The sequence below is a fragment of the Camellia sinensis genome, chromosome 5 (genome assembly GCF_055761805.1).
Source record: "Camellia sinensis isolate YWXY chromosome 5, ASM5576180v1, whole genome shotgun sequence".
NCBI lineage: Eukaryota > Viridiplantae > Streptophyta > Magnoliopsida > Ericales > Theaceae > Camellia > Camellia sinensis.
Window position 1 is genome coordinate 119,473,445 of NC_138965.1, and position 72,089 is coordinate 119,545,533.

The 72,089-nt window shown below is 38.6% G+C and overlaps 1 protein-coding gene and 1 long non-coding RNA gene across 3 annotated transcripts; both read left to right on the forward strand.

The window, feature by feature from the left end:
- The first annotated feature begins 24,746 nt into the window (after window positions 1-24,746).
- Window positions 24,747-32,231, forward strand: LOC114270133 (peroxisomal membrane protein 11C). Of its 2 annotated transcripts, none has more exons than XM_082869668.1 (8): window positions 24,747-25,043; window positions 28,589-28,796; window positions 29,111-29,185; window positions 29,267-29,341; window positions 29,425-29,505; window positions 30,177-30,251; window positions 30,387-30,560; window positions 32,146-32,231. In XM_082869668.1, the coding sequence occupies exons 2-8, from the start codon at window positions 28,605-28,607 to the stop codon at window positions 32,179-32,181; spliced, it is 708 nt and encodes a 235-aa protein (XP_082725794.1). In that variant the 5' UTR covers window positions 24,747-25,043; window positions 28,589-28,604; the 3' UTR covers window positions 32,182-32,231. The 2 variants fall into 2 exon arrangements, with proteins under 2 accessions (XP_082725794.1, XP_082725795.1); XM_082869669.1 differs by having other exon boundaries at window positions 24,892-25,144.
- Window positions 32,232-39,967: 7,736 nt separating this feature from the next.
- LOC145790828 (uncharacterized) lies at window positions 39,968-50,929 on the forward strand. The gene is made up of 2 exons (XR_014330062.1): window positions 39,968-40,296; window positions 50,205-50,929. It is a non-coding gene; the product is annotated as an uncharacterized LOC145790828 (long non-coding RNA).
- The last annotated feature ends 21,160 nt before the right edge of the window (window positions 50,930-72,089 follow it).

A 72,089-nucleotide genomic window follows, 5' to 3' on the forward strand; every position in this document is an offset into this window, starting at 1 on the left:
TGTACATACTATTATACTTTGAATGTGTATATGTTTAAAAGTCTTTTTGCATACAAACCGTCACAGCTCATTGGACATCTTTCATTTACTGTTTTGGCTTCCGCCAGCCCCTTTACTCTATATTACTGTTTTACTGTTAAGCAGACCTTCGATAATCTCGAATTACTGGCCGATTACGGCGCTAAACTCATAGGGGCGGGTTTGGGTCATGACAATAGCTATTAGAAAGAACATTTGATTAGTTGACATTTCAGATTGAATAATCAACCCCCTCTCTAGATGATAAATTCGACATTTTTCATGTTGAATGAGGATTGCTAATCCTCTCTCTTGTAACTGCCCCATACTCAACAAGTTGTTTTTCAATTTCGGCACATAGAACACCTCAGTAACTACATGCACAAGTCCATTCACTTGTAGCCTCACGCTGCCTTTTCCCATAACTGATATCCTCGAGTTATCTCCAAGTTTAACCTTTTGTCTAAAGCTTTCGTTGAGATTAGTGAACTAGGTTTTATCTCCACTCACACGATTGCTGCACCCCGAGTCCAGAAACCAAATATCTTCTTTTTTTGCTCCATGTAGCTCCACATACGACATCAGTAGCATTGCTTCCTTTTCATCAAGCTCAACAAAATTGGCTTCTTTGCCCCAACTTGGACACTCATATTGAAAGTGTCCGAGCTTGTGACAATTATAACATTTAACAAGTGATTTGTCAAATGTTTGACGCCCTCTACCTCTGCCTCTTCCCCTATATGATCTTCTGCCGCGTTCTTTTCCTCCTGACCTATCTTCATGAATTATCTTCAAGGCCTTTTCTTCCCCATCATGCTTGTGAAATTTCTGCTCATGAACAATCAGCGAGCTTTGTAATTCATCAATGGACAGCTGGCCAATATCCTTCGACTCCTCAATAAAACAAACTATGTAATTAAGTTTGTCTGTTAAGGAGTGAAGTATTTTCTCCACAATTGTAACATCTACCAAACATTCACCATGCACCCTCATCTTATTTGCAACAAACATTACACGAGAAAAATAATCACAGACTTTCTCACCAATTTTCATCTCTAAGGTTTCAAACTCTTTACGAAGAGCTTGTAGGATCAACCACTTCACCCTTGCATTCCCTTCATATTTCTTCCTTATCGAGTCCTATATTTGCTTTGAAATGTCTTTCTGAAGTACGGTCTCCAAGATGGTTCAGTCGATTGCCTAGAATAAGTAATTCTTCACTTTTAAATCCTTCAACTTCAACTCGTCGAGCTTTCTTTGTTGTGCCCCAGTCACAGCTACTCCAGCTTCTGTTTCTGCATAACCAGTCTCCACCAGGTTCCAATATTCTTTGGACCTCAAAAAATTTTCCGTCAGCATGTTCCAATGGTCATAATGGCCATTGAAGCGGGAAATTGCTGTTTGCACGAAATTCCCTTCACTTGTCATACCCCTCTCTCTCTCTCTCTCTCTGTGTTTGCAAGTCCCTCAAAAAGTCTGCGGCTTTTTTTTTTTTTTTTCTCAAGCCCAGTGGGGGCTCTGATACCAGATTGTTGTAACACAAAGAACTTAAACGAAGCAGTACACTTAATCTGGAAGAATGACTTGTTATTGAATTCAGTAAACTCTGGCTATTATATACAACTTCCTAAATAAAAGCGAAGATTACAACCCATGTTTACTATAACAGAAACATGGTTATCAGCAAATGAAAGAGTCAAAACAAACAACCTACTCTTTAGTCAACAAGGATTATTCAAAAAACAGAAGATCAATCCTAACAGAAACACTTATAAACTCGACATGCCTTAGGTCCCAAAAAATTGGCTAAAAAATAGGGTCCCAAATTTAGTAGTGTCTTACAGTATATCACAAATTCAAATAGGTCCAATATATTTTTATTGCTTTTAGGCTAGTCTAAAGGGCCCAAAATATTCTATTGGGCCCATATGAGAAAAAAAATTATTTATAAGTGTAGTTCAGCCCAATCAAAATTAAAACATATACAAACAAGTGTTGTTTCGGCCTAGTTTTTAATATTTTTGTGTATTTGTAATGATTTCTTCCTATTTTAATATATGAAAGTAAATTTTAATTTATAATTTTAATGATTATATGTGCAAGTAAACTTAAATAAAAAACTTGTTGATACTTAACATTTTATGCATAATTTATATATATATATATATATATATATAAGAGGACCCTATTTTCATAGTTCGCCTTAGGCCTCATAAATCTCAGGGTTGGCCCTATAAAAAGTAGTAAAAAATTAAATGCTCTCTTAATTAAATAATATTTTTTTGTAATGAGACCAAAACATCCTGTTGCTTTTCACTCCATTTTAGCCTTTCATTTCTATTTTTTTTAATAACTTTTCACCTTTCTTATTTTTATATGATTTTTTTCTCAGTAAAAAAATATTTTTTGTATTTATTTTCGTCAATTTTTTTAATTTTAAAAATTCAATCAAACAAAATTAATCTTCAACTAAAGTTTTTTTTTTAAAATTGGAATTAATTTTAAAAAATAATGATATATGGTACATAAAATATAAAATATAAATAAAATATACTGAAAACAATTAGACCCCAAAGGTTGGCGTGGCTCTTGGGTGATTTTTTTTTTTCTTTTTTATATGCTACATTGTAATAGTTAATAATATGCAGGTGACCCGTACAATGTATATGTTATTTTAAAAAAAAATAATTGATGGTATAATGTGTGTTATAAAAAAATAATTTTAATTAAAAATTAAAATTAAAATATGATTTTAATTATCTATTTTGATAATATTGGCTTTATTGTTCTATAAAAATATTATTTGAATAATTATATACATATATATATTAATTTTAGTTAAATTATTTATATATTTTGATAATTATAGTTCTATCTTATTATAAAGTGTAATTATCATATAATAATTTTTTATGATATATATTAAATTATAAGATAGTAAAATAAATATTCATTTTGATATTAAAAATAATAGTTAAATTAAAAGAAAAATTAGTAATATAAAATTAAAAGTAGTTCTAACTATTTAATTTTCTTTTATATTCATTTGGAAAATAAAAATATGTAGAAATGTAAACTATATAAAATTTATTGAAAAACATTAAATATAAATATATTGTAATTGGATTATCATATAATGATTTTATTAAATTATAAGATTGTAAAATAAACACTCGTAATTGAATTAAAACATCAACTATATAAAATAAATTTAACAATGACTAATTAAGAAAGAATTTCATAACAACATCTAAACCCAAAAGAAAAAAATAAATGAAAATATCCAAACGATAGATACATCTCACTGTGTGAAGTAATTAATCATCTGTAATATGATGTCAAAATATAGAAGAACATATTGTTCAGCAATTGAAAAAGTAACTCAAACAATAAATCCAACCTTCAAAGGTTATTCGAGAGTATGATTGTTGTGCATGTTTTTTCTCCTGTGAGTTGTGATTATATAAAATAATGTATGAAAGATGTTTTACAATCAAAGTATAAACCATATAGAATTTGTAGTTAGATTTTATGTAAAACTCAAATTGAGTTTGTGAAAGAAATATTTCTCAAATAATAGTTCATATAAAACTGGAATTGGATTTTTGAAAAATGCATGTTGATATGGTTTCTTTTTTTAAAAAAAAAAATGTAAACACTTGAAATGTGTCACCTAAAAAAGAAAAAACACTACTTATATATATATATATATATATATGATTTTAGGTATCGTTTGTATGACGGATTAATTTGAATGAGATTAGGAGTGCAGTGAGATTAAGTAAGGAGATTATTAGTGCGGTGCTATTGTCACGACCCAAACTCGCCCCTATGGGTTTAGCACCGTAACCGGCCAGTAATCCGTGATTACCAAAGGCCTGCTTAACAGTAATGACAGTAATACAGAGTAAAGGGGCTGGCGGAAGCCAAGTAAATAAAAGATGTCCAATGAACTGTGACAGTCTGAATGTAAAAAGACTTTTTATAAACATGCCACATTGACAACCAAAACATATATATATATATATATATATATATATATATATGCCACATATACACAAATATCCATGTCAGGGATCAAATCCCTAACTATAACTGTACAGTCAAGTCTTGTTCAACTATTACAAAACAGAAACAAAAGGATGAATCTGAACACCCCAAAACAGCCGTGGCTTGGACGGACTTGGAACCTCGAGGCGAGGCACATAGGTTGGCTTAACAAAACAAGAGCTAACCCGACGCTCCTAGCTCCGGTCCGGTGCCTGGACACCTACATATATGTATATATAAACAGTAAACTAAAGCCCAGTGAATAACAGTTATGTAAAGGGGTTAAGAATGAATGCCCTTTCAATAATTAAACAGTCATATCAGTCACTTAGAAACCATATCAGTCATATGTGGTGCATCCCATAGCAAAATAGTACAGTAGGTCTTAACAGACCGAACAGTCAGTTAATGACCATCATAACAGTAACAGTAGTGGTTCCAAACATAGGAACCGACAGAGATTTCTGTGACAGTAGCATTAACAGTACAGTAACAGTAAATTGCTATGGATGCCACGGATACAGTTTACAAATCGGACAAACATTCATTCATTAAACAATAACGTTTCAGTAAGTAGAACAGTTGATCATTAAGAAAATAATCATAATTGAACATATCTTTACAACATTGTTACTCACAGAGCACTGGGCTATAGACAAGCTAACGAGCGTCCTTGGATGCCAACCCTACAGTTGCAGAACGAACACACACTCGGGATTAATAACTTAGCCCCTAATTATACATGGTGTGGTTCTATAACATTATCCTCATTAAGATGCCTTAAACTTGGCCTAGGAATGCGTAGGATGGAATGAGGATGCAAAAATGCACTTTAAAACACTTTTCAAATTTTTGCTGAAATAGGGGTCTCGTTCGAGCATGGCTTTCTTCGCTCGAGCGAGCTTTGCCAAAACAAAGGGGTCGCTCGAGTATAGACTTCCTCGCTCGAGCGGTCTATAAAAATGCAAAAGTACTGGATGTTGAAAATCTCCGCTCGATGCTCGCTCGAGCGTGAGACACAGCTCTTCGCTCGAACGTAGGTCTCGTCGCTCGAGCGTGCGTCTGCGTGCACCAAAAAATTGAGAGCTTGCAATCTACACTCAAGCCAGCATTCCGTCGCTCGAGCGGAGCTCTGAACAAAACGATGGTCGCTCGAGCGTGGAATCTTTCGCTCAAGCGTGGAATCTTTCGCTCGAGCGTAGAAGCCAAATTTGGAATTTCCAAATTTGCCTTCAAAGCTCAAACCAAGCATTCAACACATCAAAACTCAACCTTTTGGGCCAATTTTCTGGAAAACACTTGCAAACTCATAGTATAACATGTCTTTGAAGATCAATTTGTAAAATCAAGCCCAAAGGTATGCCAATTTGAACACAAATTCAAGGAAACTAGAAGAACAATGCAAGAATATTACATGCAAGTGTTCTAATGAATTCCAATGCTCCAAAACGTAACCAAATGTAAGTTTGAACTCCAAAACATGGTGAATTCATGGACTACAACCAAGATGTGGACATGCATGTGGAAATTCTCATGAAAACAACCTCAATTTCAAAAATGCATACATGCATGCATGAATAAGCTACTCAAATCAACTCTTTAAATCAATTCCTGACTCTAAACACCAAATTTCCATGAACCATGTAAGAAATAGCTTAAGTTCACAATTAAGAAGATGATTTTCCTACCTTAGGCCTTGAATCTCAAGTGTGCTAGCTTAATTTTGCAATTAACCTTCAAATCTTCTAAAGTTCAAGCAAAACTTGTTGAATTCAACCTTGTTCTCCTACTCTCCCTCTCTCATACGGTTTGGTCTAAGAAAATGGCTGAATAATGGTGCATCAAATGTATAGATTAAGTCCTCAAACAATGACCCTAAGGTGATCCACTCAATGGCATTAAGCTAAATAACTAGGTGTAGACGCGCCCGTGGGCCTCATTACAGTTCGGACTCAATTTGTGTCACAGTCCTTAATCTGAACCAAAGAGTCCAAATCCGGCAAATCGTTTTGAGAAAACAGATTTTTAGAAAAGAAGTGCCAAACATGGACTGCTTTGCCAGATACAGAGTCGCCACCTAAATATTTTTTATGGGGGAATTTAGGAAACCCTGACTCAGTGCCAAAGGCCACGTGTCCGTCATCACCAAAGTTGTCTCGGCTCGAGAGCTTGGGTACGATTGGGGAAGGTCAGCTATGAGCACCCCCTCTCGCCCGATCCGAAGATCGGCCTCTGCTAACCGTGATATCTGCTTTTGAAAACGTTATGTGTTCTTATTCCGGTTATTAGCCTAGAATTACTATGTTGTGCGCACAGCAAACAAGTATAGACCAAATTGCCTAAATTGGAACAAAAACATTTCATGCATGTTTTGAAAATGGTTTGTTACTCGCAAGTAGGCTGAAATGTAGGTTTTGCCACTATCTAGTGGGCTTAAAACTCACAGTTTTAATGCATTATTCCAATTTAGGCAATTCAACCTCCATCCACAGGCATTCAAGCAGTTATATCACATAAGCAGCTAGCCTCATGGTAATCATGCTATTATGTTAACATTCACACGCATGCGAGATGTTAAAGCATAAATACTTACAATGTACTCCGTGCCAAAACAATAAACTAGTTAGCAAACATGCATGATCCTAGTTCATGTTAAAGTGTCTAATGCAACACACACAAAATGCGACTAAGATAGGCTCGGCTAATCTATAATGACATATGAAATGCTATAACTAATCACGTATTCAATTTGGGAATTGAAATACAAATGCAGTTAGAATGATGCGCCGAGCCCAGTGCATGCAAGACAAATGTATGAATGCACGCATGTATAGCATAAGGTATGCTAATTTAAATATGCCCTAGTCTAACATTATAAGCGGGTAAATAAAAGGGAAGAAAGACGTGGGGTTGGAAGACATACACACACTCACGCACACTTATTACACAATTGCCCTCGCTCGTAGGGTCCGAATAAATAATACAGATTTAACTAATTAACTAGCTGACTAACTAATTAATTAATTACAAAACTTCTAATTAATCAACAAATTAATTACAGAAACAGTCTAAATATGAAACTAAAGAGACCGCCACAGCTCTGCCTCGGAATGCGTGGATGATGCATGCTTGACTCGCCATGCTCGGAAACCCGCGCCATGCCACTGTTGCCTCTGTTTACACTGCTCTGCTCCTCTGAAAATTGTGCAACTCCCAAGGTGCACTCTCTGGACACTGGGGAGCATCACCGACCAAGTGGGATCACCACCGGCCATGTCCGGATGGTTATCGGCCATTTGTAAATCCATCGGCCAACAATGAATGGCCGGTCGGCAGTATAGGTGGCCGGCCGGCCAAAGCTTCCTACAGAACCTGTTTTTTGACAGCAGCAGAGGGCAGACAGTGCATGGCAAGGAAATTCAAAGCAATGTATGCATGGCCACTCTCCCTATCATGCAATGGACTCAAGGGAGCATGGCCCTCGACCCTCGGGCCATCAATTGTGCACTTTTGATGCATGATGGCCTAAGAGGCCAAGTTAGCAACTTTGATGTAAATGCATGCAACAAACAAATGAGTGCCAATACCCTATCATATTGAGATCAAGGACATCGGCGACCGAGGATTGAGACGTGTTACGTCACCTTGAGTACGAACACTCCTTAATCTTCGTGTTTGGTTTGACACCCCAAACCAAGCAATGTAATGCATGTATACAAACATGGCTCAGGTGTACAAAGGACTAAGTTACAAAACATGCCAAATGCAATGTAAGCTACTATGCAAGTGTGCAATATGCCAAGCATGCAATGCTACAATACAACCTAGTTAGGCAACTAGGCAAAGTGATAAACATGCAACAATGCATTGACTACAAGGATGCAACAAACATGCAATGTAATGAGTATACTACAAGATACAAATGCACGGACTTACACTAGGATGGAGGAACCTCAGCCACCTCCCCAAAACAGTGGCCAAAGTGCACTAAAATGATGATGCCAATCATGCAAAATAAGCATGCAAACTAATGAGCCTAAGACTAAGGCATGAAGGCCAATTCTCAAGCATACCAAAAGAAGGAAAACATGGACATTAGACCAACAAAATCAGTGCCATGGCATGCTAGAATGAGCCCCAAAACCCGCACACATGGCATCCCAAAGACTTAAACACAAGGCATGCACAATGCTCCATTCCAAGGCACAAAAGAACAACCTTTCAAGGCAAGAAAGTGATGATGAATGGGGGGATACAAGCATGGATTAGGGACTGAAATGACATATGAAATGACTCCAAATCATTGAAACAACTCAACTAAAGCATGCTAGTGACTCACACACCCAAGGCTCACAAGCCAAAATACAAAGAGGCTATACCAAACATGGCAAATACGACCAAACCAGCTCCCAACAGACCTCAATCATGATAAATCATGACCAAAAGCTTCACAAAGCTAGGCAAGAACATGCAAGCACGGTGGTCTAATGGCTAGATGCATTTCTAGGCAAAATGGGGGAGTACAAAGCAAGTATATTAAGCATGTAAGGGACCACAAATCTGACCAAAAACAGAGGTAAGATATGCCCAAATAACACCCAAAAACCTCTGAAATAGGGCCAAATACAACCAAGCATACATGCTACCCTTATGAGCCAAAACATGAGCAAAATGAGAGACCAAGGGAGAGGGGTGCCCCTCCCCTTTACAAGACCTCAAAACCCCTTCTTCACCACTGAAAATCCACTGGATTTCAGTGGTGAGAAGGCCAAGACTCAAGAGTAACCAAAGCTTAAGAAAGAAAGCACCAAAAAGGCCAAACAAGGCCTAAGAGGGGGAGGTTGACCCCAAACCACAAAAGGACCTTAATGAAAGATCTCAAGCAGGCAAATACAAGACTTTTTCATGTTATACACAAAGCTTAAATCAGCATGCAAGGTAGGTCAAAAACTAATGCAAGATTGGGGAAAATAAAGCAAAAGTCTTACCCTTGAAGAACACTTCAAGAACAGCTGGTCCAGCCACTCTCTTCTGACCAAAATCAGTCCAAAACTTCAAAAACAAACCCTCAAAACCCCTCAAGGTCGAAGCAAGGTGTAATGGTGTGTGTTTTAGTGCAAAACTAAGGTCAAAACACACTTTCTAGGCCTCCAAACACACACTAAGGATGAGAGAGAGGGAAATATATATATAGAGAGAGAGTATATGACATATGTATATATGTATATTCTCTGGTTTTTTGTTCAAAATCTCTAACCCTCTACAATGGAAGAAGAGAGGTGCTTATATAGGCAAAAGAAATGGTTCTAAGCTTCTTAAAGAAGCTAAGTAAAAGGGGGCAAAGAGGTCAAGGCTTCTAGAGGAAGCTAAGACAGCTGGCCAAGCTTCTTGAGAAGCTTTGAAAAAGGGTCAAGCTTCCTCAAGAAGCTTTGACCAAAAGGGGGCAAAAGGGGCAAAACAGCCACATGTTAGCCCCGGGGTAGGTTTGGTGTATTCTAGCTGGCACAGCTGGTATGCACTATGCCTGCAGAAGGTAAAAAGGTGTTACCGGCCAAAAAGGGAGGTCACCGGCCAAACAGATAGCCGGCCGGCCAAATGGAGTGCCGACCGGCCATTCGTATTAAGAAACCAGGGCCGGTGTCAGCAATCAATGGCCGGTGATGCAAAGGGAAGGCCGATGGGGTGTGGGGATGGTCAACAAGCCATTCCCTACCCCTCCAAGCAAAAACACAAGTATTTGGTGCGAAACCAAACGCAAGACGAACGAGTTGAGAGATCCTGAGGCAAGGCGCGCAACCAAGGCCTCCGGGAACTCAAAACGAACACGAACATGGATGATCACCGAGTGCCCCCACCGGTGACGTCCAAGTCTTGAGGATGGTCAAAAATGGGGTGTCTACACTAGGTTCAATTAATTTAACATTAACAATGCTAATTTAACTATTCCAAATCAACTTTTAATTAAACCTACCATAAAATCACATAAATTCTAACTAGCATAAAACATTAACCAATTTCTGATTCGGCCGCCAATAAAGCCTTCAATTTGCAGTTCGAAATGAAAACGTGAACAGATCATTTAATGATAAATAGATAGAAATGCAACTAATGCAACACACTCATGCAATCAGTTCAAACATTCTGCTTAAGCAGTTACTTATCATGCTGAATCATAGATTAGCACTAATCAGAGGTGAGGGTTGTCACAGCTATTGGGTTAAACATGTAAGATAAAATGTGTTTGTTTGTGCATTAGTGTGATCGTATTAGTTAGTTATGATTAAATTTATAAAATTACCTAAATACACTTACCACATGGATTATAAATTTATTATTTTGTAAAATAGAGGGTAAACTTGTCTTTTAACCACCGATCCTTGTGAGGAGATTAGCAATCTCAACCCCCTCACGAGAATATTAATTCTAACATTAGGGGGATTCACACTCCCATTCCATACCATTTTGTTGCAAACAAATATGAAAACTTCCAATCAAATATTATCAATTTCCTAAATTTTGTTTGTTGGAAAACAATAAATTTATTTCTACTTTTGTTTAATATTTCCATACAATTATTACTTTCTTAACAAAACAGAACCCATATTGATAAACAAAAAATATAAAAGTCTTGGCCTAGTAAAACCAAATTTTCAGGTTGTCTAACACACCCAAATTCAATGTTAGGTGGCGATTTCAAGCAAATTTTTTAAAAGTCTAAATAAGACAATAAAATTAAATAATATTTCCATCATTACTATTAAAAATTCATATTTTTCTCAATAATTATTAAAAACAAAAATCCAAGTGCAACATTTATTAGTTTTTTGAAAAACACTAAATTTATTTCTACTTTTGTTTAATATCTCTATACAAGTGAAAAACAAGTAATGCCAATTATTACTTTCTCAGCATGGGTCTTAAGGTATTAAGGTATGAGGTTTATTAAGGAGAATTTGGTCAAAACCTCTTTATAATAAAATTTTAATGCATTAAGGACAAACACAATAAATTTTCCTTGAAAAGTTCAACAAATATCACTATTATCAAAATAACAATGATTCATAGCACTAATTTTGGTGCTCTAATGGAGTAAGAATAACATAGCAAGGAGGGGGAAAAAAAAAGAGACCAAAACATCACATCACAGTGGGTGGGGCTTACTGTCAGCTCATCAAAGCTAGCTTTAGAACTCAAGAATTAGAGCTCTAAAGTATTTTTCTTATCAAAATATTAAATTTTAAAATAATATAACTTTTGATGTAAATGTCAGTTTTTAATAAAATTAATATTTTTAGAATTCTTTCATCAAGATCTATCAAATAAGATCTATGTTGACTATGAAATTCTTTATTAAAACAAAAATTACTACCGTTGAAATTGATGTAAACAGTAACAGTAATATGTTACTATGTTTGACAATTACTCTATTTGACAGTAACATGTTACTATGGCAATATTATTCAAGAAAGAAAGGGGGAAAAAAAATATATATATATTTTATTTTTGTTCTTACTCAATTATGTGTTTTCTTCTTAGAAAGTTTATGAAGAAAAATAAATTAGGCTATCTTTTTCACCAAACAAAGGTCTAATGGAAGAGTTTTGACTAAATTTCTCATTTATTAGCTTATTGAAAATGGTATGGCTAATAGGTACTCTTATGGCACAAATAAAAGATAAAATATTTATAAAACACAATGTACAAGCAAGAAATAATCTTCTCGTATAATCCTGTTGATTAAGTCCGCGCTCCTCCAAACGACGTCTCTTTACTCCCTGAAAACACAAACGTGAGCTAGCCGGCGGGTGTGTGCCGGATACCTCTCCGATGCCTAAGTCAGCAAAATAAACAAATAGACAAAAACTCTGTATATTCGAGAATCAAAGTTGTGTTACCTCTCCATAGGTGATGTTATGAGCTTTTATAGGTTCCGCGTGGCACAATCCTAGTTGGACTCTTATTCCTCCATGCAGAGTCCACCTAGGAATCATACTCCTGAAAGATAATGCTTATCCTTCAACACCTCCCTCACTGCTTAAACCAAGTGAGATGGTTTTACCTCAGTTGGATGTCAATACGACCGTGCTAACATGTCCATGCTAAAGCCACAGACTAGACTGAGCTCCAACTAGCTCGGTTCTTCCTTTTACTGCGTGTGCCTCGATTTGACATACTCCAACTGGGCTGTTCATTTAATACCGAGCTAACCAATCTTGGTGCTCCAATGCACAATGCCAAGCTAGCTAGGTTCTCGTGCAATTGTACCTCGGTTGCCTGTTAAAAACCATGCTATCCATAGCGTGCCTAGACCGAGCTATTCGATAGCAAAGCCCTGAAAAAGGTCCACAATACCTCGGCTCAGTTTGGTTTGACCGAGCTAACTGTCACCGCTCTAACCATGCCGACTGAGCTAACTGCAAAGCTCCTTTGGACCGGGCTAACTTGTAGGCCCTTTTACTCAGCCCTTCTTACTGTGGCCCTCAGAATGGCCCATTACCCAGCTTGGCCTAATTTACATATAAATTACCCTCTCAATTTCCCCTTAATTCTATCTGCGCAGCATGATAGGGATTATCTTTTACTAGCCGAGCTAAAAAACTTCAGCTTTTCAACTGAGCTAAATCCACACCGAGCTTCCTATCTGTCCGGTCAAAACATCTCTTCAGTCGCTGTAACTGAATCGCTTCTTATTCCAAGAACACGTGGCACACTATCATTGGCCCAATGCAGCTGTCACGCCGTCTTCGTACTCCGCGTTTTTTGAACAGTCCCGCCTTTTTGTCCTTCTCTCTTCACAAAACAAACCCTTCGTTTTGAATCATACACTTCGCTATTCATTTCCTTCTTTCTCTCTCTCTGAGCCTCCATCTCTCCCCAACCTTGTATTTGCAGAGCTCGTGTTTGTTGCTGCTACTACCTCCATCTTCAGTGCCTTCACCTTGAATTAGTAAGTGGTTCGAATCTTCTCCATTTCTGTTGATTTTGCACCTCTTTTGTAACACAAAGCATGTTTCATTTGTATGTTTTTCAAAGAACATTCCACTTTTGCTTCCATATTTCTGGGAAAAACCACGCAATAGAACCACTTGATTTTTCGAATAATCTGAAAAATACTGTATTTGATCCAGAATCACACATCAACCGAACTAGGATACTGTTTGTATTAGATGCAAGCCTAGCCACACCCAATAACCGTACTAAAACTTCATGCCATATTTGCGGTTTCCATAGGTTAGGGACCTTTTGTTTCTTTTAACCGAGCTATTGAACCGTACTAGGTTTGCGCAATACCATGCTAGAAAGCCTCACCCACCGATCGAGCTAAAACTTGGGGCCAAACCAGCTCCCTTAGTTCAAACCGAACTAAGAATGCTACCCCAAAGGCTCAACCGAGCTAAAGGCCCTTGCTCAAACCGAACTAAGATGGGATAACGGCCTACGTAGCCGAGCTAGGACTACATTTATCTTGCCTATGTTTTTTTTAGCACGGTCCAACGATTTGTGCTTAACTCCTTTCTTTTTTCACTTTGCAGACTTAGGTTGCCAGGCACTCCCTTGAACGCTCAACCGAGCTACTTAGCGTCATTTCACGACCGAGCAAATACTCCGTTAATTTATACATAATTTAAAACCTCATGGATAAATATAGATTTTTGGTAAACACCCCAGGTGCTATAGCCGAGTTTCGAAGGGACTACCATATCCCTGATGATGTCTATCTCACTCTAGCCGAACTAAATATCACTTCTTGGGGAAACCCTGGCTTTGTTCCCTTTACACTTCTCTCCATTGTAGAAACCGGACTAAGATTCCCTGTACAACCCCTTCTTTGTGAGTTCCTCAGACAAACCAACCTTTGCCCTACCCAACTTTCCACGAATTCATACCGCATAATAAATGGCATCACCGAGCTAAATCGCCGGGCTGGCCTTAACCTCGATTTAGCCGAGCTCTGCTACCAATATTTCATAGGATCGGCGGAAGATGGCTGGGTTTACTATTTAAGAATAAGGCACCGGCGTGCAAAGATAATAAAGAATACCCCGGATAAAGATGTAAATGATGATGATTTCTTCTGGGTATCTCGAAACTTTGAGGACCAACAAGCCCAGATCCCGGGTGATAGAATAAATTGGAACAAGGGTGTAGCTGGTAGGATTACCTCGGCTCAATTCCATGCTTTCCTTTACTTCGGTTTCTTATCTTGAACCGTACTAACTGTTATCTTTTTTTCCTTCATGCAGATTTGAACTTCCTTAAGTCTTTGTACAGCTATCCAAACTTAAACGCACTTCATGCCGCACTCCGATATCCAAACAGAGGTTGGGCCAAGCTACTGAATTTTGAACCGACCCACCGATATAGTAGCCGCAGGAAGACCAGAGTGACCGATTTCCTCCTTGAACCTTCGCCAGAGCCAGATCCATCCTTGCCTCAAATCAAGCTTATCCCACTAACTGCCGAACAAGAAATGACCAAGAAGAGAGCCGTAAGAGCACTCCTCACCGAGACAAATCGGCCCGAGGTACCACAAGCCGGTCAAACCCAGGAGACCGTGGTAGCCCTGCCATCCCATCAACTTGAATCGTCTCGGACTCGCAAGCGCGCTCGGTCTTCCACTACCGAGCCATGCCTCGTCGATGAGGACGAAACTGTACTTCCCCTAACCGAAGTACCGAGCCCACAACCTACGAGCCCAGACCGAGCTAACTCTTCTGATTGGGCACCGAGATTAACATATCAGAACCGAGCCATCAGACAAACAGATTTGGTGGTGGCAGCTAAAGATCACATGCTGGCCTTCAAACCTAGCTAAGAGCGTGTGTCTGCCCCCTGATATGGATCACCATGCCCACCTTACCAAGCTAAAAGCTATCCGTTCGGCTACCAAATCAATGGTGCTGGTGAGTATTCTTTCCTTTGTTTTCCTGTTTTGTGTAACTGTTAGCTCGGTTCTCACTCAAAATTGCTTACCACATTTATACAGGCCATACAAAAGAACTAGATTGCTCATAAGCGTGTGCTAGAGCTACGCAAAATAACAAGGCAAGCCGTGGCAGAGGCTGACAAAAAGACGGCCGAGTTAAACGAGGCCAAACAAAAAATGGCCGAGCTACAATCTGAGGTCGCCCGCCTCACCGGCCTAGTTGACTTAGCCAAAGTAGACAAACAAAAAGCTTTGACCGAGCTGAAGGATCGTTACCTGCGTGAGCTTGCCACAGTTGAGCAGAACAAGAAGGCCGAAATAACTGAACTTGAGAAGAAGATTGGCGATGCGAAGACCATGGCTATAAAGAAGGTGAAGCAACCTACATCCTGCAGTGCGAAGCTGCCAAGGATCTGTTTTCAAGTGCGGGTGGAAAGAGGCGGTGGAACAGCTCGGTCACGGTCCAGAGACTGAGGTTTTCCTGAACCCTCCATCGTACTTCATACCGAGCTGTATGGCGGAGTATGTAGCCGCCATTCAACAAAAATTCCTTGAATTTGAGGATGATGAAGAAGAGACCGTGCCTAACAATGCCCCCGTCATCAATGATCCTGCTATCTAGTCAGCTCGGGTTGAACCACCGGTGGAAGACCTGACAACCGAGCTACCAACTGACACCGGGCTCTGAGTTGAACTGGATGCTGATCTTAACGACCTGTTTGCTTGACTTTGTATTTTCTTCTTTTTACTTTTGGAAAGAAAACTGTAACCGGGCTGAAATCCCACCCTTTTGTAACTCTTGATTTGCACTCTCAACGAAATCTTCTCTTGTTCCAACTATTATTTCGGTTAACTTCCATGCATGTACTTTACTCTGTAATCTGAATGAAGTATAATATTCTCTGGCCGAGATACTTTATCCTGGTCTTAACTTTGCAATCTAACTGGCCATATCTGCCAACCTCTTCAGCCTAGATCCTTATCTCCGCTGAAGAACAATAAGTGTGGGTTTTTCTAGTCTGCCTTTTCAGCCTAGATCCTTATCTCGGTTGAAGAACAATAAGTGTTGGTTTTTCCAGCCAACCTCTTTAGCCTAGATCCTTATCTCGGCTGAAGAACAATAAGTGTTGGTTTTTCCAGCCAATCTCTAAGTTGGTTATTCTTGCCAACCTAGAGAAAGTGTTTGGTTATTCCTGCCAAACGTCCTGCAGCCTGGATTCTTATCCTGGGCTTAGGAGGGGTGTTGGTTATTCTAGCCAACCTCTAAGTTGGTTATTCCTGCCAACCTAGAGTAAAGTGTTTGGTTATTCCTGCCAAACGTCCTGCAACCTAGATCCTTATCCTGGGCTTAGGAGGGGTGTTAGTTATTCCAACCAACCTCTAAGTTGGTTATTCCTGCCAACCTAGAGTAAAGTGTTTGGTTTTTTCGACCAAACGTCCTCCAGTCTGGATCCTTATCCTGGGCTTAGGAGGAGTGTTGGTTTTTCCAGCCAACCGCTTCAGCACCGATCCTAATCTTAGCTGAAGAGAGTGCAAAGTTGAAAGTTGGTTATTCCGATCAACTATGCTTTCAGTGCACATAACTCACTAAAACAATCTTTTACAGAAGGAAACAACTATACTGAAAAGAAACTACTTGTTTTATTGAGAAAAAAAAAATTACAAATACTTGAAAGAAAAGCTAAAAATAAAATAGTTTGAGATTGGCAGTGTTCCATGGCCTGGGAATGACTTTGTTGTCTTCATCTTCCAAGTGGTATGCCCCTTTTCCTGCTAATCCAACCACCTTGTAAGGTCCTTCCCAATTAGGCCCTAACTTGCCATCTCCGGGTACCAAGGTGTTGCCCATCACATTGCGCAGTACCCAATCTCCGATTTTAAATTGTCTTGGATGTAGTGTTTTGTTATACTTTCTGGACAAGTCTTGCTGGTATGAGGCAATGTGAACCAGTACTCTTTCTCTTCTTTCTTTCGCAAGGTCGAGTTCCAAGGCTATGGCTTCCCCATTTAAGTCTGGATCGAGATTCTCGCTTTTTATTGTGGGGAGGCCGATTTCCAGTGGGATTACTGTTTCCATGCTGTAGGCTAAGGACAATGGCGTTTTCCCAGTTGATCGTTGATGTGTGGTACGGTAAGCCCATAAAACATGAGGAAGCTCCTCAGCCCACTTTCTTTTTGCTTTCTCTAACTTTTTCTTCAATCCATCCAAGACAACCTTGTTTGATGCTTCTGCCTGGCCATTTGCTTGGGGGTATGCCGGTGTAGAGTTGTAGAATTCTATCTTGTACTCTTCACAAAAGTCTCTAAAAAGTTTATCGTCGAACTGAGTGCCGTTGTCTGATATTAGAGCCTTAGATATGCCAAACCGAGTGATGGTATTCTGCCAGACGAACTTCTTCACATCTTTCTCCTTTATTGATGCTAGTGTTTCTACTTCCACCCACTTTGCGAAGTAGTCTGTTGTTGTAAGGAAGAACTTTCTGTTGTCGGGTGCCGTCGGAAGTGGTCCTACTATGTCCAATCCCCACATTGCGAAGGGCCATGGGCTAGTTAATGGTAGAAGCTCTCTGGCCGGTTGATGTATTTGGTGTGCGAACTTCTGACATTTCTCACACTTCTTGACATACTTTTCTGAATCTGCTTGCATGTAAGGCCACCAATATCCCTGCGAAATTGCTCTATAAGCCAATGATCTCCCCTCTTGGTGGCTACCGCATACGCCTTCATGAATCTCGAACAGGAATGCTTTGACCTTGCTGGGATGGACACACTTTAGGTAAGGTCCTGTGAAGGATTTCTTGTACAAGGCCATTGATGGGGAGAGCCAAAATCGTTGTGACTTTGCTTTTATCTTGTTGGCCTCCTTCTTATCTTCGGGTAAAATGCCGTCTTTTAGGAACACTATGATGAAATCCATCCATGAAGGGCCTAGTTCGGCGCAACATACTTCTTCTACTTCAGGTTCTTCAATGCTTGGTTTGGGTAGGAAGTCGATTAGTAGTGGATGTGGTATGGATGTATCTGTCATTGAAGTAATGCCTGCTAGTTCGTCTGCTCTGCTGTTTTCTTCTCTGCCAATCTGCTCTATCCGCACTTCTTCGAACTTCATGATCTCTTTTCTGACTAACTCTTGGTACTTAGCCATTCTTTCATCCTTTGCTTCGTAGTCGCCTGAAATTTGGTTTACTACCAGCTGTGAGTCACTGTAAACCATTAGCTCGGTGGCCTTCATGTAGAATACAGATTTTAGTCCTGCCAGAAGCGCTTCATACTCCGCTTTGTTATTTGATGCTGGGAAGCCAAAGTTGACTATCTGTTCCACTATTAGGCTATCTGGTGAGTTCCGAGTCCTGCTCCGTGTCTGTTGGATGCTCTATCCACAAAGAACTTTCACATCTCTCCAACGAATAGCCTCCAACAGGTAGAGGGATCGGATGATGCCTTGGAGTCTTGAGTGTTGCTGGTGTTTTCTTCAAAGTCCATACTTACTGTTTGCCCCTCGCTATCTAATTGTACCAAGTCTTTATTTGTCGATGGGTCTTTGCTTGGTGCAGCATGGTTTGTTTCTTCCTCTCTTGGTTTACTCTGGTCTATCCTGGGATGTGGCTGGGTATCCTGTATTAGGGGTTGCGCTATTACGGCGCCACTTTCCATTCCTATTTCGGTTGTACCCGTTAAGTCAACTGGGCAGACATGATGACTTCCTGGTGTGAATTCTGCGACAAAGTCTGCTAAAGCTTGGGCTTTTATCGCGGTTCTGGGCTGAAACTTGATGTCGAACTGTCCTAACTCTACTGCCCACTTCAAGATTCACCCAGAAAAGTTTGCCCTCTCAAACAAAGCTTTTAATGGAAAAGTTGTGAGGACGATTATGGTGTGGGCGTGAAAGTAGTGGGACAACTTCCTTGAGGCCATCATCAAGGCTAAGGCCAATTTTTTCAATGGTAAGTACCTGGTTTCTGTGCTTAGCAATGTCTTGTTGACATAAAAGATGGGCAGATGTTGGATTCCTTTCGCTCGGACCAACACTGTGCTAATTGCGTGCTGTGAAATTGCCAGGTACAAAAATAGTTCTTCTCCAGGGATTGGGGTCACTAACAGCGGTGGAGAAGACATGTATTCTTTCAAACTTTCTAGGACGCGGTCGCATTCTTCATCCCACTCAAACTTGGTCTTTAATGCTTGAAAAAATGGTCAACATCTGTCCGACGACCGACTTATGAACCGGTTTAGAGCGGCTGCCATACCGCTGAGACGCTGTATTTCTTTTACTGAGTTGGGCCTCTCTAGATCCTGAATTGCTTTGATCTGAGAAGGGTCTGCCTCTATACCTCGGTTGGTTACCAGGAAGCCTAGGAATTTGCCTGATCCTACGCCGAATGCACACTTAGATGCATTAAGGTGCAACTTGTGCTTCTTTAGGATTTGAAACATCTCATCTAGTTCCCTGAGATGGTTATTCTCATCCTTGCTTTTGACTACCATATCATCGATGTAAGCCTCCATTGTTCTGCCTAACAATGGTTCGAACATCTTGGTGATCATTCGCTGGAATGTTACCCCTGCGTTTTTTAGGCCAAAGGGCATGACCTTGTAGCAATATAGTCCTCTTGGCGTTGTAAATGATGTGACCTCCTGGTCTGGTTCATACATAGCGATCTGATGGTAACCTCTATACGCATTAAGAAAGCTAAGTTGATTGTGTCCTGCCGTTAGGTCTACCAGTTGGTCTATCCGCGATAGGGGAAAGTTGTCTTTTGGGCACGCTTTGTTGACTGTTTTGTAGTCCACGTAGACAAGCCATTTTCCATTCTTCTTTGGCACCACTACTGTATTGGATATCCACTTGGGATAGTGCACTTCTTTGATAGCTCCTGCCTCTAGAAGGTTTCCCATTTCTTCCGCCACTATCTCGGCGTGGTGGAGTGCTGATCTGCGAATACGCTGTATGATTGGTCTTGCAGTTGGGTGGACATTCAATTGGTGACAAATGAAGTTTGGGTCAATGCTAGGCATGTCATACGGCGTCCAGGCAAACACTTCGATGTTAGAGGTCAAGAATTTTATGACCTCTATTCTCTTGGTGCTGAACATAAATGAGCCAAGAAAAAAGAATTTTTCCGGGTTCTTTTCATCTATTCTTACCTGTACCAAGTCTTCCACTGCTTTCTGTTCAGCGGCTTTGCCAACATCCGCAAACAATTCATTGCTCTCAAGTTCTTCCACCATCTGAACAAACCCTTTGGCAGCTCGGCTGCCATTTACCGTGACGAAGCACTGCTTGGACATAATTTGGTCTCCAAAGACCTCTTCAATTACTCCGGCTTCGTTGGGAAACCGCATTACTTGATGGTAGGTTGACGCTACCGATCGCATGGCATGCAACCATGTCCTTCCCAAGATTATGTTGTAAGTGGAAGGGACTTTCAATGCCCAGAATTCCACTTGTTTCGTCATGTTTCCTGCTCTGACAAGGAGGATTATCTTGCCAACTGGCCACTCTGTCATTGAGTTGAATCCGATCAGGGGAGATACTGCAGGTGCCAAGTCTTTGTCCTCCAGTTTCAACTGTTTGAAGGTTTCGTAATACATTATCTCACATGAGCTCCCTTGGTCAATCAAAATTCGTTTGACGTTGTAATCCTTGACGCGGAGAATGACGACCAGTGCGTCATTATGATGGCAGTACATCCTTGCCAAGTCTCTGTCTGAAAAAGACATGACGTTCGTGGCCTCTATTTTCCCTTTTTTAATGGTAGGCTGCGCACTTAATACCTCCCTTAAGTGCTCAGCCTTCTTGATTATTCCCTTGAGCTCACATACTTGCTTAGGTTCGAATACCCCATGTATTACGTTTATCACGCCTTGAGGTGGGGCATCAATCGACGTTCCGTCTGGATGATCGTGGTTTTGAGGGGCTGGTTGTGTCCCTCTTTCTATGTATTGGTCCAGATACCCAGCTGCTACTAACTCCTCCAGATGTTGTCTCAACGGCGTGTAATTTTCAGTACGGTGCCCTTTTTCCTTATGGAAGGTGCACCGCGATCTTTTATCATAGTCCTTTTGTGCCTCTTCTAATTTAGCTGGCCATCTAACGAAAGGCTCATCGCGTATCTTACTGAGAATTCGATAGATCGATTTTTTGAACACCGTGGTAATGGCAGTGTGGACTCTCAACCACCTTTTATCGTGGTCCTCTCCATTGTCCCGCCTGCCTCGCCCGTTTCTGCTTGGACGTTCTACCGCGTTGACTTTTGTCGAAGTCTTTTTATCTGGTATTGCGGTTGTACCAGACTTCGTTTTAGCACGAGCGCCATCCTCCTCCACCTGAATGTGCTGGTGTACCCTCTCCATTAAGGCTTCCATTGTGAGGGGGGACGTCATGGTAATTGAGTCCCTTAGCATGTTTCAGACTGGAAGACCTCTTTTGTACTGCGCGATGGCGAGATTTGTGGGGCAATCTCCTATCTGGTTGAAGGTCTCCCAATAACGACTGTTGTAGGATCTCAATGTCTCCTTGTCGTCCATGTCAATGGAGAGTAGCTAATCGATCTCTATTGGCGTCTTGGTGTTCGTTCTGAACCTTGTCACGAATGCCGCCGCTAATTGCGCCCAAGAGGCTATGCTACCTTCTGGTAGCCTTTCGAACCAGGTTAAACGTAGGTCGCCAAGGTTGGATGGGAATAGGATGCACATCAAAGCTTCGTTCCGCCGGTATATTGCCATGACTTGGCGAAAGTGGCTTAGGTGCATGTAAGGGTCTGTCTTCCCCTCGTACGTCGTAAACTTAGGCTGAATGAAGCCTGAAGGTAATGGTGCGTTCTTAATCGCCGGAACGAACGATGAGCTATGTAGCCTTGCCAATGCTTTATCTGTTGTTCGTAGGCAAGGTGCGGTATTGGCATTCCTACCTCGACGCTTTCATGCGTCCGAGGAGCCAACCGCTGAAGGGCTGAAACTCTGTGCGGGTCGCGTGCCCTGGCATCCTCCTTCCGTCGTGCCCTTTCCTCAAGCACAGTTTGTAAGTCGGACGATCTAAGCAACTCCGTTTGCCTGGATGATGTCTGGTGCATATGTGAGGGCCGATAGGTGCTTCCCTCAGTGTAAGACCTCAATGATCTCGTTCTCTCAGACCTGGAGTAACGAGTTCTGGAAGTCCTTGATTGAGTGTCGCCTGTTCTGAGGCTCCTACTCTCTGCTTGCGATGGCGTGGTATGCCTACCACGATCTTCTGAGTGGCGAGGGAGCGTGTTGCTTTTGTGCCTCTCTCCCGTCGCCACTCCTTTCCCTTTTATCTGGTGCTTCATCAATTCCATGTCCGCTGCCATCTTCCTGATTAACTTGTCCTACTCCTTTACCCGATCCTCTAAAACTTAAGGGTCGATCCTCCGCCTCTGCCTATCAGGACTTGATGAGCGACGGGGGCTGTTACCTCGTCTCCCCCTTGCATCCCTTCGGGGGTTCTGTCGCTGGGGCTCTAAATCTGCCATGGGAGGGATGGAAGGCAAACCTTCGCGCCTCCTACTTCCCTCTGGGGTTTGCCCATCAGTGGCGGATTGCAGTAAATCCTCATTGTGCGCTATTGCGTCTAATCTAGCGAGGAAAACTTTGATCAAGAGGTTTCATTCTTTCTGTGATTTCCACAGATGGCGCCAATTATACGAGCAAGAAATAATCTTCTCGTATAATCCTGTTGATCAAGTCCGCGCTCCTCCAAACGACGTCGCTTTACTCCCTAAAAACACAAACGTGAGCTAGCTGGCGGGTGTATGCCGGATACCTCTCCGATGCCTAAGTCAACAAAATAGACAAATAGACAAAAGCTCTGTGTATTCGAGAATCAAAGTTGTGTTACCTCTCCATAGGTGATGTTATGAGCTTTTATAGGTTCCGCGTGGCACAATCTTAGTTGGACTCTTATTCCTCCATGCAGAGTCCTCCTAGGAATCATAATCCTGAAAGATAATGTTTATCCTTCAACACCCCCCTCACTGCTTAAACTAAGTGAGATGGTTTTACCTCGGTTGGATGTCAATACGACCAAGCTAACATGTCCATGCTAAAGCCGCAGACTAGACCGAGCTCCAACTAGCTCGGTTCTTCTTTTTACTGCGTGTGCCTCGGTTTGACATACTCCAACTGGACTGTTCATTTAATATCGAGCTAACCAATCTTGGTGCTCCAATGCACAACGCCAAGCTAGCTAGGTTCTCGTGCAATTGTACCTCGGTTGTTTGTTAAAAACCATGCTATCCATAGCGTGCCTAGACCGAGCTATTCGACAGCAAGGTCCTGAAAAAAGGTCCACAATACCTCGGCTCAGTTTGGTTTGACCGAGCTAACTGTCATCGCTCTAATCATGTCGACCGAGCTAACTACAAAGCTCCTTTGAACCGGGCTAACTTCTAGGCCCTTTTACTCAACCTTTCTTACTATAGCCCTCAGAATGACCCATTACCCAGCTCGGCCTAATTTACATATAAATTACTCACTCACACAACATATTTTTTTACTAATTTCAATGTACTTTTATTAAAATCATTACACTTTTTAATACTTTTACATATTTTCATGACACTTTTTATATCTTTTTCAATATAAAAACAATGCCTAGGAGACTATTAGCATTTATCATTGAAAAATGCTAAATTTACTTCTTATTTTGTTTAATATATCCATATAAGTAGAGATAGTTAATGTCAATTATTATTTTTTTAACACGTGCACATTAACAAAAAATTTATTTTGAATTGAACAATTTGACAATGAAAATTTATATGGAGCAATATGTCGTTTTATTTACAGATTGACACCCAAAAATTTAGGCCTAGTTTAGAAAGACTAAATAAGTATATTTTTTGACTTTTTATGAAATATGGGTTGAGTTTGGGTTGGGTTTGAAGTGATATGTTAGATATGTAATGTGACTTAAATAAGATGAGGTGACTTAAATAGAATAGTGACTTTTTAACTTTTTGTCTTTTTTTAATTATACCAAACTTGGCCTTAATCTTTTACAACTCTAATAAAAGTAATAAAATTAATAATTTAAAACAATACAAATTTACTTGAGAAACGAATCACTTTGTTTGGTTTTGGTTTTCGAGAAATAGTTTTCAAAAAATTCTATTTTTTTATTTTTGGTATCTTAATGTTTTCAATAATTTTTTTTTAAATATTTTAGGTAATTTTTTTTAAAATTTTTAGACATATTTAACATAAATATACTTAAAAAGTATAATATTTATAAAAAAAATCTTTAAAAAATACATTAATACGAAAAAATACAAAAAAAAAAAATGAAAATTCAATATATTTTTCATATTTTTGTATATTTATTAAAATTTTAAAATATTTTTTTTACAAATATTTTACTATTTAGATACATCTAAGTAAGGAGCATCTAAAAAAGTAAAAAAAATTGCTAAAAATTTTAAAAATATTCACTAGAAACAAAAAAAACAAAAAAAATAAAAAAATTCAATTTAAAAAATTGAAACCAAACACACCGAAACCTCGTTTAGAAATATGTTTTTTTTAGTAATTTTTTTGACATTTTAATTAAAATATGATGTAAAAAAAACTAGTATATTTGAAATGACTTTTTGATTTTTACGAAAAGATGTGTAAAAAGTATAGATAAAAGAAAAATTTTGACTTTTTAATATAAATTGTTAATTTTTTAATTTTTTAAATAATTTTTTAACTTTTAAATTAAAAAAATAATATTAGCAAACGAGCTGAATAATTTGTCCGAAAGGAGAGTTTTGTAGCTTACGATACATCATAACGAACAATTAATGAATTTAGCAATTTTTTTTTTTTTTTTAACAGAATGAGTTTAGCAAATTTGTTTGGTAGTTTTGGTAAAGAGGGACCGAACAAGCCCTTATCCCACGAAACTCTATCATACTAGTTTGACACACACAGATACAGCTCAACGTGCGAATGCTTTAGAGAGAGAAACATCTATATATATATATATAGAGAGAGAGAGAGAGAGAGAGAAGGTGTGAATTTCGAGGCAAAAGCTCCGGCACTCCCCACGGTATAACCGCTCTCCCTCTCTCTAGATTATATATCTATATATATAGAATTTACAAACCCTAGCTCTTTGTCTTGATTGTTGATTGTTGATCTCGAGTTCAGGTACTACTGTATGTTATTTGCATTTCTCTGTTTTGTTTGACATTTATTTGTGATATTAATGAACCGATTTCGTATGTAAGTGTTTAATTTGATTGATTAGTGGGTTCTGTGACTAGTTTTCTTCATTTCAGCTTCATCTATTGAGTGTGAGATTAGGCTTTGTTTATTTGGCTTTAGTTATTTTAGTTTTCTGCTGTCTATTGTCTGGTTCTCTAATTTTTTTTGAGGAAATGGAGGAGCAGCAGAAAAAAATTGAAACTTGGTAATAATAATAATAAATAAATAAATAAAAAACAAAGCTGTGCTAAGTTGAGTTGAGTTGAGTTAGAGGTCTTTATTTTCTGTGCTTCAATCAAAAGAATTTATTTTTGTTGAACTTTGCAATGATTTCGATTGTTATGTTTGTTTTTGTAAAGTTTATGTATCTTTGTGTTCTAGTTTATTTCATAATTTTGTTTTAAGTTTTTTATTATGTTTATGTTTTCACCATGTGAATTCTGAGCATATCTGATAAGGTAGTATGTTTGTATAGTGGATTTGTTTGGTGATTTCATTAGGACTTACTTCTTTAGGGATCCACTATTGAGGTTAATTATTATTTATTGGCTTTGAATTGGATGACGTCTGAGTTAGGATGATGGTTAACTTGAAAAGGCATTTCATGTGTGGTGGCAATTTACCTAAGAGTGTTTAATGGTTCAATTATAAATTTCTTGGACGTGTGGCGTAATTGGCCAATCCCCAACAAAAGACTGAGATTTTAGATGTGTAGTGCTATCTTTATGCGTCAATAAGCATGTCTAGGTTGGATTTGGTTGGGTCTTGGATTAAGGATTAAGGCCAGGAATTCCAATTCAATTCTTTGCATGTTTTTCATACCAATGGATGTGGAAGTGAATTCAGATTTCATAACCAGAATGAAGAGGGCAATTACTCTGTGAAATCAAGATTTTTTAAGCCCATTGAGAAATTCCAGTCCAACTCATATTTTGTGCGACCAAACTATGGTTTGCCTAATATTTCAAGTCGGATATTTTTGTCTTTTTTCAAGACAATAGGCCTAACTCTGAGTGTTACCATCCTATCAACTGATATTGGCGAGTGCGAAAATAGCTCTCCTAAAGATATCAACAAAAAACTGGACATTTTCATCTATGTCTTGTTGTCTTCATCTTAATTTGATTGATGTACTCTTAATAGTTAAAAATTATGTGATTTGTGTGTTCAATTTACCTTGGGCAACTTGGCAGCTATCAGGCAGAGTGAGTTTAAATCTTTAATTGTTTTCTGTTTATTGATCACTATATTCCAACACAAAGAACAGAAAATCTAGATATTGATGCCGATATTTATGTGCTCAAAATATTTTGGCCTTGTTTGGTTTGTTTTTCAGAAAAATTTTTGGAAAAAAATTCTCTACAAAAAAATTTTCAACCAAACAAATTTTTTCAAAAAAAATCTCAAAATTTTGTTTGGTTACCTACTTTCCAAAATCACTCTCTCTCTCTCATACACATCAAATCAATCACTTTTTTTAAAACTTTCTCCCCAAAACAATTTTTCAAAATCATTTCTGAAAAAAGGCAAATCAAACAAGTTTTCGCACATTTTATCTCAAAAACTACTCTACAAACACAAACCAAACACACCCTTTGTCTCTGCCCCTTAAAAATAAATACACCAATTGGAAGAATAACTATATGAACATTTACACCAAACTATCTTTTATTTGAGAAAATATGATTTATTAACAAAAAAATTTAGCAAATCAACCCCCTGCCTTAAGCTCAGTGGTATCTCCTTCAATCCCCTCAAAAGGCGAAGTCAGGCTTCAAAGTCCCTACTACGACATTGGTGTGTATAGTGCTTAAGACAAATTGCATGAAGTTTCCTACATTTGATATAATTCTTCCAAAGTTATTATGAAGACTTATCCAAAAAAAGGGGGGTAGAGATTTCAAAGATGTTATGCATCTTCAAGTTTAAAAATGGATAAATGAGCTATGGTTGTATGTTCTTGAGCATCAATATTATTACTTGCACTTCTTTTCTATTTTTTTCTTCTTCTCCCTCGATCTTTTCAGTATATGATTTTTAGTAACTATTATTGAGATGCTTGTGTCTTAAGATATTGGGAATAATTCTTTGACTAGTTTTAGCCAACCTAACCTAACCTAACCTAACCGAACCTAACCCAACCCAACCCAAAAAATATGATGCACTTTTTGTCACTGCAAAATGTGTTGAAATGAGTTGTAGGTAATCTTCCATTGAATGGAGTAGCATAAAGATGCTAAATATGTCTGTCCACCTTGTTCAACCTTAATGTATGTAGATATTGAATAGCTATCACTATTCTTCTCCCGTAGTTGCTTGCAACTCCTAATCACCTTGAAGATATGGAGTCGTCTCAAGTGATTATGGGATTTAGTATTAGTTATTGGTCGAGAATTAGATGATGTACTGAGAAAAACTGGCACTTTTGCTCAATTCAACAGTGCCTTGTCCCAATTACTTGGGATTGGCTACATGAATCATGTTTCACTATTCTGCTCGATCAAGGGCCATCATTATTTTGACCCTAAATAAATCTCTCACTATCTCAACCCGTATTAATTTTGGTCAATCTCGTTCCTTAGCATTATCCTTTGTGGATAAAATCACTCTTCCCAACTAATACAATTATTATATGGCCAAACCATCTTAATTGATTTTTCCTCATTTTATTTTTGATAGATGCTATCTCTATCATCTCATGAATTAATTAAATCCTAATTTTATATTTTTAGTTTTGCCACACATCCACCTCAATATCTTCTTCTTAGCTATGCTCATTTTGCGAACACATTGTTTCTTAACTGTCCAACATTCCATACCAAATCATGGTTGATCTTAAAGATGTCTCGTGGCTCTTATCATCGTCTTATATATATTGAAAAAATCTCAATAAATTGTCAGCTTGAATTGTGTAGACTTTTTGTTGATTTGTGGAGGTAAAGGACTTGTTTGGTTTGTATCTCAAAATACAATTTTTGAGAAAAATTTTCAAAATTTTGTTTGTTTCAAATTTTTTGAATTTTTTTTTCAAAATCACTTTCTCTGTCCTACACATTAATCAATCATTATTTCTCTCTCCTCTCTCTTTCTCAATCATTTTTTTTTTCACACACGTCTACTCAACTACAATAAAATATCAAATCATTCCAAACTTTCAAACTCCAAAACTATTTTCAAAATATACAACCAAACAAACCAAAACAAATTTCTAAACTCTCTCCCTAATTTTTTTTTTTTTTTTTTTTTGAAAATTTATCTCAAAACACAAACCAAACACACCAAAAATCTCTCTGTTATTTATTTTATCTAAAATTTGCATACTTTGTTAAGTTGTTGTTTGTTCCTTGGGTTTCTCAGACTAATTAAGCTGGAAACTTGAATTTACAGGTAAACTGAGGATAAAATGAGTACATTAGATGTAGCCAGAACAGAACTTGCTCTTGTGGTTCTGTATTTGAACAAAGCTGAAGCCAGGGACAAGATATGCAGGGCAATACAATATGGTTCAAAATATTTGAGTAATGGAGAGCCTGGCACAGCCCAAAATGTTGACAAATCAACAAGCTTGGCACGCAAAGTTTTCCGTCTTTTCAAGGTCGGGCTTGATTGTATATTTTACTAATAAGCATGATCAATGTCTTTTTTTTCACTCAGATTTTTGGTCTCATAGTTAAGTATCCTTATAGTGGGCTAGTTATGGAGAAATTACTTGTATATTCTGGCTTAATGTCCATAAATGAGATGGTGTATCATGGGCACCCTATTGTGTTAATGTTGTCCTTGTAGCTGGCCTCAAGCAGTTGTATGAAGACTTGGCTTGGAAAATGTTATAAAATCAATCTGATTTAGAACTTGTGTCTGTATACCTTTTTTTATTCTTGGGCTTATCTAGGGTTGCTTCTCATGCAGTTTGTCAATGATCTGCACGCTCTTATTAGTCCAACGGCTACAGGAACTCCCCTTCCTCTAGTTTTGCTGGGAAAGGTGCAAAATGGTTTGCTGACTGAATTCTAATTTATTTGTGATTTGCTTTTTGTCACTTTCTAACCACAATGCTTTTCTCAGTCTAAAAATGCACTACTGTCCACTTTCTTGTTTCTTGACCAAATTGTATGGCTCAGTAGGACAGGCATTTATAAGGTATGGAACAAACTTTCTTTATATAGTATCATTTTTCTACACTGATTTCTAAGAGATGTACTCACAAGATGGAATACATTCAGAACAAAGAGCGTGCAGAGATAATTGGCAGGATATCTCTTTACTGTTGGATGGGTTCCTCAATCTGCACTACCTTGGTTGAGGTTTGCCACCTTCTTCTCTCTCTGTATTTTGGCTTCTGTATTTTACGCCCACTGTTCCAGAGTTGTTGCCTTTCAAAAAATGCTCATTGTTTTGGGGTAACACTTCTCTCTCTGTATTGATTTGACACATCTTGATTATATTTTGGTATCCTTTTTTGGCCCTTATGTAGCTTGGCCTTACTTTGTGGTCAAGTTATATACGAGGCCTATTACGTCAATTAAGCTGCATCTTTCTAGAATGGATTGCATGATTGTTGAGAAGGTTCCGAAAGGTGGTATCAAGCGATACCGGATAGAACTCACAAGTAAAGTAGTTATGCAGTGGCAACAATGGTTAATTTTCTGTTATTTTATGACTTCAAGATCACAATGGACCTATGAATGGATCATTAAATTACAGTGGAGTAGTATACAAAGTTAGCGGATCTCAATAAAAAAAAATATAATGGCCAGGCAAACAGTTGAGAGCAGTTCTAGATCTGGTAAATAACGAACTAATATGGTGAAAAAGTGAGGAATAACTGCTAATTGACTTTTGACCATGAACATAAGTTAGGAAATCTAAATTTGTGGAGGGAGCTTCTCCTGTTGTATCATTTCTTTTCTTTTTCCCTTTTTCATATTGCAAACTAGAAAATGGTGTGATGTGCTTCCTCCAATAATTGTTTCAGCTCGGAGAGCTTGGAAGGCTTTCTGCATCAATGAAGAAATTAGAGAAGGATCTCAAGAACAGTGATAAACATAAGGTATTTTTAGCATGGTGGCGTGCACTTCCATAATTTGTAGATTGTTGTAATTTCTCTCTTTCCTTTTCATATGTTGTTTTTTGTTTTTGTTTTATTTTTATTTTTATTTTTATTTTTTTGCACTTGTAAATGCAGAATGAGCAATACCGTAGTAAACTTCAGAAGTCAAATGAGAGGTCATTGGCCCTGGTTAAAGCAGGCATGGATATAGTGGTTGCTGTTGGGCTGCTTCAACTGGCACCCAAGAATGTCAATCCCCGAGTTACAGGAGCCTTTGGATTTATTAGCTCCCTGATTTCTTGTTATCAGGTAGACAAAAATTCTTACAATTATCCTCTATGCATAACACTATTTATGCTTATTAACACTGACTTGGGGCTTGGGAAGTCGATGTATTAAAAAATTTGAGAAAATATCAAATCTTAGTAGCAGGAATCGTGGAAGGGACTCACGTTTCTGAGGAAGAAGCGTGATTTTGTGCTACCAAGGAAGAATCGCATAAGAATTGCGATTAGGGTTGAGACTAGGGCTTTGATTGTTTCCATCCCTCTCTTCTCTCACTGTCGATCTCGATCATCTTCGTCTCTCAGGGCTTCGATTGTCTTCGTCACTCTCTTCTCTCACTCTCTTCTCTCACCGTCGATCTTGACTGTCTTTGTCTCTCGCTCTTCTCTTAGTCTCGATCTTCGCTTCATCTCTCATCGTCTCTGTTTGTTTCGTCTCTGTTTGCTTCTCTCTCTTCGTCGTCTCCCTCTCTTCGTCTCTTTTTGCCTCTCCCTCTCAATCCATTCTCTGTTCTCCCTCTCTCCCTCTCCGTTTTTATATTTGTTTTATATAATATAAATATAATTTATCATATATATATAATATATATAATATAATTTGTCATAAACAATATAAAATCTGTCTAAAATAAAAAATTATTTATTAGAATTTATTATTTCTTAACTTTTTAACATATAATAAATAAAATAAATCATTTAATTGTTTAAAAGAGATCTATTTAAATCATATGTAATAAAAAAAATCTTAAAAAATTTATAAAATAAAACATCTAATTTTTATTTATTATTTATTTTGACATAATTTATTATTTCTTATTTATTATAATAAATAAAATATAATAATACATAAGCGCTCCTGATTTACGATTCCTCTAAGTGGCCACGTTCCCCCGCTCCCGCTCTTGCTCCTGCTTCGTGCAACTAAGTATCAAATATGTCCCTGACTTTTTTCATGAAATTTCCATTGAGTCCTATTAACACGTAGCCTATTAACACTATGTTACGTGTTAATAAGACTCAATGAGAATTTCATGGGTAAAAGTAAGATTCATTGAGAATTTTCAGCAATCAATGTACCTTTAAAAAAAAAAAATGTGTATAACAATTTTATGGGATCCTTGTTGAATAACTCTAATGTATAAGATGGTTGATTCATGTGTTAATATGACCCAAAGGAAATTTCATGGGAAAAGTAAAACTTATTGGGAATTTTCAGCTATCAGCATATGTTTAAAAAAAAAGTGTAACATTTTTATGGGATCCTAGCTGAATAACTAATCTATAATACAATTACCACTGAATATAATTTGCCTTGTATTTGATGTTTGGCTTTGAAAGAGTTAAATCCATGGTTAGTGCCCAAAATTTTAGAGGGAATATCAAAAAAGTGGGAATGAGAAAAATAATTTCAATCTTTTAGAAGCACAAGTGGTTCATGCACTAAAAATTTGTGTGAGTCTTGTACCTCCATGAATTTGAAAAAAAAATCCCCCACTTCCCGCCTTTCTTATAATTCTCCCAAAATTTTATTGGGATTTATGATGTAGTTTATAATATGGATTGCTGTATTTTCTGGTAGTCAAATCATATCTCATGTTTCCTTTATGCAGTTGCTTCCATCACCACCTAAGACCAAGACACCCTGAAGAAGGTGGTTATATACTCGACAAAACTTCAATGACGTTTGAATAACCTATTCAGAGTGGTGAGGTGTGTTCATGTTTGTGTAGACATTGGAATTGCCTAATTTAAGCATCTCCATTCTCTGCGTTCATGCTATTCTCTTACAGTAGTAATAATTTGTTTCTCCCTTGCATTGTATTATAATGAAAAACATGAATTGGTTACTAGTCCATTACATCACCATGAAATTTGAGTCTATCGGGTTTAAATTTTGTTGACATATGGAAGTAGCGAAATTCAACTTGCACTCTCTTTGTTTTGGCAAAAAATGTTTTCTTAGTGTTCTCTTACGATAGTTATAATAGTGTTTCTCCCTTGCATTCTTATGTTAAAAGCTGGAGTTGTTTACTAGTGCTCTACATCACCTTGAAATTTGAGCCCATCAAATTTACTTTTTAATTGTATTTGCACCATATATGAAAGTAGGGAAATTCAACTTACGCTCTGTTTGTTTTGACAAAAAATATGTGTTCCTTGCGTTCGTAGGATTTTTAGCAATTTGCTCACAGAAAGGGTGACATGAGAATCACCTTAATTTAGCACCTCCATTCTGTGTATTTGTGCTGGTCTCTTCTTGTAGTAATAACGGCTCTGTTTGGTAAGAGTCGACTTATTTAATTCATTTGTTTAAAAAAAAATGGGGTAAATTACACTTTTCATCCCTGAATTTCACACTGAATATCACTTTGCTCTATAATCTTTTAATTTTCTCAGTTGACCCCTACATTTCGAGTTAAGTTACAATTGGATCCAGTCAAATAACCTTGTTTTAAGAATTGACATTGTTTTAAGAATTGACGGAGAAACTAAATTGTAGATGCTAAATTGAGGTTTTGGTAAATTAAAGAAGTTAAGACTAAAGAGGATTTTGATAAAAGTATAATGTTGTTAAGTATAATTAAACCTAGGAGTAAATGGACCAAATTGCTACTTGATTCAAAGTCTAGGAGTGACTGAGCTAATTAAGAGGCTTGGGAGCAAAGTGAGTTGGATGTAAAATGTAGGGGTATAAAAAGTATATTTTGTCCAAAAAATATTGACTAATACTGTTAATGTCCTTGTTTGTTACTTCACTGTATAACTCTTTAATAGAAATTAGTCATGTGATAAATATATGACTATGAAATGAGGGTAAGGGAGAAAAATCACCCTCATTTTCTGTCTATCACACTTTGTCTCAAAATTTATATCTAATTAGGATTGTATCTGAATGAAATAAAATGCAGATTGTGAACAATTAAGGAGATGAATTAGGGTTTTGTGTAAATGAAAATTACGAAGTTCTATTTTTCACAGTGACAATCTTTCGTCCATTCATCTTTCTTTCTCTTAGATTTCTTTGCTACATTTCTTGATTCAACAGCTCTGTTTTCTTCCCTCTTCATCCATATTTTCAAAATATGAACATATATGTAAATGTATTGTATTATATAACTCTCACATGTCACATGGGACAAAATATGTATAGGTGGAAAATGCACGATTGGTTTATGTTAAAGTCTTCATAGTGGAGTAAGAGAAGGCGTCATTGACACATGACCAAAAATGTAAGAGTTAATTGTCATGACTTTATGTGTAGTAATTAAAATGAAATTTGGTGTAAAGTGTAATTTATCATAATTTTAAATTGTAGTGTTTTTAACTTTTTCAACTTTTTTTTTTTTGGAAACAAAAAAAGATCTCATCTTTTTGTAACTTTTTCAACTTTTCAACTTTTGATATTATTCTAAATATTTATATAACAAAAAATCTATGTAACAATTTATTTAATTAAACAAGTTTAATTTTTTCCACGTATCAGTAATAGTTGAATCAAATAGATGGATATTTTTTTAAAATTCTCTTAAATTAATAATTTAAAAAGTTATAACTATAGAACTAAACTGTCAAATTCAAGTCTATTGGATTTACATTTCACTGTGTTTCAATCACTTATGCCAAGTGCATGTGTTCCTACAATTGAAATTAGGAAAATTTAACTTAAGGATTTCTTACAGAAAACTGTCTATATATATTTATTTGGTTGTGATTTTAAAATTAGCGGTGGTGTTGGTGGAGGAGTAGCGGTGGATTCGTGATGGTAGTAGCAGTGTGGTCAAAAGATGTCCTACAGAGTCTCTTTTAATTTTAATCTGGAATGAAAGTTGTTTGCACATACTTGATTAAATAACTAATTGAGTTAAATTAATTAACAAAAGTAATTAAACAGGTATTTAGAGCCTTAAACATAATTCATTACAATCTAATTGTGATATATATATTTTTTTATCTCAAACTAGGATCAAATTCAAATTTTCAAATATTTGATAAAATCGCAACTCAATTAACAAAAAATATTTAGAATTACTTACCCAAAAAAAAAGAAGAAAAGAAATTGTTCAAATTTTCAACTATTTTGTAAATTCACAACAAATAAAAGCTCAACCCAAAAAAAAAAAAATAAAAATAAAAAAATAAAAATTAAAAAATAAATGAAAAAAGAAGGTGCCACATTGCATATATTATTATACTGCATTGCTAGGAACTTAGAACTTCTATTCAAAAGATTTATTTCAAGTGTAAGTCTCACTATATAAGAATTAAATCTGTACCACATATCACAATTTAGAATAAATTTCTTAGCATTTTTTTTTTTTTTTGGATCTCTATCTTTTATGATATTTATATCATGTTAATAAGGTGTTTGGTAGTTTTTACTGGACACAATAGGTTCTTTAGGACTTATCAATCATAATTGGATCAAACTCAAAATTTCAAATATTTCATAAGACCATAATAAATAAAAATTCAAGGTGTTTATAAAAAAAAAAAACAAAGACAAAAATAAAAGTGGTAGTGCTAGAGGCTTCGAATTTGTCTCAAATGCGTTTTTTTTTTTTGGGGGGGTCTGTGTTAGTTTTTTTTTTTTTTTTTTTTTTTTGTTTTGTTTTGTTTTGTGTTTTTTTAAGAGTGGTTATGTATAGGGATGTGCCAAAAAAATTAGATATTCCACACTAAATCATTGTATAAAATTATATGAAATTAACAAAATTTAACCAACAATTTAACTGATCAGTCAATTTTATCACTCAACGTCTAACCTAATTGACTGATCAGTTAGACTGCTGGTTAAAATTTGTTAATTCCATATAATTTTGTATGATGAGTTGGTGTGGGATGTCTAGTTTTTTGGCACACCCCTACACATAACCACCTTTACAAAACACAAAAAAAAAAAAAAAAAAACCAAACCAACACATCCCAACAAATAAAATAAAATAAAATTAAAAAAAATAATTAGTCAATTTTATCACCCAATTAGTCAAACCCAACTCACTTGCGGAATGTCTAGTTTTTTAGCACATCCCTATACATAACCACCCTTGCAAAAAGAAAAGAAAAGGAAAGAAAAGAGAGGAAAAAAAAAAAAAAAAACTAACACAGCCTTAGAAGGAAAAAAGAAAAAGAAAATGGAATTCGAGACAAATTCGAGACCTCAAGCATTATTGTAATAAAAAAAAAAATTCCTCATTACATGTATTTGTATGGGACAGTTACGAGCTTGTGGATTAGACATAATTATTAAAAAGTCGTATTCTAATTTTAAGTGATTAATTTAATTTATCACGGTTAAAAAAAAAGAAAGTAAAAATACATTTCAATTATTTATACTTCTCACATCATATTTCAATCTAAATTAACACAAATAAATTTAAAATAAATAAAAATTCATAAATAAAAGCCAAAATATCTTAATAATTTATTACTTTAATAATTTTTTCAATATCATTACTACTATTAAATAATCATTCCACAAATACAAAACACATTTAAAAAGACTTAAAAAAATTTATTGTTAAAATAATAAGTAAATACGTTTAAAAAAATACTACAAATAAATAAACAAATTCATTCAATAGGATCTATTGTATATGAGATTTTCACCTCATATCACTTCTCGTTCAATTCTTTTGAAGCTATTGGATCTTTTTCATCGTTTGAGAATCTTCTTCTGTCTCTCACTCCGTTTGGAAGTATAAATTACGTAATAGGTCGGAGCTATATATCCTATGTGGTCTGTATTATTAGGCCATATAACTAATTTCTTTTACTTTATCTCTTATATTTTAAGCAAATTAATTATATGCTCTCATATTATATGGTAGTATTACATGCACTAATTAGTATATACACTAATATATCAATTAGTGTTATGATATTATTATTGATCACATTTATTATACAAGTTATAAATATTCAAAATCATATAAATAATGTTACATCATCTATAGAGTGTGTTTGTTTGGACGGACTGGATAAGGGGGATTGTAATTCATCGGACTGTTAGTCCTAGGATACATTGTCTTCGGACTATTTGGTTAGACTGGATTTGTATTCTATGTTTGTTTAGTTATGGGATTAGATGTCTGGATTGGATTATTTTTACTGAATCGAATGTTTGGCTGGACGGACTGGACAAGGATAAATATTCAAAAGACTATTTTACCCTTATAATTTATAATTTTTATTTAATATATAATTTTAAATTTATAATTTAACAACACTAAAATTTTTTTAATTTATAAGGCCATAATTTTTAATTTATTATTTTCAATTAAATTAAATTTATAATTTATATTTTTTATTTAATATATAATTTTAAATTAACAACACCAATTTTTTTTATTTAATATATAAATTTAATTTTTTAACAACACTAAAAAAATTTAATTTATAAGGCCATAATTTTTAATTTATTATTTTTAATTAAATTAAATTTATAATTTATATTTTTTATTTAATATATAATTTTAAATTATCAACACTAAAAAAATAATCTATAAATGTTCAAAAGACTATCTTACCCTTTTTTCAATTGTTTATTAAGTAATAGTATATGGGTAAAATGGATATTTCACACATTAATCCCATGAAATACAAATCCCATGAAAATAATCCCACCCATCCCCCTTGGATAGAATAATCCCTCATATGAGGGACTAATAGTCCGGAAGGACTATTAATCCAAAGCAAAAAAATTGAACCAAACAATAAACTATTAATCTGAATAGACTAATAATCCAATCCCATAAAATAATATCTCAAAACAAACACACCATATTATAAGATGGACACAACAATCTCGTAAGTACAACCTACGAAATAACTTCTCATCCCGAAAATAACTAGATCAATTTAATCACTTTTTCATGTTCCAATTGAACAATGATTCAATTTGAGTAGCTCTAACGAGAGACGGAAGAGAAACTAGTAAATCAGTAGTTATTCGTATAAAATTGGAAATTTTTTTTAAGGTTCTTGGTATTAAGATTTTATAATATAAATGACACTTAATATTTTCATAATGTCTAAGGTCCCTCAACATCGATCCAGAGAATTTCTCTAGACATATCACAGAGAAAATTTCAAATTTCTCTGGACACATCACAGAGAAAATCCAAATTTCTCTGGACAACAATAAAGATTAGTGCTCTACTTCAAAGAAAATCGGGTTGGTCCAAAGAAATTCTCAGAAATTTCATATATATTTTTTCAAAAATAAATAATGATTTCATATATATTCAACCCAGAGAATTTCTCTGGACTTCCCAGAGATTTTCTCTCCAGAGAGAATTTCTCTGGACCTCCCACAAATTTTCTCTTCAAAGAAATTCTCTCCAGAGAAATTCTGAGAATTTCTTTGCACTTCCTAGAGAATTTCTCTGGACCTCCCATAGATTTTCTCTCTAGAGAAATTCTCTACCTAGACTTTCCAGAAAATTTCTCTGTGTTTTTGACCAATTTTCAAAGAATTGGGTTGGTCCAAAAATATATATGAAATCCTCTAGTTTTCAAAAATAAATTCTCTGGTTTGGACAAATGCCAAGAGTATAACTTGATTTTGGTTGGGAAATAATTTTTATGTTAAAAAAAAGTAATTCTTATTAGATTGCTTTCTTTCTACAAATTGTATATGCAAAAGATGACAAATACATATTAAGGAAAATAACACCATACCACAACAAATCATAAAGAAATAAAAATAATACAAAAAAGTATCTACCTGAACGACAACATGTTACACACTTTAGGAGTACTAGGTATATTCATAAAGAGAGATGTAGCGAAGAATGAAATATGTCTCTGAGCCTCCAAATTTGAGAGTATGTCCATAGCTGTATCTTTGACAGTAAGCAGCAAAAGAAAATCCTTGATCTGCCATCCAAAGATTGACGACTTAATTACATGTATTATGTGTTGCAAGCCTCTGACATGTCTTTTGGTGTGTATATGCACATAAATTTGTCTTATTTACAATATAAATCATAATTTAAATGGCCTGTGAGCTCAAATTTAAATTCATGATTTTGACCCAAATATCAAATCAGGCCCTAGATGCCAGTATTGTAATCAAAACTCCAACGAAGAAATATCATGAAAAGATGTAAATAGAATCATCTGCTCATTCATAAGGCCACTATCTGGTAATGGAAAATGTATAGAATGATTTGGTGCAAATAACTCTGGTTAAATATGGTTGAAAAATTCAGTTTCTTCTACCACTATTTCTTGTTTAGAGTAAAGTGAATCCAATATTCTACATCCATTGCTAATGAATTTTGGTAAATTGAGTACTATAAAATGATGTATATATATATGGTTTTTTGTACGGGAAACTCGTTGCTTGTTCTATCTGCATGTCAGCAGGCTTGTTTCTCCGTGCAGAACTGGACTACTCTCTAGGAACTCGAAGTTTATGCTCTGTTTTAGATTTAGAGAGAGAGAGAGAGAGAGAGAGAGAGAGAGAGAGAGAAATGAGGTTTGATGTGAGAGGGTCAAATTTCTTTGCGATATATGGGTGTGGAGTTGAGGGTCCTTAGACATCATAAAATAATATATTGGATCTCTTCCATTATTAAAAATGGGGGAGGGACTTTAGACTAATTTTCCCTATAAAATTATTTAGGGTAAATTATTAATACATCTTTTGAGATTTATTTGAAATACGAATTATTTCTTATAATTTGAAAAATAACAAATATTTCATTATTTGAATTTTTTATTTAACAGAATTAATTGAAGAAATAAAATTCCTAAATGTTCTCTTATATAATAATAAAATTATTTGAATTATTAACTGAAATATATTTCTGACATAATTAAAAACTATTTATCGACTAAAAATTTATTAATGAAAAGGATCATTTATTATAAAATTAGAAACTTTATAGGACAAAATTAATTTTTAAAATTAGAGAAGATAATTTATATTTTAAACAAAATTCAACTAGTATATTTATAATTTACCCAATTAAATATTTATTATTTATGATTTGTTAGATTTTATTAAAAATTTAGGCACACAGACGACCAAATACAGATCTGAACACAGAAACTATGGGTGTGTTTGGTTTGGTTATGGGAGATAAATTTTCAAAAAAAATCTTGGGGAAAGAGTTTAGAATTTTTTTTGATTTGTTTGGTTGTATATTTTGAAAATAGTTTTGGAGTGTAAGAGTTTGAGATGATTTGATAGTTTGTTGTAGTTGAGTAGATGTGTGTGAGAGAAAAAGTGATTGAGAATGAGAGAAGAGAGAGAAAAAGTGATTGATTGATGTGTAGGAGATAGAAAGTGATTTTGGAAATTTTTTTTCAAAATCACTCAACCAAACAAAATTTTAGAAAGTTTTTTCCAAAATTTGTTTCTCAAAAACAAACCAAACAAGGCCTATGTATTTGGTCATCCGGCCAGTCAACGCTTATCGACCATTGTTATGGTGTCGATCGCAACTGTCATTTTGATCAAAACTTATCAACCGCATGTCATAATATTTTACAATCATCTGACCTATCGTCTGGTGGAACAGTTTCGATATTTAGTTATGTATTTGGTTACTATTGCTGAGATATTTTGGGACACAACCGGTCATCTAGACCCCACACCGTTAACAGCCGGTCACAATCGCTTCCCGCGAAACCCAATATAAAATGGAGTCGTCGAGCTCTGATTCACGCTGGAGACATGATGGTAGTTACAATTCGCTCTAAATCACGAACTCGTCCCTTCGCTTCTCATTGAGCTCTCTCTACTTCCTAGGGTTAGTTTCCAATCTCAATCACATACATCATTTTTTCTCAGGAAAATATAAGACATCTCAAGAAAAGAAAAGAAAAGAAATTTTGCTTTAAATTCTGTTTATGCGATTCTATTTTTCAAATTCCCACTAATTCTATCAATTTCTAAACTCTTGTTCTCTTTGATGGAATATAATTAAAAAAAAAAAGTATGATCCGATCCGACACTGTTTTCTCAGAAAGCGAACAAAATAATATTACATTGATAGTATTTGGTTTTTTCTTTGTTAGGTTATGTTAATTTCTGTTATCTTTGAGCTTATTGGTATTAGCCTTATAGTTTTCATAAATTATTGACCTGATAGTAAAACAAACGGAATTGTGTACTTGTTTTCGTTGGGTTTGTTTGATTTGTGGTATGTTTGTGACTATGTGTTTGAATTCTGTCGTACTTGATTGTCCAGTTTGATGTAATTCTCGGAAAATTCTATCTACCAAACTCATATACCCCAGTTATGAAAATCTATAGTTTTAGTCATGAATCACATTGGTGCTTTGTTATGAGATTTTGTGGTGTTTTTGATTATGACCCAAATTAGTTTCGGCGACGAGACTTTGTGGCGTTTGGTTATGAATTGAAGTGGCTTTGGTTACAGGGCTTTGTGGCGTTTTATTATGAACACAAGTGACCTTGGTTATGATGCTTTTGTGGTGTTTTTGTTATGAACCAATTTGGTTTTATTATGACTTAAATTTGTGGAAGTTTGAACTATTGTGGCTGAAGTTTTTAGGTTTATGTCATATGCACCTTTTGGGGTTTGTGCATAGTAGCACTTCCCAATTTGTAATGATTGACAAAATAACATTTTAATGATTGTAGTTCCATTTTTTGTTGACATAATTCACGAATCACGGCAAGTTTGGAATTGAATATCTGTCTTTGCATTTATCTTATTCTTATTGGTTTTTTGGTTTGAATTCTATTGTTATAGTTGAATTGAATGAGCAGGATAATAATAAGTATTTTTTTTTTCTTTTTTGTTTTGATAAAAAAATAAATTTTTGTGTTTGTTTCTGTGTTACCAAAAAACGTTAATCTCCTAGCAAATTACATATTGATATGCACGTTTCGAATTGTGAGAATAATATTAGTATAGTATATATTATGTGAATATTGTTTTCTATTTAGGATTGGTTTAGGTTTATTCAGAATTGGTTTAGGTTTATTCTTATTTCCCATTTAGGATTAGTGTTCTATATCTATTAGAATTCTATATCAGTGATGTATTCGTTTAGAATTATTGATTTAGTGTTCTATATAAATGATGTATTCTTTGATCAGTAAATACAATTGAATATACATAAATTCTTAAGAATTTTTACATGGTATCAAAGCCATGTTCGAAACCTTAACCTTTTATTTCTGGTTCGTCGTTTCCCTCTCTGGTTCACAATCAATCGAAGCTCCGTGCTTCGTGGGTTGTATGGTTCCCTCTTGTCGAAGGACTCCCCTCTGATGTGGTTTGCCTTTTCTTTCTGGTCAACCCATCTGTTCGACGTCTTAGTTGTGCTTTGATTCCTCTTCTCTTCGTGACTTTTTCTCTCTGACTCACGGCTATCTCTGATTGTGGTTTTTTCTGGTTTGCTGATTCGTCTTCTCTGGTTTGCGACTTGCATCACTCTGTGCTCGTCGCATTTGCTAGTTGCCTCAGCGCTTCTTGTTCTTTGCTTGTGACTCACGAGTGATTGATCTCTTGTTGGAGTTACGACATTAGTTCTTCGACTTCATCTTCGTTAGTTGCTGGAATTGCGACATTAGTCGCACCTGTCAGAGTCATGACCTACATCATGACATCTCTCTCTCTCTTGTTCTGAGTTTGGTGGACCTAGGTGTTTTTCTTTGGCTGACCACTGTTCTCTTCTATTCTTGTTTGGACCAAACAAGTTTTTTGATATTACATTGTTACCCCTATCAGCTTTCAGTTTATTACGGTTCTTTATTTTTATTTTTTTGGTTCATTATGATGATGACGGGTTCAGTTTCTATAAAGCCCAAGAAGGGGCTCCTTGCTTTAGATGAGTGTGCCTTCTGCCATCAGAGGGGCCATTGAAAGTATCATTGTCCCAAGAAAGGATGTCTGTCTGGCGTGTATTCTCAGTAGTCTCGAACCCAGTTTTGGCATTTTTCTTCGAGTATTTTTCAGGCTTCTGCCGGTTCTACTGCATCTGTTCCAACTCCTAATCCTGACTTGGCTTCCTTAAGTGCTTAGATTAGTCAGCTTCAGCATACATTGTTACCTTCCAGCCTCTTTGTCTGCCTCCATTGTTTCTTCTCTTCATTCAGGTTTGCTTAAGTCTTTTTCAAGATCGGATGTTCAAGCAACAGATTAAGACTGACCGTAGAGTTGGAGACCTCTATGTGGTAGAGAGCTTGCATCTGCTTTTTTTTTTTCTTTTCAGTTAGATTCTCTGTCAAGTCCTTTCTATTTGTGGCATTCCAGGTTAGGACATTTGTCTTCTGACCGTTTACGGTCTTTAGCTTAGTCAGGTATATTGGGTAAAGTTTCTCCTAGTCAATTAACCGAGTGTCGGGGGTGTAAACTTGCCAAAATGACAGCCTTACCTTTCCGTAAAAGCACTTCTATATCTGCTATACCGTTTTCTTTAGTTCATACTAATGTCTGGGGCCCTTCTCCTGTTCTCACCAAAGGGGATTTTGCATACTATGTGTCATTTGTTGATGACTGTACCCGTTACACTTGGGTTTATCTTATGACTCATAAGTCCGATTTCTATCAAGTATACTGTACCTTTCAATCTACGATTACTACTCAGTTTGGGTCTACAATTAAAGTGTTATGGTTTGACTTGGGTGGGGAATATTTTAAAAATGACTTCTGTGAGTATTTAGCTAATTTGGGTACCATTCACCAAACTTCCAGTACAGATACACCTGCCCAAAATGGTCGAGTCGAGCGTAAACACCGTCATCTCCTTGAGACAGCTAAGCCTCTTATTCTCTTTGCCTCAGTTCCGGCTTCATTCTGGGGGGAGGCAGTTCTTACTACTATTTTTCTTCTCAACCGCATGCCTACTCCCCTTCTTTCTAGTCGGTCTCCTTATGAGGCTTTGTTTTCCCAAATTCCTAACTACTCCATTTTTCGTGTGTTTGGGTCTACCTATTTTGTCCTTCTTCCCCGCAAAGATAGGACCAAACTTAGTGGCCGGTCTGTCCTCTTTGTCATTTTGGGTTATAGTCCTACTCAGAAAGGCTATCGGTGTTATGAACTTGTTTCCCGTCATCTTTATGTCTCCTGTCATGTTTCTTTTCTCAAACGTCTACCTTACTTTTAGGTTTCTCCTTTCACCGCCCCAGTTTCCAAAGAGGATTTGGTTCATATTGATCCGTTTCCTTCTGAGGTCCCGTCTAATGAGTACATCTCCACAGTTCCTCCTGAGCTTGTTCTATCTTCTCTTCCTGCTTCACCTCTGGCTGCTACTCCTCTTTCAGTTTATTCTCCTCCTCCGTTGTTAGTTTATTCTCATCGCAAGGCTCCTTCTCCACCGGTTGTCTCTGCCCCTACTATTGATCCTCCTGCTTCTGACGACTTTGATCCTCCTGCTTCTAATGACTTTGATCCTGTTGCACACTGATATCCTACTCGAGCATGTCATCCTCCAAATAGGTTGGATTGGTCTAATACACATTTTTCTGCTTTCTACCATACTTTTTTGTCTGCTATTCACTCTTTTTCAGAACCTCAATTTTACAAGGAGGCTTGTTAAGATCCTCATTAGGTTCAAGTTATGGAGGATGAGTTGTCTACTTTACGAAAAATTAGTACTTGGGAGTTGGTTCCTTTGCCTGTTGGTAAGAATCTGGTTGGTTGCAAATGGGTTTACAATGTCAAGACTCATTCTGATGGTTCTCTTGAGCGCTACAAATCTCGTCTGGATGCCAAAGGTTTCTCACAGGAGTATGGTATTGATTATGAGGAGACCTTTGCTCCTATTGCCAAGATGATTATTGTCTGTACTTTAATATTTGTCGCTGTTGTTTGTTCTTGGCCTCTTTATCAGATAGATGTTAAGAATGCTTTTCTTAATGGCCATCTCATTGAGGAGATTTACATGTGTCCTTCTCTTGGCCTTCACCATTATTCTGGATAGGTTTGTCGCCTTCGGCGTGCTTTGTATGGTTTGAAGCAGTCTCCACGTGCTTGGTATGATCGCTTTCAGACTGCTGTTACTGAGTTTGGGTTTCATCCTTGTGTCCAGGACTCTGCTTTATTTCTTCTCCATACCTCTGTTGGATTTGTTGCGTTATTACTGTATGTGGATGATATGATCATCACTGGTTTTGACTCTTCTACTATATCTAAGGTCAAACAACATCTTTTCTGCACCTTTGAAATGAAAGATCTGGGCCCATTGTGATATTTTCTTGGTATTGAGGCAGCTTCTTCTCCCAAGGGCTACTTTCTTTCTCAGGCCAAGTATGCCAATGAGGTTATTCATCGTGCCGGTCTTCCAGACACTAAAATTTTTGATACCTGTCATGACCTAAACTCGCCCCTATAGGTTTAGCATTGTAACCGGCCAGTAATCCTTGGATTACCGAAGGCCTCTGAACAGACTAACAAGATTAAGGGGCTAGTGGAAGAAAATACATGAATATAGTTGTCCAATGAGCTGTGCTGACTTATATGAAACGGAATATTTAAAAACTTGATATACATAGTCAAAAGTTAATCATACATTATACCCACACACATTAAAGTATCTGAAGTACAGCCAACAGAATTACATCAAGTCATAAATATACGCAGAACCAATAGAACTTGAACATAGGACATTTCGGGAACCTCCACGTAAGGCATAAAGGTTGGCGGATAACAGGACACAGATCCAGACAAAAGCCTTCAGGCTCGATCTCCAGAATGCTCACCTATAAACATATATATACAAACAACGAGCCAAAGCCCAGTGAATAACATTAAGGTAAAGGGGTTAGTGAACGAAATCCGAACATATCATAAGCAGAAAATAGATCATAGCATAATCATTCTCATATCAGAACATAATAATGGTACATTCCATAGAACACATTACAGAACGTCTTCCGACTAGAGTAACCGGTTCCGGATACCGATTAAACACATATCACCACAATGAAGTGGCTAACTGTAGACACCCCATTTTTGACCGTCCTCGAGACTTGGTTGTGCTTGCAGGTACACCCAACAACTAGTTTGATTGCTCGCTGAGTACTCGACTGTCGCGGCGGAACGTCACCGGTTCGAGCTTCCCGGACCCTGTATCCTTTCTGCCCCATTTTTGGACCTTGACTAGGTCCTTTCAGAGTGGACCCTATGGTGCACTGCCGGCCATGGCTTTGCTTCTGCTGGCCATTGATGAGGCCCTGCCGGCCATCAATGAGCCACTGCTGGTCATTGATGATGGCCGGCACCCCCCTGTCTCAGCTGGTTTTCCTCCAGATCTTTTGAGCCAGCTGGATTTTTGTTTGCTCCCCTCCATACACGTGTATGGAGGGATGAAGCCCTTGCAAAGCTTCTTGAAGAAGCTTTAGCTTTTCATCCTTCTATATAAGGAGGATGCCATCCTCTTTGACTGGGGGTCAGCCATTTTTGAAGAGGAAAAACTCCCTTTCTCTCTATATTGCTTGAGTTTAGTGCTTAGAAATTGGATTTCCTTGCACTTTTACACTACAACACATAGAGACACACCACCACCATTGAACCAAGCTTCTTGGGAGGTCTTCTTGAGGTCTAAAAGCAAGCTTCCACCCCCTAAAATTGCTGGTTTCAAAGAGGGTCTTCAAGGGTGAGCATTTCTCCAATTTTTGCACTTTCTTGCACCTTGCTTTAGCCCTCTTTGCATATTGATTTAGGCTTTGCTTATAACTGGAAAAAGTCTTGTTTTTAAGTGAATTTTAAGTTTGGTTAAGGTCATTTTGCTGTTTGGGGTGTGTAGCCCCCTTGCATGCTTTGTTTGGCTTTGTTTTAAGCCATATCTTGAGGCCTCCGAGCTAGCCTTGGTTTGGCCTTCCTACCACTGAAATCCAGTGGGATTTTGGTGGTAGAGGTGTGGTTTTGAGGTCCTAAATCAGAGGGGGTAGTCCCCTCTCTTTGTGTTCCTCTCTGCTTGTATTTTGGCCTTCCAAAGGACCATCCCTCTATGCATTTTTGAGGCTTGGTTCAGGCCTATTTTTGTGACTTCTAGGACCTGCCTTGGCCCTGTCCATGGCTGGTTTGGTTATGTCTTGCTTGCATCTAGCATGTGTAGTGTAACTCCATCCATAGCTTATCAAAGTAGCATGTGTGTTTGGCTTTTGTTGAGTCCATTTCAGTCCATTTTTGGTGATGTTTTACCATGCCATGAACTTGTTTTGGGTTGGTTTTGTTACTCCATGCTTGCATGATGCACTTGTAGTGTAAATCTCCTAAACTAGCTTCATATGATCCATGCCATGCCATGTCATTTTAGCTTGTTTGGTTTACATTCCAGCATGTATTTGGTCATCATTTGGCATGTTATGACCCTATCCATAGTTGGTTTAATCATCCTTTGCATGCTCCATATAGGTGTAGAGCAAATCTTATTTACTAGCCATTTGTGCATGATGTTTTGACTCATCATACTAGCATATTTTGGCTTTACTCAAACTTGATTTTATGCTTATTTTGAAGTGTTCTAGGACTGTTTTAGGCTGCCATGTCCATACCACTCATGCTTTGTATAGCTATAGTGTAAATGCTTAGGCTAGTCTTGGGTTTTGAGGCCCCTACCATGCCATACATGTGAGGTTTGCATACTTTTCCCTCATTCCATATGCTATTTTAGTCCTTGAAATGTTGTCATATACTTTCATTTGACATGCCTTGAATGCTTTGTATAGCTTGTGCTTTATGCCTCAAGAATGGACTTTTGCGCATGCCACTTAGCCTAAGTCTTTGGCTCATCATTTCAGTACATTTTGGGTCCTAATATACCATGATGTAACTCTATTTTTGGTTGTCCAAGTCATGCCATGATTGGTTCTCATAGGTGTAGTGCATTGCCTCTTTTGTAGCCTTGCATGTCCTTTGTTTTAGCATTGTATGCTAGCTTGCTTTGGCTTACTTCCTTGCATGTTTTAGTCTCATATCAACATGTACTAGGATTGTTTTGGGTTGCCCTTGCCATATCCTTCAAGTCATCTACAACCTCAAAGACCCACTTCTCTTGCTAATTTTATGAAATTGGCTCAAAGATGAGTTGAAATCATGATGCATGGAAGTTAGCTGCAAAAAATATGCTCAATACTCTTACCTAGAGCTTTGATTTTTAGAAATGAGAGATGAATCTTCCTAGCCTCCTTCCTCTTCTTCAAACCCTGAGCCTTCTCACTCTCTCTGAGGCCAACTCTCTCTCTCTCTCCCTCTCTAGCTTGAATTCTCTCAGAATAAAGAATCAAATAAGTAAAATGTAAACATTCCCTCACTCAAGCTGAAAACACACGTACACACACCTCACTTCTCCTTTAAAATGCCCACGTGGTTATGTATGCAAGGCTCCAACACACACAAAGGTTGCGATCCCCTACACTCAACATCACCAAGGCCTTAGCACACCATACTCTTAATCACATCTTGGATTATTAATAGGATTAGATTAGGTACCAATCATGCATCAATTAAATCAAACCTAAGTAACTTTAATTTATTCAGGTTAGCACGAAAGTCAATTAATCCAAAATAGTTCCCATCAAGGCTCAATTTAATCACAAGCGATTTTTACTAAACTGAATCAATTTTTAATAAAATATGCCATAGCATTCTAAAAATTCCAAATAACATATTAGTGCAACTAATTCCGAATTCGGATGCCGATAAAGCTTTCAATTTACATATTAAAGTGGAATTCCAAACAGATATTTCTACAAGTAACAGATAGAAAGCCAACTATTGTGCAAATTACATAATAAACCAAAATTTATTTTAATCGTCTCATTAACATCCTTAATTACCGATTAGTGGCTAATTATGGATTGGGGTTATTACAATACCCCTATTGAGCTTAATGTAAATCTCAACACTACTGATGGTGTTCTTTTGGATGATCCTCCTCTATATCGAGAGCTTGTGAGTTGCTTAGTCTATCTGATGGTTACTGGTCCTGATCTTGCTTATGTTGTTCATGTGGTTAGGCAATTTGTCTCTACTTCTCGCTCCATACATTGGGTTGCCTTGGTTCGGATTCTTCACTGTCTCTGAGGTACTATCTTTCAGGGTTTACTATTGTCTTTTACTTCCTCTCTGGATTTGGTGGCCTATACTGATTCTGATTGGGTTGGTGATGTTATTGATCGCAAGTCCACGCTTGGTTTCTGTATGTTCTTGGCGATTCCTTGATCTCTTGGAAAAGCAAGAAACAAACTGTTGTTGCTCGCTTTACTGCCGAAGTTGAGTATCGTGCTATGGCTCATGCTACTACTGAAGTTGTCAGGCTTTATTGTTTTCTTTCTGACTTGGGCATCCCTTAGTCTTCCCCGACCTCTCTCTATTGTGACAACCACAGTACTATTTAGATTGCACATAACACTGTCTTCCATAAGCGAACCAAGTATATTGAGATTGATTGTCACTTTGTTCGTTAGCATCTGCAGTCTGCAGTCTGCCTCTATCTAGCTTCCTTTCGTCTCTTCGGCTCTGCAGCTTGCTGACTTCTTTACTAAGACTCAAACCACTGCTCGGTTTCGGTTTTAGTTTCTTCTTGGCAAACTCTTAGTGTTTTCTGCCCAAATATCTTGAGTTTGAGCGGGGGTGTGAGAATAATATTAGTATAGTATATATTATGTGAATATTGTTTTCTATTTAGGATTGGTCTATGTTTATTCTTGTTTCCTATTTAGGATTAGTGTTCTATATCTATTAGAATTCTATATCAGTGATGTATCCGTTTATGATTAGAATTTAGTGTTCTATATAAGTGATGTATTCTTTGTTCAGTAAATACAATTGAATACAAAGAAATTCTTCAGAATTTTTATGAACATGGTACACTTTTGTTCTAAAACAGTAAATTTAGTGATCTGAAGCGATCTCAAGCGATCCCAAAGTTTTTTTCAATATATTTCCTTAAATGTTACCATAGGAGGGGGAAAAAATAAAATACAATGAATTAAAATCTAAGGTGAGTTAAGTTTTGACAAGACAAAAACATCAAAAATGAAAAAAAATTATGAGATGCCTAATAGTTAAATGAAAATTGCTTTAGAGATATCTCAAATTCTTAAGGATAATTTATACAAGTCTACTCTTATCATATCACATTTTAGAGTATGTGGCGTATCATGTTTCCATTCTCGTTTCACATACTGGAATGATCCACATTCTAGGTAACATAGGTTTGTTTTACTAGTCCTCTTGTCAGCTACCTAATTGTAAGATTATGTTATTATGGAGCAATTCATTTTTTTTTTTTTTAAATTCTCTAAGTTGCTCTCTAAAGGATAATGGCATGTCTTTTGTTGTTGAGACAATTTTTTTGTTAGATATAGTTGAAGTAAGATCTTTAAATGCATTGGTTTTTGCTTCAAGTCCATGTAGATATAATATTTAAAGATCAACGATTTTATTTAAGATTGGAATTTGATTTAAGATTCTGGTTTATGTTGTGATTTTTGACGTCGCAAGTAGGTCGTTTACAGTTTGATTGACAGTTATAAATAGCTGAATATAGTTCCTTGTTAAAATTTAGCTTTATCATATATAAAACCAGTAATCCTTTGTTTGTGTGTTTTCCTTTCATATTTCTAATCCCTACCCAAATCCATGATCCAAGCACAGTGTAATGGGAATATAATTATTGGGTCTTCTTTTTGGAAACTTTAAGTTGATTACTCTATGTACGAAACTGTCAATTTCAGGAGGCCAGGAGTTAAAGAGAAGCCAGAGTGTTAGCCCAAGTCTTGTATATGCATTTTTCTATTGTTCATTCCACAATGTAGCAGAGGCAACAAAAATGCCAGCGAGCACAGCAACAGAACCAGAAGTCAGCCTCTCCTGTTGAAGCCAGCCTCTCCCATTGAAGCAAGCCAAGCTTTTCTTCCCACTGATGCACGAGTACATGCTTCATTCACTCAAGGATCCCATAATTTATCCTATGTGCAGAAGAAACTCCATATGTGAGAGGGAGACTTATGACTTGATAATGGGCCGAGCCAGTTTGGGCTGGAGTCTGGGTCTTTACTTGGTCAAATATAGGGAGCATGCAGGACCAAAAATGTAGTTCGGTCGAGTTCGTGCTCAAAAGAAACAAGCCCACACGATCGAGTGAGTTTTGAGCACGGTCAGGCGCGTGGCGCGTGTTAGGGGGTGAGATATCGGCCCAGTCCTATGTAGTGTGTTTGAGGTACTAGTGTGGCTTGGAGATGTACGTCGTGCAAGTCAGATGGAGTTCTGTAGCTCGCCTTTTTCGCGCCCCCTTTCGGAAACTCGAAAAGAAAGCCCTATAGTTCAGACTCCGATGGTTCTGAATCTAATTTCGCAAATGTAATGTAAAACTAATAAACACTAAAGAGTCCAAATCCAGCAAACTGTTTTGGAAAATTGATTTTGAATTAGAAAGTATCAAAATTGGACTGCTTTGCCAGATACAGAGTGGCCACCTAAATATTTTATTTTGGGGAAATTTAGGAAACCCATGATTCATGCCAAAGGCCACGTGTCCGTCATCACCAAAGTTACCTCGGCTCGGGAACTTAGGTATAAGAGGGGAAGGTCATGAATTGAGCACCCCTGCTCGCCTGACCAAAGATCGGTCTCTACTAATCATGATATGATTTTTTATAAACATTATGTGCTCTTGTTCCGGTTATTAATCTAGCTTGACTATGTGATGCGCACAAACAAGTATAGACTAGTTTGTTCTAGTTGGAATAATTCAACTCATGTTTGTTTGTGAAAATGGTTTGAATTTACTACCTCAAATGGCTTAAAAGTTTGCGAATTTGCCACCAAACATAGTGGACTTAAAACATGATTTGCTACTCAACAAAGTGGGCTTAAAACACACATTTGTTGAATCGTTCCAATTCAAACAACAAGCCTTCATCCACAAGCATTCAAGCAGTTTATCATTTAAGCACATAGCCTCATGGCAAGCATGCTAAACATGGCAACATTCACATTCATGCAAGTATGCTAAAGCGTAAAACTCACCTAGTACTCTAAGCTAAGAAAATATGAGTTAGAAAAATATGCATAATTCCTAACTATTCAATTATGACTAATGCAACACATGCAATGAATGTAATTTTATAGACTCGGCTACTAAGCATGGCATATGAGGCAATTTAAACAACATGCAGTTAAACACGTATTCAAAGAATTATTTGAAATTGCAATGCAGTTTGAATAATGCGCCGAGCTTCGATGCATGCAATACGAATGAATGGATGCAAGCATAAGGCATAAGGTATGCTAATTGAAACATGTCCCTAATCTAACCATCAAAAGCCGGTAAATAAAAGGGAGAAAGACGTGAAGTTGGAAGACATACACATACGCACGCACACTTATTACAACATTATGCCCTCGCGAAGGAGGGTCTGAATGAATAAAAGCTAACTAGCTAACTAAACTAAGCTAATTATTACAACACTTTAAATGAATTAACTAACTATTCTAAGCTAATTAAGTAAAATAATTAAATAATTAACTATCTAAGTTAATTAAATATTACAAAGCAAATTAATTACAACATGAATTAAGTAACTAATCTACCTAAATAGTTACAAGATTTGCATGTATTAGCTACAACTAATTAATTAAGCAAATTAACTAAAATGGCCTCGGGAAACGAGGGATGCATGCATGCTCAATTTCCACCCGAAGAACATCCTCTGTTTGCCCCCGGATGCTTCTGTTTGCACAACCCTTGCACCATTTCGTTCTCCAGATCAACTCTGTTATGCCTCACAAGCACATTGCTCAAAATTCATTGGTGGCCGGTAGGTCAGAAATGGTGGCCGGTCGGCCACCATTGAGGGGTTGCTGTCCATCACTGGTGGCCAGCAGGCTAGTAACAGTGGTCTGCAGGCCACTGATGATACACCACTTTTTGCTGCAACAGAGAGCACACAGGGCAAAGAAAGGGTATTCTCACAGGTTGTTTGTACTGTGTATCACCCTTTATAATCAAAGCAAGCTCAAAAGAGTGATGCACTTGGCCCTCAAACCATCAATCAAGCAATTTCCATGCATGATGGCTAAAGGACCAATTTTGTACAAGTTCAATGAATGTGAAATAAGACTCAAATGCCATCACCCTATCATGCATAATCAAGGGCAACAGAGACCTATGAAAGTGGCACATTTCATCACTTTTGAGTGTGAAATGTCCCATTTTCCTTGTGTTCAAATTAGCGTCTGATTTGAACACATGCAATGCAACACAAAGAAGTGCTTATCTTGCCACTTTTACTTGCCAATTTTGTTTACACATTTTAGTTACCAAATCATTCTTTAATCAATTAGTCCATTTGGTAAGCGTCCTCTAAGATGAAAGAAGTGTCAACCAAGGGATAATGTAAGGCAAGAGAGAGATCATGCTGTTGATAATGAACCCTCAAAGAGGATTAAACCATTAGGCATGACCTCAATCTCAAGCTTAAAGGATTCCAAGCTTGAAATAACCCTCAAAAGGAAATAAAAGAGTGAAGCAAAGATGGAGGTTGCAGAGTTTATAGTGCTGAAATAGAGTGAAAAACAACACCAAAAGATTCTATCAACTCAAACAAGAGGTGTCTAAGACCCTAAAACACCAACTTGTGAGGACTATTACACTACAACCATGCAAAACAAGACTCCAATGAACTAACTAGCCCAAAACAGAGCTAAAGCAGGCTATTTCAGCGGCTAAAACATGCTGGACTTGAGTTAAGTTAAGCTAGAAAAACATGCTAACATATGAAGCTAATTAAGCATGCAAACAAGACACAAGGAGGGGAGGCTAACCCTTCCAAATTTGGATTTCAAAATAAGTTTTTTACCACTAAAAAATCTCTGAAATTCAGTAGTTAAAAGGCCCAAAAAAGTTGGTTTGAAAGTGGTGAACAAAGATACAAAACCTTTACAAGCAAAGAAGTAAGAAGGGTGAAAAGACCCCTAACTGAAAATGGCCTCAAACCACCACCTTTAGGTCATAAATATAGTGGTTTTTATAGTTCAAAATCAGCCCAAAAACAATTGAAAGAGATGGAAGAACAAGTATGAAAAACAAATGTAAAAGGGGAGTGGTATCTCTTGAAACAAGCAACAATTTTAGGCACAAATTTAAGTCAAAAACACCTTCTAAAGCTCCAAGGAGGCTTCTAAGGACCTCAGCTCAAAGATGATCAAGTTTGATTAAGGAAGTGTATGTCAAAGTATAAGACTTGTGACTAAATGTATACAAAATTGCAAGAGAGAGAGAGAGAGAGAGAGAGAGAGAGAGAGAATTTTGCTCCAAAATTTTCTAACCCTCTACAATGGGGGAAAAGGTCCCATATTTATAGAAAAAGAAGCTTTTGGTTGAGTTATATCAGTCCATACACGTGTATGGTGATCAAGCCCATTGTGCCAACAGTTGGAACAACTGTCAAGAAAATATCTACAAAAAGGCATCAATGGCCGGCAGACCACTAATATGGCCGGCCGTCCATAGTGATGGCTGGTAGCCTCAATTGGTGGCCGGCAGCCACCAAGGGCTGCAGGCTTGAAGATTTTGGTCCAAAACAGGGCACAAAATGGGTGGAGTTTGAAGGCTCAAAGACAGGGCATTCCGTCGAGGATTTCGGGCACCAAAACAAGCACAAATAGTCACAATCATCAAGTGTAAAAACGATGACATTCAAGTCTTGAGGACGGTCAAAAATGGGGTGTTTACAGTTGCTCCTCTTTGACAGAACTCGGAAGTCATGAAATGACGTGGGTGAATGTCAAAGCCCAGAGACGACCCATTTTTGACAAGGCCGAAGACATGAACAAACAAACAAGTCAAAAACAAATGGTTGCGTTCGCAGGCTACCTACGTATCCCTTTGCAAGGAATCAAACCAGCGTAGTTCTGGGGCAAGATGCAAACAAGGCAAGAACATAACTTATGATCATGCAATGAGGTTGTAATGAAACATTTAAATGCAAATGCAATACAATGAAAATGCCATATTCAAATAAACCGAAACAAGGTACAACAATCTCAAACATGAAAAGAAGTAAGCGAATAAAACACGCCACGCATGGGAATCACGAGCCAAACCACACTTCATGCAGAAAGGACATAAGAAAATTATACAAGCTTAACTACGCGACGCGTAGGAAAGGCGAAGAGTGACATAACCGTCGGGCACACCTGATGCCTCAACTGAGATTCTAATGCATTGCATGTGAAAAGAAAAAGGATGGTGTGAACACCGAGCGCACCCGAATGTTTTTAATCGATTGGAAATCCTAATGCGTTACACGCGAGAGGAGGAAGAATGGTGTGAACAGCAGGCGCACTCGAGTGTTTTTAACCGAAGGCTTGGTGTGAACACCGGGATGCACCCGAATGGTTTTAACCGAAGGGTTGGTGTGAACACCGGGACGCACTCGAATGTTTTTCACCAAAGGGTGGTGTGAACACCGGGCGTACCCGAGTGTTTTTAACCGAAGAGTGGTGTGAACACCAGGCGTACCCAGATGTTTTTAACCGAAGGGTGGTGTGAACAATGTCCGTACCCAAGTGTTTTTAACCGCAGGGTGGTGTGAACACCGGGCATACCCGAGTGTTTTTAACCGAGGGGAACAATCCTAGTGCGTCACACGCGATTGGAGGATAGGTGGAAAGATTCGAACCAAACGGCACGAGTGATTTCAACTAGAACTCCTCTGAATGAACCGCACATACAATATCGTGCATGTGTAGGAAAGAGACTTAACAAGTTCGACAGTATGAATGCATGTCCCATGCGAGACAAACAATCGAGATACAATGTTAATGGCATATTCTATGCAAGAAACAAAAGCATAAGCATATTCTATGCATGATTGAAAAGTGAATGCAACATGCACACACAATTCCCGTGAGATGCACATTTTACAACAACATTTTACAACAACATATGTGAAATGCATATTCTATGCCACAAAGTGAAGTGTACGTTCCATGCAACAACAAAAAAGAAATGCACATTCTATGTAAGATAACAAAGCATGATTTGACGAAATAAACTCAAAGGCAACTTCCGATTCACCTCTCGGAAGAATTGCAATGTATTTAAAGGATACACCTCGTCCACGTTGACAAGTGACGAACGTCGCGCACTGAAAACACAATTTCGAGCTTCTGTAGAGACATTTTGAACCAAACAATGAACAAGCCCTTCGATCCTTGAAGACCAAAGACACAAAGTAGCATTAGGACTCCAAGGGAAGCCTCAGAACTCTTGCCAGCCACCAGTGCTCATTGCTGGCCACCAATGGTGGCCTGCCGACCACCCGTGGCAGATTCAGGGCAAATTGGTCAATTTGCCTTGGGTCTTTAAGTATAGGGCTCCATACTCCAATTCCTCACTTCTCTAGGGTGGAAATCTTCCTCCCTCTCTCTCTAGGCACCCCTTCTCTCTAGATCCGCGCTTTCTACGCATTTTCCAATGCCCCACACGAAATTTATTCGCTAAACCCTCTTTGTTTACTTTGTTTTGAACCGATTGAAATTTGATTTCGGCGTTTTTCTTGGAGTTTCACCTTTTGAGGCTTATTCTCCTCGAGTTTCTCTTGGGTTTTGCACCTTTTTCCAGGCTTTGACTTTTTCCTCCACTTTCTCTTTCTTAGGGTTGACTTTTTCTAAGTTTGCCATTTTTCCTCCATTTTCGACCACTTTCTCATCTTCTTTCTAGATGACGGATGACATACCTCACGATAGAGCTCTCCCAAAGATCCCACCCCAGTTGTCTCTAGAGATGGAGACGGAGCCTAAGCCAATGCTACTACCACTCGGGATTCGACCCTTTGATCCGGCGACAAACCATCCTTAGATACATGTGCTACCTCCTGGGGGGATCAGGTAATTCAGAGCACTTGCGCAACGCACATGGGAGGACCTCTTGCTACGAGAGCCGCACTCCTATTTGACTTACGGTGCCACTGAGGTATACACTGTATTCTCATGTTTTCTTCACTATACATTGCATTTCTTACTTTAACTGCGTTCCTTGCTCTAATCACACTTTTGCACTATATTTCTTACATTGCCTTTGCACTTGTTTGTTCTTATATCACTGTATATCACTATTTTGATCACAGGAAGACTCACGTGCTATCAGAGGCTATGGAGCTACGTCCGTGAGGAACTGGTACGTGGAGCTTCTTGCTGGTGTCCGTTACATCATCGACGAGGCCTGCTTCGGCTTATTCTGCCTGGGGTTGTCGCGCCATATCGCAAGTCGCCCACTTCTTAATGCATTAGTGGAGCGGTGGTGGGATACCACCGACTCCTTCCACTTCTCTGCTACTAGGGAGATGACGATGACTGCCTATGACTTCGCCATGCTCACAGGCGTAGAAGTAGGGGGTCATCGGATTCCTTATGATATGGACATGGGTGAGTGGGAGGCCGCCTGGCTACACCTTGCAAGGAGCATGTCCGCCTCTCTTTCAACCGGGGATGGTACGATACAGCTAGTTCGCCAAGCATTTTCGAGGGAGAGAGCCAGAGATCCCGGAAGAGACCGAGCATTATGCCTGAGGCTTCTTGATGTTCCTGTTCGGCACCACCTTGTTTACAAACAGGTGGAACACTGTGGGGTTATATCTCTTGAGCGCTCTGGTGGACTTATCTCAGGTCCGGCTTTATGATTGGGGCGGTGCTAGCCTAGCCACATTGTAGGGCTATATGAGCTCGACATCCTGCAGGAGGGGAGATAGAATCGGAGGCTACTGGCGAGCTTAGGAGGTATGCTTTACATTTCTGCTTTACATTTTCTGCTCGCCATTTCTGTGCTTTCTGCTTTGCACTTTCTGTACACTGCACACTACATTGTTTACACCTATATATTGCGCTTTCTGCACTGCACATTCTACATCCTCTGTATCTATACTTGCACTTTCTGTATACTGTACTACCCATTCTGCTTTCTGCATTCTACATCTGTACTTTCTGTTTGCTATATACATATGCTATTTCCTGCACTCTGTATCTGTACTTTCTGTAAACTGTACGCACATTTTGCTTTCTCTATCTTGTGTTCTGCTTTTCTATACACTGTATACTTACTGTTGCCTTTTCCTTGTAGCTATGGGTATACACATATTTCCCTACCCTTGCCCTAGAGCCAGAGGTAGAGATGCTTCCTGCTATGCCCTGCTCTCACTGGTATGACGAGAGATGCCTGCGGATGACCTGGGAGACCTTCGTATTCTTTCGTCGATACTTCGATACAGTGACTGCCGCGGAGGTAACTCAAAACTCATAGTTGTTTTTGCTTTATTTCAGCTTTGATTCATATTGCAACTAAACAATCTGTGCATTCTCTGTTTACAGATTGCTTGGCAGCCTTGGGCGACGATGTCGGATGGAGTCCGGGACTAGTATGCCGGAGCTCGAAGGGCTTCCCGTTTTCGGCTTCTACTTGAGGGCCTAGTTTGCCGAGCCTAGTTTCTAGGCGAGCGCTTCGTGTGCTAGACCTTAGGTTTTCCTCAGCCTATAGCCCCCATACCGCCCCCGCCATCTATGAGAGCAACAAAGAGTCTCTCATCCCAGGAGATGATTTAGTTTACCGGGGGCTTGGATGCCGACTACTTCATTGGAGAGGGAGATTATGCTACATTCATCCAGACACATTTGATGCCTCCCTTGACGGTGCTCATGCTCGTGCAGGTAGAGCAGTAGATGCCCCTTCGGCGAGTAGGACCCGGGGGACGAGGGCCATGGCTAGAGGGGTTCCTTCCGCTGGACAGGCTACTGGTTGGCTAGAGATCCCGACCACACTGATATGCTGGAGGCCGGTCAGGACGTCGTATCAGATTCTGATTGAGCCAGCAAAGGTCGGGCATAGATACGTTCGAGCTCACGATGTACCTCCGGCATGTACCATATTTTTTCTAGCTCTCAATTTTCCTTCTAAAATTTGTTCATTCCAAATATTGATCATACTCAATACATTTACAAGCACCCCCAGGATACACTGAGGGATTGCTCGAGATAGTAGCCTCGTTCGAGAGCATGATTTTGAGGAGGGAGGCACTACTTAGCCTCTATGGCATTCAAGTATTCTTTTTCTACTTTCTGCCCGCATTTTAGCATGTTCCACATTGTTGTGCACTGCATTCTGACTAAAGCATTGATACTCATCTCATGGTATGCATTTTGCCCCTTGTCACATCACACTGCTATGTTGCACTAACACACTGTACTATACTTGCACTGTATCCGGCTCATTGCATTCCACTATTTTCATCATACTGTATTTGCAACTATACTTTGTATCTTATGCAATACTGTATCTTTTCAAGTTCCATCCATACTGATAGCACTATCGACAGCAGCCGCACCTACACCATCACCACCTCCTCCAGCAGCAGAGGGGAGGGAGAGATAGGCCCCAGTGCGCAGCCGAGAAGGACGTAGTGGTCGAGGCTGGAGGAGCCCCTCAGAGCCAGTGTTGAGTGATGACGATGTCGAGACAAGCAGCTCTGAGAAGGCAATGAGTCTACATTCTAAGTCCTCTGAGAGTGGAGATGACAATGACTCTAGATCTGAGAGTGGAGGTGATGCTGAGCCGGGCTTTCAGGCAGAGAGTGGTGATGATTCCGGTTCTGGCTTAGCACCTAAATCAGATAGCGGTGCTGATGGAGACAGCTCTGAGTCCTTGCCCAGGAAGAGGACGAAGAGGGCTCCTCGAGCCTGAGATGGCTAGCGCTGATTTTCTTATATTTTTGCGTAGTTTTTTTTTTTTGTTAGTAGTGTTAGCACTTTGTACAGCTTTTGATAGGTTTCATTTGCTTTAAAAACTTGTACTGTGCTTTTGTAAAAAAAGACAACCATGATTGGAATGAAAACCAGTTTTTCTTTGAAAAAGTGTTGTATTTTGCATCATGAGCACCACTTAGCACGAAATGGAGATTGAATTTGATATTGAAAACTGAATACTTCTATTGTCACAACAGTCTTAATGAGGTAATGAATCAACCAACAACTGAAGTTCTAACCACAACATACAACTCGATAATCAAAATAGCAACAACTCGATAAGCAAAACAACTCAATAAACAAAACAAAACAACTTGAATACAACTCAACAAACTTGCTAAAACTAAAAGGACTCAAAACAAAACCTTAAAAAGCATAAAGAACAGAACAGAACACATGTTTTCAGCATTCTCAGCACATAGGTGGACAGCAGAACGCACAAGACAGATGCCGGCCACTTAGAGAGCTTGCCGGCCACATACCGGCCAAGGATGGAATGTGCCGACCACCAATAGTGGCCTGCCGGCTACTAATGTGCGAAACCTCCAGATTGTTGACAGCTGGCTTCCACTCATTGCCTTATCTTCTAAAAAAGCTTGGACCTCGTAGTTTCTTCATTTCAGTTGCAAATTCTTCACAAATGGAGCCATTTCTTGCCGAAAAACTCTCAGATTGGATTGGAACTTCGGATGGCTCGGAAAATGTGAATTTCTGAGGTTTCAGTATAAATGCACTATTTTCGCTGAGTCATTCTTTGCTTTGTTTTCCGTTCCTTCACGCCGCGGCTACGTGTTGGAACCCAATCACACAAGTCTTTAGCTTCGGGGGACAAGAGATATGCCAACGATCGAAGAATTTCAAGTGCTTATGGAGTCTCGACGCGATGAGGAAATCTTGCTATAGCCCTGTTTTGGTCACATCCAAGCCTTGGGACGAATGTGCGGGCTTATTCTACATGAGGCCCGATCCTTGGTTCACAATGGAGAGCTGGACATCCCCAGTCTGATTCATCGATTTTCTAAAGTTGGCGACCGAGGCAACCTTCTTTGGCGGGGTTTTCGGCAACACGCCCTATGTTTGTGCATGTTAGCTCATTTCCTTCTTGCCCCCCGTTTCGATGGATCTAGCACTCGGCTCATTGAAGTGGCCCAAGGTTTGAAAGAGGGCAAGAGTTGCATTAGTTTAGCATTGGCCGAGACTTTGATGGGCTTAGATGCCTTTCATCGACGAGAGACAAGCAAATTCGCAGGGAGTCCACTACTTTTACAGGTAATGTTTCCCACCCTTTCTAATATGTGTTTCTCATATCTCTTGGCACTCATGCTCTATTTTTCTCTCAAAGCCTTTTTCTCACTTTTCTCTCAACATACATCTCTCTATTCTTTAATCTCTCTTTTCTTTCATCCCTCCCCAGATATGGCTTATGGACAAGCTGAAGGTAGTGGACTCTTGCCCAGCATACTCAGCCCGAGCATACTTTTTTCGCCAATAACTAGTGAATTTCCCGAATGAGAGATGGTCGTGCCACTGGATGTGCAACAGGTTTGCTGCTGACATTGTTTGGCGTTGCCCCTGGCTTAATTTGACTGAAATGAGCTACAACATGACTCGGCAACCTGGCATTCAGCTGATTGGCCTGACACTGTGCATTTTACTTTCTGTTCCAGTTCAGGCGTCTATTTGGACATGATCAAACTTGCCCAGAGAAGGGGGTAGAGTACCCGGTTTCATTCCCCGTCCGAGGTTCACATTTTGCTAGGTACCTTACTACTTGGAGGATAAAAGAGCTTCTGGCTCCTGCCCCTAGTTTCAGCTGCGCCCTTTCTGGCGAGTGCCTGTCTTGGCTCGAAGATGAGGCATAATCCGGGCTTGTTTTAGCATTAGAAGCTTCCACAAGCACGAGCGGGGGACACAGGAACACCTGACTCATCTATGCCCTTAATTTATTGCTTTGATCTTACTTTTCAAGTTTTATGAATGTAATGAAAGCAACTTTGATTTGTATCGAGAGTTGGAGAACTTTGTATTGCAATCAATGAAATTAAAGTTACGAGCACTGAAAGTTTTTCCTTTTGGTCCAAAAATGGTCTAAATTATAAAAGGTAAATTTTGAGCAAAAACCAACTTTTATCAAACTTTTCAAAACCATTTTCGATAAGGATCACAACTTGACACGCACAAAATCTATCCTTGAGATGTACAACCCCAAATCCAAAGATCACAAACTGCCTCTTGACTGAATAGCATTGTGCGGCACTATAACTAGTTCTTCTCTCAAAGTAAGGATCATAACCAAACTTTCAGATAAAGAACAAACAAAGATGACCTGATCAAACACATGGACATGATAGTTAAGTTGGAGGTGTTTACAGCTGAACTCCAAGATGAAGTTGCCTACGTATCCTGAAGATGGGAATCAGGCCTTACGTAGTTCGGTTTGGGTTCACTCGAGTATTAACGCTCTCCTTTTGCGCTCTAACTTTTGCCAAGGCCGCCCTTTAGGGTTTTCTACCTTGCGAGCTCAATTTTTCTTTTTTCTAATTTTTTGTGCTCTAACTTTTGCCAAGCCTGCCCTTTTGGGTTTTCGGCCTAGCGAGCCCCTCGGGGATAGTATTTCTTCAATTTGTCCATATTGATCGGTTGGAAAAATTCTAGGCCATCCAAGTCCATGAGAATAACAGCTCCACCCGACCAGACAGTTTTGATGATGTAAGGACCAGTCCAATTGGGTTTGAACTTCCCCCTAGGGTCATGAATGGGAGCTCGGTTGTCTTTTAGCACCAAATCCCCTTCTTTAAGATTCCTGTACTTAACCTTCTTGTTAAAAGCCCTAGCAATCCTGAGCTGATAGCCTTGAACATGGTACAGTGCTTTTAGTCTTCTCTCATCAAACAACATGAGTTCTTCAAACCTGTTTTGCTGCCAATCCACCTCTGCTATTTGACACTCAGCCATAACTCGCAGTGACGGTACTTCTATTTTAATTGACAGAACAGTTTCCGTACCATAAATAAGAGAGTAGGGAGTTGCCCCAGGAGATGTCCGAATTGAAGTTCTATAGCCCCAGAGTGCAAATGGCAATTTGTCTAGCCAGTCCCTGTAGGTCTCAACCATCTTCTGTAGAATGTGCTTAATGTTCTTTTTAGCGGCCTCCACAGCTCCATTGGTTTGCGGCTGGTATGTGGATGACTTATGAAAAGCCACGTTGTATTTCTCCAACAAATCTATCACTTCTTTCTTAAAATGGGAGCCATTATCTGAAATAATCTCATTCGGGACTCCATAATGACAAATGATGTTGTTTCGGATGAACTTAGCCACATGCGCTGCTTTCAACACTGCATAAGACTGAGCTTCCACCCACTTCGTGAAGTAATCAATTGCTACCAGAATGTATTTATGCCCATTTGACCTTTTTGGTGTGACTGTGCCAATGACGTCGATTCCCCAGACTGAGAAATGCCATGATGAAGTCATGTTGTATAGCTTCGACGGTAGAATGTTCATATGATTGGCATGAATTTGGCATTTGTGGCATCGCCGAACAAAATCGATACAATCCTCCACCATAGTAGACCAATAGTAACCTTGCCTGAGAATTTTGCAGGCTAACATTACTCCGTTCATGTGCGCTCCACACTCTCCCCCATGGATGACCTCCATTAGGTGCTTTGATTCCTTTGCATCGACACACAACTTGTGCATTCCCATATGACCCCTCTTGTACATTTTACCTCTGCAGATGATAAATTGAACGACCATCCACCGTATTGCCCTCTTATCTTTGGTATTTGCCTCTGGTGGATAAACCTCCTTTTCTAAGAAGTTCCAAATATCGTAGTACCAAGGGTTTTGATCTTGCACCTCATCTATTGCGGCGATAGTTTCATAGGCCGGCATGTATTTCTGCTTAATGATGATCGGACGCATCCAAACTCTAAATGGGATGTCTATCATAGAAGATAGAGTTAATAAGGCATCAGCGAACCTGTTGTTCTCTCTTAGTAGATGTGTGAAGGTCAGCTTCGCAAACCTAGGAATTAGAACATCCAAGGTCTAGTGATAGATCTTCATCTTTTCTTCTTTGACCTTTCAGTCTCCTTTTGCTTGAGACACAACTAGGTTCGAGTCCCAAATGACGTCCAACCTTCTTGCCCCTAGTTCCAGGGCGGCTTCCAAACCAGTGATACATGCCTCATATTCTGCTTCGTTATTGGACACCTTGAACCGGAGTTTGAAGGCTAAGGGTATATGGGAATTGTCGGGTGCTATCAATAACTCCTTTATCCCATAACCGTACTGCTTAGATGCTCCATCAAAGTACATTGTCCAAATCTCTTCCTCGACTCACAGAATAGCTTTATTTGGGAACAAGTATTCTACCGCTTCATCCCCTTCCACTGAGTGATTTGCTAGGAACTTTGCTACAGCTCTCCCCTTGACAGACTTGCGAGTAACATACTTCAGATCAAATTCGAAGAGAAGAAGTAACCAACGGGCTAGCCTACCCATAAGCACTGGTTTCTGAAAGAGATATTTGATGTGATCTAATCTCGAAACCAAAATTACGAAGTGAGCTAACAGGTAGTGCCTCAACTTCCTAGTAGCCCATACCAAGGCTAGGCAAGCTTTCTCCAGCAGGGTGTAACGGGTCTCATAATCCAGCATTTTCTTACTCAAGCAATAGATGGCTTTCTCCACCCAATCATCAGATTCCTAAGCAAGCATGCATCCTATCGTTGTGTCCGTTACTAATAGATACAAAATCAAGGGCTTTCCTGGCTCTGGCGGCGACAACACGGGTGGATTTTGAAGGTACTGCTTGATCTGCTCGAAAGCGAATTAACATCGATCATCCCATCGAAATTTCTTCCCTTTTTTTAGGAGACCAAATAGTGGTTCTCAAGTCAAGGTTAATTTAGAGATAAACTGTCTTATGAATTGTATTTTACCCAGAAAGTCTCGTACCTCCTTTTCAGTCCTTGGTGGTGGCATTTCTAGGATGGCCTTTATTTTGGAAGGATCTACCTCGTTGCCCCTCTGTGTGATCAAGAAACCCAACATTTTCCTTGCTGTTACACCGAAAGTACACTTCTGTGGATTCAACCACAGTATATATTCTCTGATTCATTGAAAGAATTTCTTCAAGGCGGTATAGTGGCCCTCTCTTTCCTTGGATTTGACAATCATGTCGTCCACGTACACCTTGACCTCTTTATGGATCGTATCATGCAGAATTGTGGTTGCAGCTCGTTGATAAGTAGCCCCAGCATTCTTCAACCCAAAAGGCATCACCCAATAGCAGTAGGTTCCCCATGACGTAGTGAAAACAGTTTTCTCTCTGTTTTCGGGTGCCATTAGAATCTGGTTATACCTGAAAAATCCATCCATGAAGGAGAGCAATGCATGGCCCATGGTAAAGTCCACTAATTCATCAATGTGCGGTAGAGGAAAATCGTCCTTCGGACTTGCTCTGTTCAAATCCCTAAAGTCCACACACACCCGAATTCTACCGTCTTTCTTCGGCATTGGGACGATGTTGGCCAACCAAGTTGGGTACTCAGATACTAGCAAGAACCCTGTGTTTATCTACTTGGTGACCTTTTCCTTAATCTTCAAAGCCCAATCCGGGCATATTCTTTGCAACTTCTGCTTGATGGGTGGAGCCTCGGGGTCAAGAGGGATCCGATGCTGTACAATCTTAGGATCGATTTCAGGCATGTCTTCGTAGAACCACGCAAAAACATCTTTGAAATCTTTTAATAAAACGACTAAGCGCTCGCACTTCTCCGAGGACAACGTGGACCCGATCTGGACCAGACATGGATCCTTTTCAATACCCATATTAAAAGCAATGATTTCATCAGCAAGGGGTTTTGCTAACCTCTCATCCTCTCGATTAATCAAAATTTTCAAAACTAGAGGAATTCCTTCCTCATCGTTTTCATTAAAATTTTGAAAATTATGATCAATGCAATAAACAAGAGGCACATAGAATTACTCAGAATTTGTAGTGGCATTCTCATTCACCAGATCAAGCTGATCCAGTTCCTTGGTTACAACTGACTCAAAGGAAAAAAAAAGGACGACCTGGACAAAACCTTGGCATCCGGGTTATTAACCTCAGGAATACAGGACCTAGACTCAGAAGAACTGGAATCTGATTCCGACTCCACAGACTCTGTGGAATCAGATTCTGGTTCACTACCCGACTCAGAACTGCTAGACAGGTAGCTCTCCTCCAGCTACCAAATGAGGGATGGTGCGTCAGATGCATCCAAGATACTACTAGAAGGGTTCAAACCCGGTTGGTCCCCGATCATGGAAACAGTCAGGTTATCCCCCAAGTTCTCTGAGTTGATCGGAGGATCTGAAAGGAGACATGCCAGTTTTGTTCCTACTTCAAGTTCACTGTTGTTGGAATCACTTTCTGTGCTCTTTGCAGCTTCAGCAGTCGGTTCTACTATTTCCTCTGTGTCACTGTCTTGCAGCTGCAAGTCAAAGAAAATCTCAAAGCCGGGAACTCGTTGCTTCTCAGAATTGGACCACAGCTCGGGAAAAATGTAGAATGGGAAGTCTTCACCCTCCTGAACAAAATGACTATTAAGGGTTCTCCAGATAGGTCGGTGCACAAGCTCATAACGCTTTCCGATCTACTTAGCTCTGGCTCTTCTTGCCATCTCTTTTCCTTTCCTTACCCAGTCCTCTTTGGTAGGCGTATAGCCAAGACCAAAGGCATGTGGGTTATATGGCACATCGGCCAATGAAGTAATGTCCTTCCAGCCACTTCTTCCTAATCCCATTCCGGGCATGTGCTGCAGCTTGTTCATGAGGTATACAGATTGGGCGTTGACATACAAGCCTTCATCGATGGCCAAGATATTCTGCACTACCCAGGCCTCAACCAAGGTAAACCCCAAAAGGAAAACATCCTCTTCGCCATGCACAATCTCCAGCATAGGTGTAGTGACCTCTGGTAGAGGATGTATAGATGAATTCCCGAAGACTATGGCCACTCCTTTTTCGTGGGGCTATTTCAGCATTTGGTGAAGGGTTGAAGAGATAGCTTTCACTTGGTGCAGCCAGGGTCACCCAAATAGTAAGTTGAAAGTGGCCGAAACATCCAGGACATGGAACTCGATGTCCTGTTGAGTTGGGCCAACCTATACTCTGATCTGCACTGTCCCCATCACCTCTCTGCTTGTATTGTCATACGCCCAGATCACTTGGGCTGTAAGCACAAAATCGGTCGATTTTAGACCAATAGCATAAGCCGTGCAGCAAGGACAGATGTTGATTGTTGACCTGGTGTCGACCAATACCACCGGTATCCACTTTTCTCGGCACTCTACGGATATGTATAGAGGCTTATTGTGTGCAGAGCCTTTCGGTCGCAGTTCCTTGTTTGAAAAGGTTAGAGTTGGCACAGCGCCTCCCGGGAAGACTAATCCCACCAGTTGTTCTGGGGTGGTGTCAATGGACAACTTAGCTTTATCCATCGCCGACAGTACAGCCTGTCTGTGCACTTGCGAAGCCATAAGTAGACCCTAGATAGATATATCAGCTTGAATTTTCTTCAACTGTTTCAGCACAGCCTCTTCCTCTAATTGCTTTTCCTTCTGTTTCTCTACCTTTTTGTCCTTTCCAGAGGCTTCGGGTTGGTCCAGATGCGGTAGTTTGAAGTATCGGTCACTTATTGTCATATGGTTGACTTCTTCCACATACCAAGTGTTGTCAGGAAGGTCTTCACCCCAATCCTCATCGGTATGGGCCAAGTGTAGGTCGTTGTCATCCCACCAGACCCCTTTGGCAGCTGACAAGCACTAATCCGACTCCTTTCAGATCATTTTATTATCACAAACATTCCCCGCAGGGTGTTGAGTTTTTCTAATTTCTCGGTTGTTTTCACTCATTTCTTGCCCAAACCGCACTAGCGTGGCTTCTTGCTCTATATGTACAGTACTAACAGTGCCTAGTTCCTAAGCCAATTGTTTTACAGTGGTGTTTTCTGGCAGTTTACCCTTTCCATCGACTATTCCGGCCATTGCAGTGGTTCCCGCTTTCTGTTCTTCTAGCTTTGATTCAGTTCCCTTATCTTTATCCGGTTCATCACTTAGCCGCCCAGAATTTTCTGTTGTCCCGTTCAAGTCAAACCAATCAATATGCACGTCCCCTTGATCTTGCTTATCAAAGAATTGCAAATTGTCTATATCCTCCTCTAGGTTGGCTAGATCATCTAATCCCTGACTTGGCCCATCTTCTCAAACTACACCGACCTCCATCTCAGTCGGCAACACCACTTTTGGCTTAGCTTGATTGATTGGCACATTCCTTCAGATAAGTCCTCAAAGCCCTCGGGCAATGGACTGAAGTTCTCCACCAAGGCTGACCTTCTTCTATCTTCCACAGTCACTACCACTGATTCGGGTTGGAGTGTAGACATGTTCATCATGCACAAGTCTGTGCTCTCAGGGATGAACAATGCTGACTTAGGTAGGTAAGAAGGGGTGATGTATATACTGGGGTCATAACAGACGGCCAGTGTGCGGATGGGGATTATATGCCGGGGTGGAGGGACTTGGTTATGTGGTGGGAGAGGATTTGTAGTGATGTTGGGTTTTTGGGGAGGTGCTATCACCTTATTGTCAATGAGATCTTGAATCTCATGACGCAGCCTATAGCATTGATTAGTGTCATGACTGTGCTGTTGGTGAAAAGCACAATATTTGGCCGAGTTGTGTTTTAGAGGGAGAGGATCGGGTAGAGGGCATTGTTCCAACAGCTTAAGATGCCCCTTTCTAATCAGGACCCCTAAGGCTTTGGACAAAGGCATATAGAGCGGGGTAAAGACCTTTTGAGATCGAGCTTAGCTAGTTGAGATTTGAGGAGTTGTGTTGGATGTATTGGCGAACGAGTTGGCAGTTTTGGGTGTGGTAGTGACCATACTCACATCCGAAGGCCATACAGAAGTGCTACCACTCGTTGTTGCGTTGGAATTGTGTAAAGGGCCTCTTGGGCTGTTCCTTTTCATGGTCTATCAGCCCCTTCTTCATCGTATCCTTAATTTGAACCCTTATCTTATGGAGCTCAGCAAATGTAAACAAAGGCAAGACTATCATCTTCTGTAATAATCTCCCTTGCAGGTTGTGGACCACCATTCTGATTTGGTCCTTTTCAGATGGCTGGATAGTCATCATATAGGCCTTGGCCCTCCATCGGGTCACAAAGTCCGAGAAGCCCTCCTTTGGCTCTTAACAGGTCGCTTCAAGATCACGGGTAGTGACCTCGATTTGGGTATTGTAAGAGTATTGCGTGATGAAGGCCTCGGCTATTTCCTCCCAGTTTCGTTTCACGGAGTCTTCCAATTTTGCGTACCAGCTGGTTGCTATGCCCGGCAGGGTTTGGCCAAAAAGCGACAACTTCTGAAGTCTGGTGAGACCCATTGGTCGTAGGATATCAGAGAATAAATGTAAATGGACCATTGAATCACTGGAGCCGTCAAACCAGTCTATGTACGACATCTTGAATATGTCTGGTAGAGTCATTGCGGCGTCTGTGTATCCATCCTCAATGTCAGGGATTGAATTCACGCCCTGTGCCCTTTTGAAGAGCTTTTCTAGCTTGTTGACCTTCAATGCAGTGGGGTCAACCTTGAATTCAAATGTCACCTCGGTTTGCTAAACTGGTGCCTTGGAGGTTTGAGGTGGGATTGGATCTGCCGGAATGCCCATATTTTCTTGGACATTAACTATGACCTCGGGTGTCGAAATTCCTGCTGGGGGTGCATGGGATGCAGAGGCTACTACAGGTTGTGGTTGCTGTTACTGAAGCCTATCTATCACGTCAGCTTGGCGGGCTGTGACCTCAGCTTGGCGGGCAGCATCTAGCTGCATAGTCTCAATGGTCTGCTAGAGCTGACGAAACATATCTTCCATGCTGACTGGGGGATGTTGAGTTATCAGAATTGGCAAATACTCTCTTTCTGGAGTAGAAATAAAAGACTGGGCCTGACTGGGCGCAAGTGAAGTAAAAGGTGATTGCTGGATTGGTGAATTCTGCCTGATCCTCCTCCGTCTGGTAATCGGTAGGAGTGAAACAAACACTAGTTGTCCCCTGACAAGATCCCCGGATCTGCAAATCCTTCTCATGTTTGTTTGTGAAAATGGTTTGAATTTGCCACCTCAAGTAGGCTTAAAAGTTTGCAAATTTGCCACCAAACATAGTGGGCTTAAAACATGATTTGCCACTCAACAAAGTGGGCTTAAAACACACATTTGTTGAATCGTTCCAATTCAAACAACAAGCCTTCATCCACAGGCATTCAAGCAGTTTATCATTTAAGCACATAGCCTCATGGTAAGCATGCTAAACATGGCAACATTCACATTCATGTAAGTATGCTAAAGCGTAAAACTCACCTAGTACTCCAAGCTAAGAAAATATGAGTTAGAAAAATATGAATGATTTCTAACTATTTAATTATGACTAATGCAACACATGCAATGAATGCAATTTAATAGGCTCGGCTACTAAGCATGGCATATGAGGCAATTTAAACAACATGCGGTTAAACACATATTTAAAGAATTATTTGAAATTGCAATGCAGTTTGAATGATGCGCCGAGCCCCGATACATGCAATACGAATGAATGGATGCAAGCATAAGGCATAAGGTATGCTAATTGAAACATATCCCTAATCTAACTATCAAAAGAAGGTAAATAAAAGGAAAAAAGACGTGGGGTTGGAAGACATACACATACGCACGCACACTTATTATAACATTACGCCCTCACGAAGGAGGATCCGAATGAATAAAAGCTAACTAGCTAGCTAAACTAAGCTAATTATTACAACACTTTAAATGAATTAACTAACTATTCTAAGCTAATTAAGTAAAACAATTAAATAATTAACTATCTAAGTTAATTAGATATTACAAAACAAACTAATTAGCTAAATACTTAACTAATTAATTACAAAGCAACTAAGCTAATTAATTACATCATGAATTAAGTAACTAATCTACCTAAATAGTTACAACATTTGCACGAATTACCTACAACTAATTAACTAAGCAAATTAACTAAAATGGCTTCGGGAAATGAGGGATGCATGCGTGTTCGGTTTCCACCTGAAGAACATCCTCTATTTGCCCTCGGATGCTTCTGTTTGCACAACCCTTGCATCATTTCCTTCTCCAGATCAACTCTGCCATGCCTTACAAGCACACTGCTCAAAATTCATTGGTGGCCGGCAGGCACCATTGAGGGGTTGTTGTCCATCACTGGTGGCTGGCAGGCCACTAATGATACACCACTTTTTTGTGCAACAGAGAGCACACAGGGTAAAGAAAGGGTATTCTCACAAGTTGTTTGTACTGTGTATCACCCTTTATCATCAAACGAAGCTTAAAGGAGTGATACACTAGGCCCTCAAACCATCAATCAAGCAATTTCCATGCATGATAGCTAAGGGACCAATTTTGTACAAGTTCAATGAATGCGAAACAAGACTCAAATGCTATCACCCTATCATGCATGATTTAGGGCAACGGTGACCTAGGAAAGTGGCACATTTCATTATTTTTGAGTATGAAATGTCCCATTTTCCTTGTGTTCAAATTAACGTTCGATTTGAATACATGCAATGCAACACAAAGAAGTTCTTATCTTGCCACTTTTACTTGCCAATTTTGTTTACACATTTTAGTTACCAAATCATTCTATAATCAATTAGTCCATTTGGTGAGTGTCCTCTAAGATGAAAGAAGTGTCAACCAAGGGATTATGTAAGGCAAGTGAGAGATCATGCCTTTGATAATGAACCCTCAAAGAGTAAACCATTAGGCATGACCTCAATCTCAAGCTTAAAGGATCCCAAACTTGAAACAACCCTCAAAAGCAAATGAAAGAGTGAATCAAAGAGGGAGGTTGGAGAGTTTATAGTGCTGAAATAGAGTGAAAAACATCACCAAAAGATGCTATCAACTCAAACAAGAGGTGGCTAAAACCCTAAAACACCAACTTGTGAGGACTATTACACTACAACCGTACAAAACAAGACTCCAATGAACTAACTAGCCCCAAATAGAGCTAAAGCAGGCTATTTCAGAGGCTAAAACATGCTGGACTTGAGCTACGTTAAGCTAGAAAAACATGCTAACATATGAAGCTAATTAAGCATGCAAACAAGACACAAGGATGGGAGGCTAACTCCTCCAAATTTGGACTTAAAAATAAGTATTTTGCCACTAAAAAACCTCTAAAATTCAATCGTTAAAAGGCCCCAAAAAGTTGGTTTGAAAGTGGTGAACAAAGGTACAAAACCTTTACAAGCAAAGAAGTAAAAAGTGCGAGACAACCCCTAACTGAAAATGGCCTCAAACAGCCACCTTTAGGTCATAAAAATAGAGTTTTTTACAGTTCAAAATCAGCCCAAAAACAGTTGAAAGAGATGGAAAAACAAGTATGCAAAACAACTATAAAAGGGGAGTGTTATACCTCTTGAAACAAGCAACAATTTTAGGCACAAATTTAAGTCAAAAACACCTTCTAAAGCTCCAAGGGGGCTTCTAAAGACCTCAGCTCAATGGTGATCAAGTTTGATTAAGGAAGTGTATGCCAAAGTATAGGACTTGTGAGCAAATGTATATAAAATTGCAAGAGAGAGAAAGAGAGAGAGAGAGAGAGAGAGAATTTTGCTCCAAAATTTTCTAAACCTCTACAGTGGGGGAGAAGGTCCCATATTTATAGAAAAACAAGCTTTTGGTGGAGTTATGTCAGTCCATACATGTGTATGGTGATCAAGCCCATTATGC

Excerpts from the sequence above, each read along its gene's own strand:
- LOC114270133 (XM_082869668.1), top strand. The coding sequence starts at position 28,605 with ATGAGTACATTAGATGTAGCCAGAACAGAACTTGCTCTTGTGGTTCTG. Across the intron at positions 29,506-30,176 it reads TCTGCACTACCTTGGTTGAG|CTCGGAGAGCTTGGAAGGCT; the intron begins GTTTGCCACCTT and ends TAATTGTTTCAG. Across the intron at positions 30,252-30,386 it reads AGAACAGTGATAAACATAAG|AATGAGCAATACCGTAGTAA; the intron begins GTATTTTTAGCA and ends TTGTAAATGCAG.